Consider the following 72,089-nt stretch of genomic DNA (forward strand, 5'->3'; position numbering starts at 1 on the left):
GCCTGAGATGATGGGGCGCCCAGGATTTCCAGGTTTATGGATCTTGGGTAGTAGATAGAATATCCCAGGTCGGGGTTCCAGGGGTGTGTCTGTGCGGATTTGATCTTGTGCTTTTTCAGGAAGTTTCTTGAGCATATGCTGTAGTTGCTTTTGGTAACTCTCAGTGGGATCATAGGGTAATGGCTTGTAGAAACTCGTGTTGGAGAGCTGCCGAGCAGCCTCTTGTTCATATTCCGACCTATTCATGATGACAACAGCACCTCCTTTGTCAGCCTTTTTGATTATGATGTCAGAGTTGTTTCTGAGGCTGTGGATGGCATTGCGTTCCGCATGGCTGAGGTTATGGGGCAAGTGATGCTGCTTTTCCACAATTTCAGCCCGTGCACGTCGGCGGAAGCACTCTATGTAGAAGTCCAGTCTGCTGTTTCGACCTTCAGGAGGAGTCCACCTAGAATCCTTCTTTCTGTAGTGTTGGTAGGGAGACCTCTGTGGATTAGTATGTTGTTCAGAGGTATTTTGGAAATATTCCTTGAGTCGGAGACGTCGAAAATAGGATTCTAGGTCACCACAGAACTGTATCATGTTCATGGGGGTGGAGGGGCAGAAGGAGAGGCCCCGAGATAGAACAGCTGCTTCTGCTGGGCTGAGAGTATAGTTGGATAGGTTAACAATATTGCTAGGTGGGTTGAGGGAACCATTGCTGTGGCCCCTTGTAGCATGTAGTAGTTTAGAAAGTTTAGTGTCCTTTTTCTTTTGTAGAGAAGCAAAGTGTGCGTTGTAAATGGCTTGTCTAGTTTTAGTAAAATCCAGCCACGAGGAAGTTTGTGTGGAAGGTTGGTTTTTTATGAGAGTATCCAGTTCTGAGAGCTCATTCTTAATCTTTCCCTGTTTGCTGTAGAGGATGTTGATCAGGTGATTCCGCAGTTTCTTTGAGAGCGTGTGGCACAAGCTGTCAGCATAGTCTGTGTGGTATGTAGATTGTAATGGATTTTTTACCTTCAGTCCTTTTGGTACGATGTCCATCTGTTTGCATTTGGAAAGGAAGATGATGTCTGTCTGTATCTGTGCAAGTTTTTTCATGCAGTTGATAGATTTCCACTCCATACGGCTAAATGCAGTGCCTTGCATAATGACAGGTTTCAGAGTAACAGCCGTGTTAGTCTGTATTCGCAAAAAGAAAAGGAGTACTTGTGGCACCTTAGAGACTAACCAATTTATTTGAGCATGAGCTTTCGTGAGCTACAGCTCACTTCATCAGATACATACCGTGGAAACTGCAGCAGACTTTATATATACACAGAGAATATGAAACAATACCTCCTCCCACCCCACTGTCCTGCTGGTAATAGCTTATCTAAAGTAATCGTCAGGTTAGGCCATTTCCAGCACAAATCCAGGTTTTCTCACCCTCCACCCCCCCACACAAATTCACTCTCCTGCTGGTGATAGCCCATCCAAGGTGACAACTCTTTACACAATGTGCATGATAATGAAGTTAGGCCATTTCCTGCACAAATCCAGGTTCTCTCACTCCCTCACCCCCCTCCAAAAACCCACCCCCATACACACACAGACTCACTCTCCTGCTGGTAATAGCTCGTCCAAACTGACCACTCTCCAAGTTTAAATCCAAGTTAAACCAGAACATCTGGGGGGGGGGGGGGAGGGGAGGAAAAAACAAGAGGAAATAGGCTACCTTGCATAATGACTTAGCCACTCCCAGTCTCTATTTAAGCCTAAATTAATAGTATCCAATTTGCAAATGAATTCCAATTCAGCAGTTTCTCGCTGGAGTCTGGATTTGAAGTTTTTTTGTTTTAAGATAGCAACCTTCATGTCTGTGATTGCGTGACCAGAGAGATTGAAGTGTTCTCCGACTGGTTTATGAATGTTATAATTCTTGACATCTGATTTGTGTCCATTTATTCTTTTACGTAGAGACTGTCCAGTTTGACCAATGTACATGGCAGAGGGGCATTGCTGGCACATGATGGCATAAATCACATTGGTGGATGTGCAGGTGAACGAGCCTCTGATAGTGTGGCTGATGTTATTAGGCCCTGTGATGGTGTCCCCTGAATAGATATGTGGGCACAATTGGCAACGGGTGAGAAAACCTGGATTTGTGCTGGAAATGGCCTAACCTGACGATTACTTTAGATAAGCTATTACCAGCAGGACAGTGGGGTGGGAGGAGGTATTGTTTCATATTCTCTGTGTATATATAAAGTCTGCTGCAGTTTCCACGGTATGTATCTGATGAAGTGAGCTGTAGCTCACGAAAGCTCATGCTCAAATAAATTGGTTAGTCTCTAAGGTGCCACAAGTACTCCTTTTCTTTTTACCATTAATTAAGTCACACATGAGTTCTTGTACTGGATGGACATCCTAAAGTCTTGATCCAGACCTTCAGCTCATGGTCACAAATCTCACTCTGTGTGTGTGTGTGTGTGTGTGTGTCTTTCTACTCCTGGGTATCAAAGGAGAGCTCTTACTAGCTGCTGCTTTAACATTGCAGATATCACTCCCATGAGTCCACATCTCTTGTTGCTCTTGATATCTACTTATGGTTGAGAAGAAGCTTTGTTCTAAAGACTGTGGTAGCAGGCTGAGGAGATGAGACTGAATTTGATACATATTGTAGCAAAGAAAAAAAAATAGGTTGTGAGTATGTGTATAGGTTTCCCTATACGTTTCCCTCAGGCAGTCCAAGAAAGGAGAGAGATATGTTGACTGATTGAAGCAAAGAACTAATTAATTCTACTTTGCTTCAAATCACTCAAACTGAGTGCAATCTTAACAAGTCACTTATCCATTTATAAAATGCTTGCCTCTCTCAAGGAAGGTGTTGTGAGACTTAATGATTACATGTAAAGCTCTTTGAGATTCTCAGATTAATTACACCTGTGGCAAATTGCCAGCACTACTTTGATGGGTCTCACACTTTCTCTTCTTGGAGAGGGTTTAGGGCACCGTTTCTCACCCCTGAACTGGGGTATTAACTGTTCCACTAGTGTCCTAGAGGAGGGGAGTGGAGAGGGAGGGACCCGGGCCCACCCTCTACTCCAGGTCCCAGCCCAGGGGCCCTAGGGATAGCAGTAAACCACTTGAACTAGTGGTTCCTTCCCCTGGGCTACTTCCCTCTCCTGCCCTTCAGCTTGTGGGGCTTCCTGCCCTCTCTCTGCACAAACCAGGTGTCCCTTTACCTAGGGTGTTGGTCTTCTTAGCCCACTGCAGCACTTCTCCAAACTGCTCTCTGCTCCAACACAAATCCACTCTGCTTCAATTCCTTCCCTTGCCTGATTGAAGCAGGGGGGTTTTACCAGGTGACTGGCTTCAGGTGCTTTAATTAATCTATAGCAAACTTTCTTCCCTCTACAGGGAAGAAGCCTCCCTTCTAACACACTCCTGCTGCCCTCTGGCCAGGCTGTATCACACACCATATAAGTGCAAAACATTAATATTAGTACATTTCTGTGTATTAAGCAAGCACTTTTACTGAGACCAAAGAGAGTGTGATGTGTCTGAAAAGATCCACTACATCTTACTTGCCTTAAATGCATCTAATTTCCTAGCTCAGTGGTTCCCACACTTGTTCCACCGCTTGTGCAAGGAAAGCCCCTGGCGGCCTGGGCCGGTTTGTTTACCTGCCGTGTCCATAGGTTCAGCCAATCGCGGCTCCCACTAGCCGTGGTTCGCTGCTCTAGGCCAATGGGAGCCACTGGAAGCAGCGGCCAGTACGTCTGTCATAAATATAAAGGGAAGGGTAACCACCTTTCTGTATACAGTGCTATAAAATCCCTCCTGGCCAGAGGCAAAACCGTTTCACCTGTAAAGAGTTAAGAAGCTATAAGAACCTCCCGGGTTTGCCAATAAGACCTGACCCAAAATGACCAATGAGGGGACAAGATACTTTCAAATCTGGAGGTGGGGGGGAAACAAAGGGTTTGTCTGTCTGTGTGATGCTTTTGCTGGGAACAGATCAGGAATGCAGCCTTACAACTCCTGTTAAGTTAGTAAGTAACCTAGCTAGAAATGTGTTAGATTTCCTTTTGTTTTCCTTTTGTTTTGCTGGTAAAATAAGCTGTGCTGGAGGGAATGTATAATCCTGTTTTTGTGTCTTTTTGTAACTTAAGGTTTTGCCTAGAGGGATTCTCTATGTTTTAAATCTGATTGCCCTGTAAGGTATTTACCATCCTGATTTTACAGAGGTGATTCTTTTACCTTTTCTTTAATTAACCAATTTATTTGAGCATAAGCTCATGCATCCGATGAAGTGAGCTGTAGCTCACGAAAGCTTATGCTCAAATAAATTGGTTAGTCTCTAAGGTGCCACTAGTACTCCTTTTCTTTTTGCGAATACAGACTAACACGGCTGCTACTCTGAAACTTTTCTTTAATTAAAATTCTTCTTTTAAGAACCTGATTGATTTTTCATTGTTCTTAAGATCCAAGGGTTTGGGTCTGTGTTCACCTGTACAAATTCGTGAGGATTCTTATCAAGCCTTTCCCAGGAAAGGGGGTGTAGGACTTGGGGGGATATTTTGGGGGAAGACATCTTCAAGTGAGCTCTTTCCCTGTTCTTTGTTTAACATGCTTGGTGGTGGCAGCATAGGGTTCAAGGACAAGGCAAAGTTTGTACCTTGGGGAAGTTTTTAACCTAAGCTGGTAAGAATAAGCTTAGGGGGTTTTTCATGCAGGTCCCCACATCTGTACTCTAGAGTTCAGAGTGGGTAAGGAACCATGACAACGTCCCGCAGCCTGTGCCACTCCCCAGCAGCCCCCATTGGCCTGGAGCAGCGAACCGCGACCCCTGGGAGCCGCGATCGGCTGAACCTGCGGACGCAGCAGGGAAACAAACTGGCCCGGCCCGCTGGAGCTTTCCTTGCACAAGCGGCGGAACAAGTTTGGGAACCACTGGCCTAGCTAAACAAAGACAAAATATCATTTCCATGCACAGGCCAGCCAGGTACAGTAATGTTCTCTGATGTCACAAAAGCGACAGAGGCATTATCCTGTGATGGCGTGTTCTTTATAAATATAAATGCACAAGTTGGATTCTCAAACACTATTTCTTGCTCCCTTGGAGAATGGCTGGAAAAGCAGTTTATTCAGGCCTGGGAGCAGAAAATGCCTCACACCACCGAGTATCTGACCAGTGGTTGGAGCACCTTTAATACATACTGAAGAAATTCCTCTCCAGATGTTTCCTCACTCAGAAAGATGGTGACTGTGGCCGCAATGGATAATAGCAGGCAATCCTAGAAAGGACTTTTGAAGGTATCCAAAGGATTTTAGTCAAGTTATAAAGGACTTCCCTGTTGGGGAAATGTGGCAAGATCATTTTCCTTTTAAAAATTAGTGACGTTTAGATAAGTGTCTTGTAGTTCCTTATTTGGTTACACACACACATACTCTCTCTCTCTCTCTCTCTCTTTGTCTCCATCCATCTACCAGGAGGAAAAAAGGATTTAAAAGTGCAGCACTTTTATTTTGTCCAAAATTATAATCTGAACTCTTCTTTCCATGATCTCATTACATAACAACCCCGTGGACTGGATTTCAGTCCAAATTCCCCTTACTGACTTGCCAGATCTTCAGCTAACCTGCTACCAAAGGAATTCCTGCTCTGAATGACATCTTAACCATGCCAATTTCACCCTGAACATTATTTCAGAGCTCCATTGGGCTCTCACACTGCCAACAGTTTGAAAGATGACATCAGGGTGGCTTAGTCAGTGGTCCAATTTCTGCATCTCTCTTCACTTTTAGCCCAATAAAGAACGTTAAGATCACAAGGCAGTGCAAAACTAAGGACCAAATGGGAATGAGCTCATAGCTTGGAGGGCCATAATTACCACAGTTCAAAACTCTGTCACTGCTCCAAATTTGATGAAGTGGTGGATTAAATTACTGGCAAGCAGCAAACTGCTGTGGCTCCTGAATATCAGTGTCTTCTTATCTTCAGACTCACAGATGAAATTGTGAATGTGACATTTCCAATATGCTGAAAATCAGTGCTGAGTGGGAAATTTTACAAAGGATTCTTGTGTGACAGTACTCATTACATTTGCTATATCTGTACATTTCCACTGAGATTTAGTCCAAAGACTGAACTTTCCTTGAATACATCCGATGAAGTGAGCTGTAGCTCACGAAAGCTTATGCTCAAATAAATTGGTTAGTCTCTAAGGTGCCACAAGTACTCCTTTTCTTTTTGCGAATACATACTAACACGGCTGCTACTCTGAAACCTGTCACTTTGCTTCTATGATGCAGTTAAAGAGTGACTGTGACAAGTAGGGGGTGCTGAAGAAAAGAACTGACAGGAAAGTATGTCCGTGGGGTTTATGCCAACATTGCTCCAGTTTTCAACAGAAATGAACACTGAAACAGCAAATACTTGACACATCCCTGATCTCTGAGCTATTGACCAGAAAACCTTCAAAAAAGACACACTTATGAGTATATCACATCTGTGTATTAAAGACTGGGAATTACAAGATGTCCCTGTCTTCTCAGTGGTCAGATTTTGTAATGAAAATTAGAATATGTTCTGCTATCTACAACAAACAACTCCTATAGCTTTGTTTATGGTCATTTTAGTGGAAACACTCCCTAAGGTGGCTATACAATACAGATTGTTTTATTGGGAACTATGGTAAGAAGGCACCCTTACCGAATCCAGAGAACAAAACCTGTTTAGCCTAAAAAACTCATCACAATAATTTTAAGCAACCAGATTACTTTCTGAAATAATTTAAGTATTTTGGGCCAGATCCTCAGCGGATGTAAGCCCAGCATAGCTCCACTGACTTCGGTGGGGCTACGTTGATTTACACCAGCTGGGGATCTGACCCTTTGACTTATGAGGAAGTAAAGAGACTAGCATTTGAATGAGAAGGACTGTGGTGCATTAGAAACACTGGACTATACTGTGGCACATTTGTCTTCTCAATGGCTTCTGCTAATTCTTGGAACAGACATTTTGCAATCCAGCCAATCACAGGCAAGTGGCGGAGTTTGGACTCTCATTTCAATTAGCGTTGACCACCTGCTGTCCTTTTTTTTTTTTCATCTTAAAGGTACAGCTATGAAAGGAATTGGGGTTTATTGGTTAGAGCACAGGGATGAGTAACAAGGAGTACTCCTGTGTTTTACTCCCAGCTCTGACAATGACAAACCATTACATTGCTCACAAGAAAGAGAGCCAGCACCTGGAATACTGAACTGATCCTTGGGGGGTCCTACCCTCTGGAATACAGCAATAATGGCTCCAGAACCTCCAGACACCATTTCCCAGACTGCTTAAGGTCTGGAGTGGGGACAGACTAGACTAGAAACACCTAGCAAAGCCACAAAGAGCTTCAGATGGAGTGATTTATATAGATAATTTGCTGGGCCAATGAGGAGCCAGGAATCTCAGTCCCCCAGTGGGAGAGGACAGGCTGACTCAGTGACAAAGGAAAAAAACAAAAACTCCTCATTGACTTGCTTTCCCCACAAGTAAAATCAGAATACTAATATCTGCCTCATAGGGTAACAAATAACTATTGTAAAACACGTTGTTCTCTTCAGATGAAAGGCACTGTGTATACTCCAAGTGTTATTTATTAGTACACCACCACAGGAAACCAACAATAAAACTGTAAGTTTCATTGGCAATAGCTCAAATTCTCTCACCTGTCTGCTGGTTTCTGGGTGGCTGAGGAAGAATAGACTCCAAGTTTGAGTAGACGTTTAGCTGGGGGAAAATGAGTAAAGCAGGTACTAATTTATTTTACTTAGAAGGATTTATACTTTTGAACAGCAATTTAAATGGCAGCAATAGCAAAATACACTGTCAAGAGCAAATCTTAAAACTCATAGGAGTACTGAAAGCAGCTGTGTTCAAAATCGAACTGGTTGAAAAAACAGCAAAATTTTTCTTTATACTTTTTAAAATTTCAGTGAACAGTTTCAAAAACTGAAAACTTTGACCACCCCAAAGCCAGTCAATAAGCCAAAAATATTTCAACAAAAATTGATAATATTTTTAATTTTTTGGTCAACATTAAAATTTCCCACAATGATTTTTTTTTAATTTTGATTTTTCAATGACAGCCAGGTCTAGTTCAAACCTTCAGCTAGTATATACTCTCTGCTCTCCTCAAAATCACTAGCTAAGATTCTGATCTCAGTTGCATCTGGCATATCTTAATGACGAACCCCGCCAGGCCTTACGCTCATGTAATATAATTGAGATGAGAGTTTGACCCACTGTTCCGCAAACTGCTGTGTCTGAGTGTTTTGCTCCTCCTCAAATAGGCAAAGAATTCTTTGTGTTAAGGGTGTCACTCCAACTGTTCTCATTTAGCTAGCTGGCAAAATCTTCCGAGCACTGCTCATTTTTCTTCCTTTGGCCAGATAGAGTACCATACCTACATGAATACCTTCCCACCTTATATGAAAGCAAGTTTGACAATATAGTAAATGATTGTAAAAATAATTCTGCCCAAGTACTTGTTAACAATACTGGATTGGGTATAGCAGAAGTAGCTGTTACTCCTTCCAGTTCTCCTATCAGATATTTTATTTCAAACAAGTTATTCACTTTATTTATTTACAGATTTTATGGTCTTGATCACAGCACAAGGGTAAAAATCCCTTAATTGCAATAGAAATTAAACTCATGCAAATGAAAGTTTGTTCCCCCCGCCCCGCCTAATTATTCTCCATTTTGAACACAGACCATATAATTCTTCATAGCTAAAACATTTTGCTCTGCCCAGCAGGAATGTTAGTGACTCATAAGCAATTTGCCAATAGGTGGCATGAGTGCACTGCTAAGTACTGCAGGTGTAGGCTAAAAATAATAACAGTTTTTATCCAACTTTCTGAATACACTTCAAAAGCCATTATGGCTAACATTAGCAATCAGCAATTGCCATATAGGAACAAGAGTCCGAAATTCACTGTATGAGCAGTGTATGCTGCAGCTACTAACAATGTTAATAAATCAGGTATCTTTATGATCCAACATTGTGGAGAAGGCTTTCTTCCGGCAACTCGCAGAAGCTACTAGATCGCACGCCTTGGTTCTCATGGGCGACTTTAATCATCCTGATATCTGCTGGGAGAGCAGTACAGCGGTGCATAGACAATCCAGGAAGTTTTTGGAAAATGTAGGGGACAATTTCCTGGTGCAAGTGCTGGAGGAGCCAACTAGGGGGGGAGCTTTTCTTGACCTGCTGCTCACAAACCGGGAAGAATTAGTAGGGGAAGCAAAAGTGGATGGGAATCTGGGAGACAGTGACCATGAGATGGTCGAGTTCAGGATTCTGACACAGGGAAGAAAGGTAAGCAGCAGAATACGGACCCTGGACTTCAGGAAAGCAGACTTTGTCTCCCTCAGGGAACTGATGGGTAGGATCCCTTGGGGGAATAACATGAGGGGGAAAGGAGTCCAGGAGAGCTGGCTGTATTTCAAGGAATCCCTATTGAGGTTACAGGGACAAACCATCCCGATGTGTCGAAAGAATAGTAAATATGGCAGGCAACCAGCTTGGCTTAACGGTGAAATCCTTGCGGATCTTAAACATAAAAAAGAAGCTTACAAGAAGTGGAAGATTGGACAAATGACCAGGGAAGAGTATAAAAATATTGCTCGGGCATGTAGGAATGAAATCAGGAGGGCAAAATCACACCTGGAGCTGCAGCTAGCAAGAGATGTTAAGAGTAACAAGAAGGGTTTCTTCAGGTATGTTGGCAACAAGAAGAAAGCCAAGGAAAGTGTGGGCCCCTTACTGAATGAGGGAGGCAACCTAGTGACAGAGGATGTGGAAAAAGCTAATGTATTCAATGCTTTCTTTGCCTCTGTCTTCACGAACAAGGTCAGCTCCCAGACTGCTGCGCTGGGCAACACAGCATGGGGAGTAGGTGGCCAGCCATCTGTGGAGAAAGAGGTTGTTAGGGACTATTTAGAAAAGCTGGATGTGCACAAGTCCATGGGGCTGGATGCATTGCATCCGAGAGTGCTAAAGGAATTGGCAGCTGTGATTGCAGAGCCATTGGCCATTATCTTTGAAAACTCGTGGCGAATGGGGGAAGTCCCGGATGACTGGAAAAAGGCTAATGTAGTGCCAATCTTTAAAAAAGGGAAGAAGGAGGATCCTGGGAACCACAGGCCAGTCAGCCTCACCTCAATCCCCGGAAAAATCATGGAGCAGATCCTCAAGGAATCTATCCTGAAGCACTTACACAAGAGGAAAGTGATCAGGAACAGTCAGCATGGATTCACCAAGGGAAGATCATGCCTGACTAATCTAATCGACTTCTATGATGAGATTACTGGTTCTGTGGATGAAGGGAAAGCAGTGGATGTATTGTTTCTTGACTTTAGCAAAGCTTTTGACACGGTGTCCCACAGTATTCTTGTCAGCAAGTTAAAGAAGTATGGGCTGGATGAATGCACTATAAGGTGGGTAGAAAGTTGGCTAAATTGTTGGGCTCAACGGGTAGTGATCAATGTCTCCATGTCTAGTTGGCAGCCGGTATCAAGTGGAGTGCCCCAAGGGTCGGTCCTGGGGCCGGTTTTGTTCCATATCTTCATAAATGATCTGGAGGATGGTGTGGATTGCACTCTCAGCAAATTTGCGGATGATACTAAACTAGGAGGAGTGGTAGATATGGTGGCAGGTAGGGATAGAATACAGAGGGACCTAGACAAATTGGAGGATTGGGCCAAAAGAAATCTGATGAGGTTCAACAAGGATAAGTGCAGGGTCCTGCACTTAGGATGGAAGAATCCAATGCACCGCTACAGACTAGGGACCGAATAGCTAGGCAGCAGTTCTGCAGAAAAGGACCTAGGGGTGACAGTGGACGAGAAGCTGGATATGAGTCAGCAGTGTGCCCTTGTTGCCAAGAAGGCCAATGGCATTTTGGGATGTATAAGTAGGGGCATAGCGAGCAGATCGAGGGATGTGATCGTTCCCCTCTATTCGACATTGGTGAGGCCTCATCTGGAGTACTGTGTCCAGTTTTGGGCCCCACACTACAAGAAGGATGTGGATAAATTGGAGAGAGTCCAGCGAAGGGCAACAAAAATGATTAGGGGTCTGGAACACATGACTTATGAGGAGAGGCTGAGGGAACTGGGATTGTTTAGTCTGCGGAAGAGAAGAATGAGGGGGGATTTGATAGCTGCTTTCAACTACCTGAGAGGTGGTTCCAAAGAGGATGGTTCTAGACTATTCTCAGTGGTAGAAGAGGACAGGACAAGGAGTAATGGTCTCAAGTTGCAGTGGGGGAGGTTTAGGTTGGATATTAGGAAAAACTTTTTCACTAGGAGGGTGGTGAAACACTGGAATGTGTTACCTAGGGAGGTGGTAGAATCTCCTTCCTTAGAAGTTTTTAAGGTCAGGCTTGACAAAGCCCTGGCTGGGATGATTTAATTGGGGATTGGTCCTGCTTTGAGCAGGGGGTTGGACTAGATGACCTCCTGAGGTCCCTTCCAACCCTGATATTCTATGATTCTATAATTCTATGAGGCACTTGTATATTCAGAAACTAAACCTGAATACACATAAAGTTGCTTATAATAAAACAATATGCAAAAAAGCACAGGAAGCTGAGCTTTTGCCACACATTAATAGCTTGATCGATTATTACAAGATAATGCAGTGATGTTTTACCCTGAAATAACAAACCAGCAAATCATTAGTCTTATAAACAGAGTGGCTAGATCCAAAACCCACTGAAGTCAACAGAAAGACTCCCTTTGACTTTGATGAGACTGGGATAAGGCCCAGAATAAACTTCTCATGGCTGTAACTAGGAGGGGTTTAGTGACATGAATAGCTGTGATGGGAGGGCATGTATCTTTCTTTAGGGGGCAAGATAAGCAGCCCGTTGTATGGAATCAGAATTGTATTGTATCTTATATCAGCACCTAAACTCCTGGAGAATATATATTGTCTGGGTTTTATAAGTTGAAATATGAATATGTGTTCACAACTGCCATGAACAGAGTAAAGTAGTTGCTCCATTCTCAACCTTCCTGATGACTGTCTCAGAATTTTCTCTTTTTTATAGGCTGCAATTTCTCAAGGGTACATGTCTGTCTGTATCAAATGGAAGTTATGGGCCTGATGCAGAAATCTTTGGCTTGCATTATACAGGAGGTCAGACTAGATTATCATAGCTGTCCATTCTGACTTCATAATCTATGATTCTACACTGGGCCTCAGACTACCAGTGAAATGTTTTGGGAAGTTCCCACAAAAGCACTCAGGTATTTTTTATATATTCTGTGAGCATGGTAAAAAACAAAAAACCTTGTATCCCTCTATTTATTGATTTATTTTTATGTGGTCTACATGAATATATATGAAGTTATGGTTCACTCTGTGGAAAAGTTTGAGAACCTTTGAATGAAAGGACAAGCATGCATTTTCAATTAAAAGGTTTCTTCTCACTGCCACGAGTGGAAGAGGGATATTCTAAAGAATTAAAGAACAGAGGGAGGAACAGCTTAGCAAGCTTTTGCCGTATTCACAAACTGGCAAAACACCAAAAGGTCAACACTATCCAATATGTTTTAATGTATTCTCTCTCTCTCTAATATTTATACTGCAAGAAGAGAATAGGATTTAACTTTACATAGCACTTTCATACACAGTGCCTGAAAGCTCTTTAGAAGGCAATGAGTTAGATGCTATTTGAGGAGTGACTTTTATTTTTACCTTTTTTTCTTTTGAGGCAATATGATGAAGAGTTCTCTCATTCTGCACCTACTTCTTTCTCTCCAGTCAAATTTGTTTCTACTTGCATCATAGAATATATGTATATGTATATTTTTTGCAGGGGGTGTATTTCCTCCTTAGAGTGCAATTGTATAAAGGCAATTTTAGACTTATATGGTTACCCAAATTCCCAGAGGTGGATCTTTGGTTCACCTTAATTTATCCTGGGTTGTTCTATGTGTTTCAGAAAGAGTATGATGCTGTAGAGCAGTGGTGCCCAGACTTGTTCTGCCACTTGTGCGGGGAAAGCCCCTGGCGGGCTGGGCCAGTTTGTTTACCTGCTGCATCTGCAGGTTTGGCCGATCGCGGCTCCCAGTGGCCGCAGTTCACTGCTCCAGACCAATGGGAGCTGCTGGAAGAGGTGGCCAGTACGTCCCTCAGCCCGCGCCGCTTCTAGCAGCTCCCATTGGCCTGGAGCAGCGAACCGTGGCCACTGGGCGCTGCGATCGGCCGAAGCTGGAGACGTGACAGATAAACAAACTGGCCCGGCCCACCAGGGGCTTTCCCTGCACAAGCGGCGGAACAAGTTTGGAAACCACTGCTGTAGAGAGCAGCCTTTGCCCAACTCCTTCCCTCTCCCACATTAGGCTGTCCCCTTTTGATCCATAGATCCCAAACTCTGATAAAGAGATTCCACAGGTCCGAGTAGGAGAGTGAAGTGTACTGTCTAAATGACATCCTGCTTCCAGTGTTGCCCTCCAATCTGCAAATCACATTGACGAGTTTGTGTTCCCCCCGACTCTTGTTTGTGTGGTGCAGTTGTGCCTGTCATGGGGTGGCTTACCTGTGCGCTGCAGAGCCTTAGGGCTAAGCCAGTCCTGATTACGGGATGAGCCTCACATGAGAGGAATCAGGTGATCCATATAAAAGGCGGCTGAAATGGGTAGAGCTAAGAGAATGGAGGTGATTGCTAAAGACAGCAAGTCTGGCAGTAAGAGAGGGTAGCTCAGGAATCAAGAGTTGCTGATAACAGAAGGAAGCAGAGCTGAAGGAGTGAGCTCTAGCCTGAAAGGTCTGGGAACTAGCAGCTTCAGGTGGAGCAGACTGACAGAATGAGCTCTGCATATGGTTGAAGGACAAGAACTAAGTATGAATTGTGATTTGGATTTTGTGTTGGAGACTCAAGGATTGTGGGATTATGTTGTGACTAAGAATGCTGAGGTCTGAGTGAACTTTATTTGGTATTAAACCTGCCACAGAAGAGCCATGATCTCCCACTGCAGTCTGGACTGTTTAAGAGGAGACAAATTGAGCAGGATGCCTGTAAAGTGACCCCTGCCCTTGGGATGGAGGGAGGAGCTCAGTAAGTAGCCACACTCCGCTGCAGTGCCATTGTAGAGCTATTATGTTCATCCTTAATTATGATATGAATCATTCTTCTTTTAAGGATGCTAATCACCTCAGTGAGAATGGAGGAACTCTAATTCTGAGCTTCTTAGAGCCATTTAATTCTTCCATATGTAGTTTTCAATTGGGGAAATTACTATCACCACTCATTTATCAGCTTTAATAAAGAAGTGTCACAATTGTTTAAAAGGGTCTGTAGCAGCTCAGTTTCTGGACCATCAGGGATGGTAAGGGAATATGGGAGCTTGGAAATAAATCACCTGAAAATACCCTTCTTGCATTGGCAAAGTCTGAGTATGTAAGAGACACTGGACAGATTGAGCCAGTTTAGAGTGGTATCCAGCACTTTTATGTTAGTCTTGTTACTTTTAATTACAGGAAGATTTTTGTCTTAAGTGTTAAATTGCTAGTCCTTACTGTTGAGAAGATAATTCTCTAAACTGGAACTCATGTTGTGCCATCTAGCTTTGTCTACACTTGTGCTCCCAACACTGCTTATACTATTTCAGCTCCATTATTATTAGCAATGTTGGGAAAACATAGAAGAACCATTTGGCTGTCCCTGGTGCATTAAGTTTTGTGTCAATTAGGGCTGCTGTGAGCAGGATATGATGGAGTGTGTTAAATGCTGATGACAGCGGATGATTGGTCTAAACTATGGATCCAAATGTTGCAACCACTAGACCATCTGAACTAGAAATAACCCCCATCAGGAATTTAGGGGGGAAAATCATTAATGGAGAAAAAATATCAGAGTTTAGACATGGAAAGAGAAGTGTTTAGCATTCATCTCAATGGGATATTAACTCTGAAATTATGTCCAGATTACAAGCTTTTTCACTTTTGATCAGTTTAGCAGCAATATCTAGTTATTTTTGGAGATGACTGAAAAGTTTCATATTAATTTTGTTCAGTCTTTTTGTCAGAAGTTGAAATTCCAACAAATTTTCGTCACAGCTTTGACATTTTTCAGCTTGCACTGGTTATTTAGGGCTTGTGGGCAGAATTTGGAATTGTGGATAGACCATGGGTAGCGTACCACTGCTTCCCCCTCATTAAATTCTTAGCCTTGGGAAAGGAAACATCCAAGCAGTGTTCTTCACAATATCTACTCCCTCTATTGTAAACTACTATTCCAGTACAATATCATTTTTATGAAGTACAGCATATTTTAATTAACATTTTGACTTATAGTGGTTTTTAATTCTCCAGGACATTTCACTTAATATATATATTACTGTGCAGTGATCATCCAACAACGAAATGTGGCAAAACTTGGAAATACAATTCTATTATGCTCTGTTGGAGTATTAATATTCATTTAATAAGATTTCATGCAATTATATTTCTTATAGTTGTTATAATTGGTTTCTTCAGTGGCAAAATAAGAAAATGCTTACTCACAATGACTTTGAGGCTCATTTCAAGAGCTTTGTGCTGAATACCATATACACAACAGCAAATAGTCCAATATGACACTGGTCACTTCAATAAACTGAGACAAGGTTCTTCATATTCATTGTTTTCTCCTTTTGAATGAAGTTCTTAGTCTTTTTTCTTATTTATTGGTGGTTTTTTAGTGAGTGGATCAGTTTTATGAACTGAATTATTTGTAACATCTGAGACTAATGGAAAATAAGACACGCACCTTTCGAGTCAGATTAGCTGACTATGTATCACACTGCAATCTAAACAATGAATAAAAAGATTTTGCTGTATAAAATTTAAGAAAGGTGAATAGCTGTTTAGAAATCAAATTGTAATTCTGGTTTTATTTTTGGAATAATTAGCTTCGTAATATTTTTCATGTTCCTTGACTAAGAAAGCTGTTAGTTACAGGATATATGATTTCACAGCTTCTAGGGTTGATTTTATATGAGTCGGGCTCTATAATCTGTAGATTTTAAAATATTTTGTTTAACTTGTTTGCTTGACAGAGAATTTAATATCATTTGAGCTTGAAGTCTTACTTTAAACATACATAATTTAGATAACATATCCCATCTCTGTAATATTAGCAGCTGTTGGAGTATAGCCAAAATGTTGCATTATATTCCTCCAATGTAGACCTGTTTATATCTGTGGTAAAAATGTTTGAGTGATTTCGTCATTCATTAGGACACTTCTTCCCCAAATTTTTCTATTTTCATAGAATCTTACACAGATGTAAGTGATCATGTGACTCTCTGATTTCTTTGGATGCAAAATGAAACACTTTTTTATTGTAGATAATTCATATGCATGTTGATAAGTGTTTCTCATTAGCAGTAGGAAAAGAGGAATGGTGCCACGGAGCTAGGGGAGTGGGGATAGGTTTCAGAGTGTTAGCTGTGTTTTCAGCAAAAACAACAAGAAGTCCTTGTAGCACCTTAGACTAACAAATGTATTTGGGCATAAGCTTTCATGGGCTAGAACCCACTTCATCATCAGATGCATGAAATGGAAAATGTAGGAGCAGGTATAAATTCGTGAAAGGATGGGGGTTGCCTTACCAAGGGTGAGGTTATTCTCATGAGAGAAATCAATTAACAGCAGGATACCAAGGGCAGAAAAACAACTCCTTGAAGTGTTAATTAGTGGCCCATTACAGACAGTTGACAAGAAGGTGTGAGTAACAGTAGGGAGAAATTAGTTTTGGGAAAATTAGGTTTAGGTTTTGTAATGACCTCACCACTCTCAATCTTTATTCAGGCCTAAACTGATGGTATCCAGTTTGCAAATTAATTCTAGTTCTGCAGCTTCACGTTGGAGTCTGTTTTTTGACTTTTTGTTGTTGTTGAATTGCCATTTTTAGGTCTGTTATTGAGTGACCAGAGAGATTGAAGTGTTCTCCTACTGGTTTTTGAATGTTATGATTCCTGATGTCAGATTTGTGTCCATTTATTCTTTTGCATAGAGACTGTCCGTCTTGGCCAATGTACATGGCGGAGCGGCATTGCTGGCATATGATGGCATATATCACATTGAGAGATGTGCAAGTGACTGAGCCATTGATCGTATGGCTGATGTGGTTAGGTCCCATGATGGTGTGCCTTGAATAGATATTTGGACAGAGTTGGCACCATGGTTTGTTGCAGGGTTTGGTTCCTGGGTTGGTGTTTTTGTTGTGTGGTGTGCAGTTGCTGGTAAGTATTTGCTTCAGGTTGGGGGGCTGTCTGTAAGCAAGGACTGGCCTGTCTCTCAAGGTCTGTGAGAGTGAGGGATCGTCCTTCAGGATAGGTTTTATATCCTTGATGTGCTGAAGAGGTTTTAGTTGGGGGCTGTAGGTGATGGCTAGTGGCGTTCTGTTACTTTCTTTGTTGGGCCTGTCTTATACGAGGTGACTTCTGGGTACTCTTCTGGCTCTGTCAATCTGTTTCTTCACTTTAGCAGGTGGGTATTGTAGTTTTAAGAACGCTTGTGTATGAGGAGACTTTGGAAAACTAGTAAAGTGCCTGAAACCACTACAGCTTATTGCTAAAAGCAGCCAAGTCAGCAGGCTGTAAATTGGCCATTCAGCAGTCTCAGTTTAATCAAGGCAGGAGGGGTTGGGGGGTTGTGGGTGCCACAGAGAGGGCAGCTTGACCCCACATCCTTCCAGATGAGAATTGTGTTGAAGTTGCTGATACATGCATTTTAGAAGAGCAGGACATGCCCCAGGAATGTCTGTTGGGGCCTCAAGGCTGCAAACTCTGGAAAAACCCACAGCTGGTTAATCGATAATCAGAAGGAACCTCTCGCTTGACCATTGAAACTGCTTACTTAACAAGTTTGCTTTAAGGGACATGTCATTCTATTACTAATGTATAAATAAAGGGGAAAAGTTTGAGGTGGTGGGACTCTTCAGGTCTGGACTCTCCTTCTGGATGCATCTTGTGTTCCCTCCTGGCAGACAAACTGCCGCTGTGTCACTCAAGAGCCACACTCAGCTTTGGTAATTATCAAGGGTTGGTGGTGGTTTACTAACCTGTTGCGGACGTGTGTATAAGTGCTTAAGACTAAGTAAAGTTTAGCTTTAAGTGAAAGCATTCTTGTGTTGTCCTGTTTGTGCCAGCCATCTATAAGTCAGATGGCCGTGTCTCACCTGATTTATTTCCTGATACCACCTCACACAGAGTAAAAGTTAACAAGAGCTTTGGGTTGAAAGGACACCAGGTAACACTTGATAGAGATCCTGTAGGTGTTTGTCTCTGTCTGAGGGATTAAAGCAAATGTGGTTGTATCTTAGAGCTTGGCTGTAGACAATGGATTGTGATGTGGTCTGGATAAAAGCTGGAGGCATGTAGGTAAGTATAGTGGTCAGTAGGTTTCCTGTATAGGGTGGTGTTTATGTCCATCCCTTATTAGCACTATAGTGTCTAGGAAGTGGACCTCTTGTGTAGACTGGTCCAGGCTGAGGTTGATGGTGGGGTGGAAATTGTTGAAATCTTGGAATTCCTCAAGGGCCTTCTTCTTATGGGTCCAGGTCATGAAGTTGTCATCAATGTAGAGCTGTTAAGGCAAAACACTTGCATGCAGATGACCCTGTGCTTCCTGGCATATGATCAAGACTGACAGGGATCTTAGCGATCTATGAAATTTATGGGCCAAAACCTTGGTTTCTTCAGTTGGCAGAGTGGGTTAATCCCACTCCCTTGAAGTGTTTCCTGCAGACTCACATGGATAGCCCAGCACAGTGACCAGAACTGGATTTATGTTCAATCTTAGCACATTAAGGATTACATCTTGCCTTGTCTAATATGCATGGTGTGGGAAGGGAAGATGGAGTGCTTCTTTTCTGTACCTACCATGCAAACAGTAAGGCTGTAGATTTAGATGTAGTCCTAGGTTGTAGTCTAGACTGGAATGCTGATGTCAAGTGACTGTACTTTTTTTGACAGATATTCACAATTTGCTGCATTTTGTTCAGTTTTGGTTTTTTTAATTTCCAAGCATTAAATCCTTGTTTTCTGGTATCCCTGCTGCTGTGTTGCATGCTGTTTTCCAGCCAGTTGGCCATTCATGTAAAATTCTATATTTTCTTGATATGAAATACCATTTGGCTTAAATCCTATGGGATACAATATGTACTTTTTTCTTAACAACATACCCAAATGCTGTGCTAACCCTATACAATGCCATTGCATTTTCAGCCTTTAATGTATTTCTTTGTAAAGGGATTTGTTTTTTTTTTAAATGGGGCCAGATCCCCAGCTGATGTAGCACAATTGACTTCAAGCTTTGAATGATATTGATTTACACTAGCTGAAGATCTGGCTCATGGCACAAATACATTCTCATGAGTGAATAAAATAGTGACTTTGATCCTGGGCTCAGGTGAACAAGGGCTGCAGGAATGGGTAAATATTAATTGGCAGAGACAATAGAGTTCCAGAAATAACATATCCCTAGAGGGGGAAAAGTGTGATCCAGGTAACTACAGGCCTATTAGTTTGACATCTGTATTATGCAAGGTCTTGAGAAAATTTTGAAGGAGAAAGTACTTAAGGACATTAAGGTCAATGGTAATTGGGACAAAATACAACATGGTTTTACAAAAGGTAGATCATGCCAAACCAACATGATCTCCTTCTTTGAGAAGGTAACAGATTTTTTTTTTTTTTTAGACTAAGGAAACACAGTGGATCTAATTTACCTCAATTTCAGTAAGGCATTTGATACAGTTCCACATGGGGAATTATTAGTTCAATTGGAAAAGATGGGGATCAATATGAAAATTGAAAGATGGATAAGGAACTGGTTAAAGGGGAGACTCCAGTGGGTCCTACTGAAAGGTGAACTGTCAGGCTGGAGGGAGTTACTAGTGGAGTTCCTTAGGGATTGGTTTTGGGACCAATCTTATTTAATCTTTTTATTACTGACCTTGGCACAAAAAGTTGGAGTATGCTAATAAAGTTTGTGGATGACACAAAGCTGGGATGTATTGCCAATAAAGAGAAGGACCGGTATATCATACAGGAAGATCTGGATGACCTTGTAAACTGGAGTAATAGTAATAGGATGGAATTTAATAGTGAAAAATGCAAGGTCATGCATTTAAGGATTAATAAGAATTTTTGTTATAAGCTGGGAACTCCTCAGTTGGAAGTAACAGAGGAGGAGAAGGACCTCGGAGTATTGGTTGATCACAGGATGACTGAGCCACCAATGTGATATGGCCGTGAAAAAAGCTAATGTGGTCTTGGGATGCATCAGGCTAGGTATTTCCAGTAGAGATAAGGAGGTGTTAATACCGTTATACAAGGCACTGGTGAGACCTCATCTGGAATACTGTGTGCAGTTCTGGTCTCCCATGTTTAAGAAGGATGAATTCAAACTGGAACAGGTACAGAGGGCTACTAGGATGATCCGAGGAATGGAAAACCTGTCTTATGAAAGGAGACTCAAAGAGCTTGGCTTCTTTTGGTTGAGAGGAGATATGATTGCTCTCTATAAATATATCAGAGGGATAAATATCAGGGAGGGAGAGGAATTATTTAAGCTCAGTACCAATGTGGACACAGGAACAAATGGATATAAACTGGCTATTGGGAAATTTAGACTTGAAATTAGATAAAGGTTTCTAACCATCAGAGGATTGAAGTTCTGGAACAGCCTTCCAAGGGGAGTAGTGGGGGCAAAAGACACATCTGGCTTCAAGACTAAGCTTAATAAGTTTATGGAGGGGATGTTATGATGGGATAGCCTAATTTTGGCAATTAATTGATCTTTGACTATTAGTGGTAAAGATGCCCAATGATCTATGATGGGATGTTAGATGCGGTGGGATTTGAGTTACTACAGAGAATACTTTCCTGGGTGTCTGGCTGGGAAATCTTGCCCACATGCTCAGGGTTTAGCTGATCACCATATCTGGAGTCGGGAAGGAATTTTCCTCCAGGGCAGATGGCAGAGATCCTGGGGGTTTTTCGCCTTCCTCTGCAACGTGGGGCACAGGTCACTTGCTGGAGGATTCTCTGCACCTTGAAGTCTTTAAACCATGAGTTGAGGACTTCAATAGCTCAGGCATAGGTTAGGGGTTTATTACAGGAGTGGCTGGGTGAGATTCTGTGGCCCGTGTTGTGCAAGAGGTCAGACTAGACAATCATAATGGTCCCTTCTGACCTTAAAGTCTGTGAGGACAAAAATGAACACCTACAGTCTTCCCCATCAGACCCTTTCCTTAGAAGGGGTAAAAGAGGCAGAATTGGTTTTGAAACTATTCTGGGGTCAGACTATGCTATACTGTGTCCTGGCTTACTCTGTGAGCATGCCTGTTGAAATCGGGAAGGCTGCTTCAAGGAATGAAGATCGAGTCACTGTGAGTAACAGGTAGCACAGCATGACCCAGTGCTGTGAAATGTAAGGCAAAGTAGTGATTTTTATTTGTCTGGGCTAAGCCAAATATTACAGATTCATAGGCTTTTTAAGTTGCTGTGCCAACCTGTCAGGTCTTCAACAGGCTCTCTTATCTTGCCAATAACTGGCCTCCTGGTGGGAGCTGTCGGAGGACTTTCAGAAGGAAGCAGGTGACCCAATAATAGCTCAATAGGAAGAGATGAAATAAATGAAAATGGAGAGAGAGTACAGTGACCAATAGTTCCCCTGTTTAGATTACCATATATATAGAAAGACTGTAGGCCCAATGACTCTCTCCCTTACCTCACAGCAGGACACCGCACACCTTGGAAACCATAACTAGAAAGGTTGCATTTCCTTGATGCTGTAACTTGCCTCATAAGTGTGTGTTTTTGAAAATGAGATTTTATCTGACACTTTTTAAAATAACTTGGATGCACACCTGTTAACCTACCAAAGCCCAAGTGCACAGGTGTGTGAGAGCCAAAGGAGGGACACGCACAATCATTCTTACTGGAACATCAAAATGCTTTGGGCTTCATTCCTCTTGTTTATAACTCATCTATGATGTTTGTAAATTTTCAACAATAAAAGTTTGTGTGGAACATAAGGAACTGCAGCACCAAGATGAGTGATGTTCCCCAGAAGAAGGTTAAGATCTGAAGGCTCAGCTGAATAAAGATGTTTTTGTTCTTGTTTTGGCTGGTGGAGCTTTTTCCTTTGGACTTTACCTTTATGCCATGAGTGACTCCCCCCCCCCCCCTTTAATACCCGTAAGAAAAGATAATAGAATGTGGAATCAACTGGGCATATGACCATAGAAAGTCGGGTAACTTGAGTGCCTTCCAAATAATGCTGGAGTGTTCTAATCAGGGCTGTGAGGAGCCAGCTGTGAGTTTCCCTCCCATAAGTAATGGTCTAACTAAGTAAATTTCTCAAGGCAAAAATAAGTGTAAAGGGCAAAGAAACTACAAATTGTTCAGTAATAAGGATGTTGGATAGAACTGTTGCAATCAGTTATTGGTTCTGTGAATCATAGGAACATAACTAACCGAAAGAAGGCTGAGGGAAGATATGATTGCACTCTATAAATATATCAGAGGGACTAATACCAGGGAGGGAGAGGAGTTATTTAAGTTAAGTGCCAATGTGGACACAAGAACAAATGGATATAAACTGGCCATCAAGAAGTTTAGGCTCAAAATTAAATGAAGGCTTCTAACCATCAGAGAGGAGTGAAGTTGTGGAAGGGCCTTCCAAGGGGAGTAGTGGGGGGCAAAAAAACTAACTGGCTTCAAGACAGCTTGATACATTTATAGAAGGAATGATATGATGGGACTGCCTGCAATGGTATGTGGCTCATCAGCAACTGTCAGTAGCAAAAATCCCCAATGGCCAGAGACAGGACACTAGATGGGGAGGGCTCTGAGTTACTACAGAGAATTCTTTCCCAGGTATCTGCCTGGTGGGTCTTGCCCACATGCTCAGGGTCTAACTGATCACCATATTTGGGATTGGGAAGGAATTCTCCCCCCGGCCATCAGACTGGCAGAGACCCTGTGTGTGTGTGTGTGTGTGTGTGTTGGGGGGGGGGGGGGGTTCCTTTCCTCCGCAGCAAGCGGCACAGGTCACTTGCAGATGTAAGCTATTGTAAAGGGTGAATTCTCTGTAACTTGAAGTCCTTAAACTATGGTTTTGAGGACTTCAGTAACTTAACAAGAGGTTAAGGATCTATCCCAGGAGTGAATGGGTGAAGAATGTTAGACTTGATGATCCCTTCTGACCTTAAAGACTGCGAGTCTATACATGGAAGGGATCTCTTGGATCTTGAAGTCCAGTCTCCTGCTATTGCAAATAATCCTGTTATAAACTCCTCAGACTCCTTCTGGATGATGTATGTCAATCTTAGGATTGTCCTCTGTCATAAATATGAAGGGAAGGGTAAACCCCTTTAAAATCCCTCCTGGCCAGAGGAAAAATCCTCTCACCTGTAAAGGGTTAAGAAGCTAAAGGTAACCTCGCTGGCACCTACTCAAAATGACCAATGAGGAGACAAGATACTTTCAAAAGCTGGGAGGAGGGAGAAAAACAAAGGGTCTGTGTCTGTCTATATGCTGCTTTTGCTGGGGACAGAACAGGAATGGAGTCTTAGAACTTTTAGTTAGTAATCTAGCTAGGTATGTGTTAGATTATGATTTCTTTAAATGGCTGAGAAAAGAGCTGTGCTGAATAGAATGACTATTCTTGTCTGTGTGTCTTTTTTGTAACTTAAGGTTTTGCCTAGAGGGATTCTCTATGTTTTGAATCTAATTACCCTGTAAGGTATCTACCATCCTGATTTTACAGAGATGATTCCTTTACTTCTATTAAAAGTCTTCTTGTAAGAAAACAATGCTTTTTCATTGTTCTATGATCCAAGGGTTTGGGTCTGTGGTCACCTATGCAAATTGGTGAGGAATTTTACCAAACCTTCCCCAGGAAGTGGGGTGCAAGGGTTGGGAGGATTTTGGGGGAGGGGAAAGATGTGTCCAAACTATGTTTCCCAGTAAACCCAGATAAAGTTTGGTGGTGGTAGTGGAAATCCAAGGGCAAAGGGTAAAATTAATTTGTACCTTGGGGAAGTTTTAACCTAAGCTGGTAAAAGTAAGCTTAGGAGGTTTTCATGCAGATCCCCACATCTGTACCCTAGAGTTCAGAGTGGGGAAGGAACCTCAGTCTGTTTATATTGCCCAGGACAGGAAGTGCTATCTGGCTAAGTTAAAATCTCAGGCTTCTTGGGCAACAGGGGAGGCTGGTATGAACTGGGTGGCACTGGGCTGAGCATCTCTGAGCAGCCAGTTATGGGTTATATTATGGCTTTCAGTGCCTAGCTAAAGTGTAATGTCCACCAGTTTCATAACACCCATTTAAACAAAAGTGGTTAATGGTTTTTCGGGCCCCCTATAACAAACAGGCACGATGCCAATAATGAAACTGGGTAAGCTGATAGTGTAAAACTACTTAATTAGTGACTTATTTAGGTCATTGGTAAATTGGAAGAATAATTGTTGTGCAATTACAAATGTTGACATCATTTCTCTGGCATCTTTTTTTCCACTATATATCCTGTAACTGCAGAGGGGAAAAATATTTTAACATACAGTACCAGCATTAGAGTAAAATCTAATCAATCTTCAAATGCAGATAATTTTATGCTTTTCTGAACATAGTTCATAGGATCCCACCATTTGGTATTGCATTCATTTCACTTCTCAAATTGTTTTTTCTTTAAAGAAAAAACAAAGAGAGAACTGTTAAAGCTATTACATAGGAAAGTGGACAGTGGTTTTAGAAAGCTGAGAAATTTTGAAAGTATTTTACAAAGAGCCTCATGTGAAAAGGAAAAGTGGCAAGTTTTGGCTTGAAATGAAGTTCACAGAAAAATGTCACACTTCGTGTTAAGGGTACATTTACAAATAGCTTATAAAGGCTAACAAATTAGATGTTATAAGCATGTTACAGACACAACTAATATGTGATTGGTAGAAGGTGCTATAGATGATGATAAGCCATATGACCAGTTTCCACTGACTGGGTTCTTAGGAACCATGAAAATAAGGCTGTTTATATAAATATGAACTTAGATACCTAATTTAAGACAGTCAAATGTTGGCGTAGGTGCCATATTAGTACACAATACCTGAAGAACAACTCCAAGAATCTTCTTGTGGTGAGTTTTAGTTTCCCTTAAGCTTCAGGCTAGCTTTGGAAAAGAATCTCCAAGCAGCCAAAATGCTCCAGACTCGGAGGCGTTGTCTTCATCAGCAGTGGGAAGAAAACTTTCAGCCACATTATTGCCACTGCACCCTCTCTTTCCCCACCTGTTTCCTTCCATCATGGGCACTCGGTCTCCTCATGGGCTTGAAGGGAGAAGGCCAGCTTTGTGCATGATTGGTTGCCCAGAAGGGTACAGCATAAACCAAGGGGACAGCTTACCCCTGGCCAAGTGTGCATTCCATACTGGGAAGAAAAGTTGAAAAATATTAATTGGAAGTTATGTGAAACAGCTTTGAACTCCATCATTCATGAGGTCCTCCTTATTATGAAGGCATTGATATCGACTACACATCTCAGCTTTTACTGAGTGCCACTTAAAGTGTAAATGAGGTAACCCTAGTACATAAAGCACTCCTTGCAGGCTTATGGTAAGGCTTTGGCTCTGTTTTCATATTTAGTAAGTAATAAGATTTGCAAGAGGACTCTTCATACGTGACTGCAGCTTTTAGTTTTCACATTAGTTCTATGCACATTGGAAACTGAATTCTGTCCCTTTGCATGGCAGGATGCTGTTTCATTCAACAGTGGCAGTGATTGTGAATGTGTGACTATCCACCAGTTGCCTCAATACCTGATCGTAAACCTAAAATATTAAAAATTCTCTTCACTTCTCTTTTTAGAAAGCTAATTTATTTCTGCTACTGAGCAGAAAATTAAAGATTTAAATAAATTACACTGACTACTACCGCTGGTATCCCGTGCAGTGATCTAGAAAAGAACAAAGCCTCGCATCATTTAACATGAAAACAAAGAGCAGATGTTTTTACAGGGTCTGAAACCTGTTTCAGTATGGTTCCAGTTACTAGAATTTTCCCAATGCTCTTTTAATTCCTTTCTTAGAGATTCTTGTGTTTGATATCTAGGAGATGATGGACAACACAGCATGGATAATACTTTTGGCTTACAATAGTTCTATGGGAGGATATCTTCTTCCCAGAGATGTGATTAGGTTAATGTTAATTGCATAGAAGTGACTTGCAGATCAGAGATGAGTAATTCTTGTCAGCAAGGTAAATTCCAAGATCCTTATTTCCCCAATATTAGCAATGGCTCTAGAGGACCTTTCCCATCCTGTGTGTGTGGTGGGGATTTAGGGACTAAGAGATCAGAAGCTGGCGAGTGGATGGATTGGGACAGGGCATGATTACCACCTTCTTTACAAGACACCAGTGGAAAAATTGCCAGACAATTAGTTGATGCAGTATCTGGATACGTTCCTCAATGAGGAATCCTCTGAAGGCAATAGTAGACTCCTCTAGGCAGCATTAGCTAGAGGAACCCTTGGAATGGAGCAGCATTTTTAAGGATGGAAAGGCCCCCAAAGCCAATATGAAGGTCAGAATCCTGCTGGTTCTGAGGTGGCCTATTCTGCAATTGAGCAAACTTCCTTCCCATGATGTGATGGTTGGAGGGAAGCTTTCTGAGGGAAAGTGGATTTCTGAAATCCAAGTTCTAGACCAGGCTTTGCCACTCGTTGTGTGACCTCGGCATTTAACTCAAGTGGCTGTCACTTCTCTTCTTAAAAACTGAACGAAATTCTAAACCAAGTGGCATTCCTGACATGTGTTCCTGGAGCATTTAATGATACTCTAGGCCAGTGTTTCCCAATCTAGGGGCACCGCTTGTTCAGGGAAAGCCCCTGACGGGCCTTGACGGTTTGTTTACCTGCCGCGTCCGCAGGTTTGGCCGATCGCAGCTCCCCCTGGCCATGGTTCATTGTTCCCGGCCAATGGGGGGCTGCGGGAAGCGGTGTGTACCGAGGGACATACTGGCCGCCACTTCCCACTGTGCCTGGCCAATGGGGCTGTGGGAAGCGGTGGCCAGTACGTCCCTCGGCCCGTGCCGCTTCCTGCAGCCCCCATTGGCCGGGAACAACGAACCGCGGCCAGTGGAAGCCGCAATTGGCCTAACCTGTGGACACGGCAGGTAAACAAACCAGCCCGGCCCGCCAGGGGTTTTCCCTGAACAAGCGGTGTCCCAAGTTTGGGAAACACCGCTCTAGGCCAGTGGTTCTCAACCAGGACCCCCTCAGAGGCTGTGAGTAGGGCTAGTGGTAGACTCACTGGGCCCAGGGCAGAAAGCCAAAGCCCCACTACATGGGACTGAAACCCCTGGGGCTGCAGCAGAAGCCTGAGCAACGTAGCTTCATGGGGCCCCAGGCAATTGCCCTGCTTGCTGGCCCTGGTTTTTATGTGCAGAAAACCAGTTCTTGGGCACAAGTGGACCATGGAGGTTTTTATAGCATGTTGGGGGAGGGGTTAAAGGAAAAGGTTGAGAACCCCTGCTCTAGGCTGTTTCCCTTAGGGCCCTACATTTAAGTTACAATAATGAAACTGAGTATATGAAAATGGCCCTAATCATAGAATCATAGAATATCAGGGTTGGAAGGGACCCCTGAAGGTCATCTAGTCCAACCCCCTGCTCGAAGCAGGACCAATTCCCAGTTAAATCATCCCAGCCAGGGCTTTGTCAAGCCTGACCTTAAAAACCTCTAAGGAAGGAGATTCTACCACCTCCCTAGGCAACGCATTCCAGTGTTTCACCACCCTCTTAGTGAAAAAGTTTTTCCTAATATCCAATCTAAACCTCCCTCACTGCAACTTGAGGCCATTACTCCTCGTTCTGTCATCTGCTACCATTGAGAACAGTCTAGAGCCATCCTCTTTGGAACCCCCTTTCAGGTAGTTGAAAGCAGCTATCAAATCCCCCCTCATTCTTCTCTTCTGCAGGCTAAACAATCCCAGCTCCCTCAGCCTCTCCTCATAAGTCATGTGTTCTAGACCCCTAATCATTTTTGTTGCCCTTCACTGGACTCTCTCTCCAATTTATCCACATCCTTCTTGTAGTGTGGGGCCCAAAACTGGACACAGTACTCCAGATGAGGCCTCACCAATGTCGAATAGAGGGGAACGATCACATCCCTCGATCTGCTCGCTATGCCCCTACTTATACATCCCAAAATGCCATTGGCCTTCTTGGCAACAAGGGCACACTGCTGACTCATATCCAGCTTCTCGTCCACTGTCACCCCTAGGTCCTTTTCCGCAGAACTGCTGCCTAGCCATTCGGTCCCTAGTCTGTAGTGGTGCATTGGATTCTTCCATCCTAAGTGCAGGACCCTGCACTTATCCTTGTTGAACCTCATCAGATTTCTTTTGGCCCAATCCTCCAATTTGTCTAGGTCCTTCTGTGTCCTATCCCTCCCCTCCAGCGTATCTACCACTCCTCCCAGTTTAGTATCATCCGCAAATTTGCTGAGAGTGCAATCCACACCATCCTCCAGATCATTTATGAAGATATGGAACAAAACCGGCCCCAGGACTGACCCTTGGGGCACTCCACTTGACACCGGCTGCCAACTAGACATGGAGCCATTGATCACTACCCGTTGAGCCCGACAATCTAGCCAACTTTCTACCCACCTTATAGTGCATTCATCCAGCCCATACTTCCTTAACTTGCTGACAAGAATACTGTGGGACACCGTGTCAAAAGCTTTGCTAAAGTCAAGAAACAATACATCCACTGCTTTCCCTTCATCCACAGAACCAGTAATCTCATCATAAAAGGCGATTAGATTAGTCAGGCATGACCTTCCCTTGGTGAATCCATGCTGACTGTTCCTGATCACTTTCCTCTCATGCAAGTGCATCAGGATTGATTCTTTGAGGACCTGCTCCATGATTTTTCCAGGGACTGAGGTGAGGCTGACTGGCCTGTAGTTCCCAGGATCCTCCTTCTTCCCTTTTTTAAAGATTGGCACTACATTAGCCTTTTTCCAGTCATCCGGGACTTCCCCCGTTCGCCACGAGTTTTCAAAGATAATGGCCAATGGCTCTGCAATCACAGCCGCCAATTCCTTCAGCACTCTCGGATGCAACTCGTCCGGCCCCATGGACTTGTGCACGTCCAGCTTTTCTAAATAGTCCCTAACCACCTCTATCTCCACAGAGGGCTGGCCATCTCTTCCCCATTTTGTGATGCCCAGCGCAGCAGTCTGGGAGCTGACCTTGTTAGTGAAGACAGAGGCAAAGAAAGCATTGAATACATTAGCTTTTTCCACATCCTCTGTGACTAGGTTGCCTCCCTCATTCATTAAGGGGCCCACACTTTCCTTGGCTTTCTTCTTGTTGCCAACATATCTGAAGAAACCCTTCTTGTTACTCTTGACATCTCTCGCTAGCTGCAGCTCCAGGTGCGATTTGGCCCTCCTGATATCATTCCTACATGCCCGAGCAATATTTTTATACTCTTCCCTGGTCATATGTCCAACCTTACACTTCTTGTAAGCTTCTTTTTTATGTTTAAGATCCCCTAGGATTTCACCATTAAGCCAAGCTGGTCGCCTGCCATATTTACTATTCTTTCGACTCATTGGGATGGTTTGTCCCTGTAACCTCAACAGGGATTCCTTGAAATACAGCCAGCTCTCCTGGACTCCTTTCCCCTTCAAGTTAGTCCCCCAGGGGATCCTGGCCATCCGTTCCCTGAGGGAGTCGAAGTCTGCTTTCCTGAAGTCCAGGGTCCGTATCCTGCTGCTTACGTTCCTTCCCTGCGTCAGGATCCTGAACTCAACCAACTCATGGTCACTGCCTCCCAGATTCCCATCCACTTTTGCTTCCCCCCACTAATTCTACCCAGTTTGTGAGCAGCAGGTCAAGAAAAGCGCCCCCCCCCTAATTGGCTCCTCTAGCACTTGCGCCAGGAAATTGTCCCCTACGCTTTCCAAAAACTTCCTGGATTGTCTATGCACCGCTGTATTGCTCTCCCAGCAGATATCAGGAAAATTAAAGTCACCCATGAGAATCAGGGTATGCGATCTAGTAGCTTCCGTGAGCTGCCGGAAGAAAGCCTCATCTACCTCATCCCCCTGGTCCGGTGGTCTATAGCAGACTCCCACCACTACATCACTCTTGTTGCACACACTTCTGAACTTAATCCAGAGACACTCAGGTTTTTCTACAGTTTCGTACCGGAGCTCTGAGCAGTCATACTGCTCCCTTACATACAGTGCTACTCCCCCACCTTTTCTGCCCTGCCTGTCCTTCCTGAACAGTTTATAACCATCCATGACAGTACTCCAGTCATGTGAGTTATCCCACCAAGTCTCTGTTATTCCATTCACGTCATAGTTCCTTGACATCACCAGGACCTCCAGTTCTCCCTGCTTGTTTCCAAGGCTTTGTGCATTTGTATATAAGCACTTGAGATAACCTGTTGATCGCCCCTCATTCTCAGTATGAGGCAGGAGCCCTCCCCTCACAGACATTCCTGCCTGAGCTTCCTCCCGGTATCCCGCTTTCCCACTTACCTCAGGGCTTTGGTCTCCTTCCCCCGGTGAACCTAGTTTAAAGCCCTCCTCACTAGGTTAGCCAGCCTGCTGGCAAAGATGCTCTTCCCTCTCTTCGTAAGATGGAGCCCGTCTCTGCCCAGCACTCCTCCTTCATGGAACACCATCCCATGGTCAAAGAATCCAAAGCCTTCTCTCCGACACCACCTGCATAGCCATTCGTTGACTTCCACGATTCGACGGTCCCTACCCAGGCCTTTTCCTTCCACGGGGAGGATGGACGAGAACACCACTTGCGCCTCCAACTCCTTTATCCTTCTTCCCAGAGCCACGTAGTCCGCAGTGATCCGCTCAAGGTCATTCTTGGCAGTATCATTGGTGCCCACGTGGAGAAGCAGGAAGGGGTAGCGATCCGAGGGCTTGATGAGTCTCTGCAGTCTCTCCGTCACATCGCGAATCTTAGCCCCTGGCAAGCAGCAGACTTCTCGGTTTTCCCGGTCAGGGCGGCAGATAGATGACTCAGTCCCCCGGAGGAGAGAGTCCCCGACCACCACCACCCGCCTTCTCCTCTAGCATGTGGCACATTTATAAATGTTAATTGATACAGGTTGACTAACTGGTGGTATTATTATTAGTTTTTTTTAAACAGACTCAAATAATGGAAAATAACTAATTGAAACGTGTGCTAAGTATTGTTATGCAATGTGTTAACTCCATTGAAACCAGGGAGTATAACAGATGGCCTTCACTTGGGATACATGTAAGCCCTGGTCTCTACTAGGACTTTAGGTCGAATTTAGTAGCGTTAAATCGATGTAAACCTGCACCTGTCCACACGATGAAGCCCTTTATTTCGACTTAAAGGTCTCTTAATCGATTTCCTTACTCCACCCCCGACAAGTGGATTAGCGCTTAAATCGGCCTTGCCAGGTCGAATTTAGGGTACTGTGGACACAATTCAACGGTATTGGCCTCCGGGAGCTATCCCAGAGTGCTCCATTGTGACTGCTCTGGACAGCACTCTCAACTCAGATGCACGATTGTTTGCCATTGCTCTGATGCAGGGAGGGGCGACTGATGACACGGCTTACAGGGTTGGCTTACAGGGAGCTAAAATCAACAAAGAGGGTGGCTTTACATCAAGGAGTATTTCAGGCAGGACTTCACGGAGGATTCCAATAAGAAATGGTGCACCTAAGTTATTGTTCTTATTGGAACAAGGAGGTTAGTCTGGCCTCTGATACATGGCTAGATTTACCTCGCTGCACCTTCTCTGTGAGTGACTGCAGTGTGACCTAGAGGAATGAGTCCCCTAGATGGGGGCAGAGGGGGGTTTGCAAATGAGTACAAAACAAATCTGGTCTATTTCTTGTTTTGATACACTCCATCTATCTTTTACATCTTTGGCTGGCAGCAGACGGTGCAGAAGGACTGCATGCCATCCACATCTCATGGCTGCTCAGCAGAAGATGGTACAATAGGATTGCTAGCAATCCATATCACCTGTCTGCTCACCATAAGATGGTTCAATAGGACTGACTGCAGGACTAAAGAGAATGACTTGATCAAATCACTCCAAATTTAGTCCCTGCGCCCATGTCTGCCCAGGCGCTCCTGATCGACCTCAAACAGGTGACCAGGAGCACCTCAGACATGACGATGACAGCTACCAGTCCTATTGCACCGTCTGCTGCCACAAGGCAATGGCTTGCTGCTGCTGTGTAGCAATGCAGTACCGCGTCTGCCAGCACCCAGGAGACATACGGTGACGGTTACCTGAGCGGGCTCCATGCTTGCCATGGTATGGCGTCTGCACAGGTAACTCAGGAAAAAAGGCGCGAAACGATTGTCTGCCCTTGCTTTCAGGGAGGGAGGGGGGAGGGAACGGGGGCCTGACAATATGTACCTAGAGCCACCCGCAACAATGTTAGGCCCATCATGCATTGGGATCTCAACCCAGAATTCCAGTGGGCAGCGGAGACTGCGGGATCTGTGGGATAGCTACCCACAGTGCAACGCTCCGGAAGTTGACTCTAGCCTCGGTACTGTGGAAGCACTCCGTCGAGTTAATGCACTTAATGCATTAGAGCATTTTCTGTGGGGACACACACACTCGAATATATAAAACCGATTTCTAAAAAACCGACTTCTATAAATTCGACCTAATTTCGTAGTGTAGACATACCCTAAGAAATGATTGATTTCCTTTATAGACATAGATAACTGAAACAATAGCAACCTACACTCCACTGCAGGAAACCATTGAAGAACTGATTAGCTTTTTCTCAGGGCTGGGCTAAGAAAAATGGGGCTTGGACTGTGAGCAAAGAAGCAGCCTCCTGTTAAATTCCTGCTGCATTTAGGGAAATGGGTTTATGCATTCTCTGTCAATAAAACAAATCACATCAACTTCTCCTCCTCCTTACTGAAACAACCGTCAAGGCCCTGAATTTGGCTAACAATTCAAGTAAAAAAAGAGAATATTACTAAAGAACCATTATTAATAAGGAACCAAAGACAATTAACGTAGGGTTCTATGTATTCTCTTAACTGAAGAAAAAGAATGTTGCAGCATATAGGTTATAGATCTATATGAGAGACTAATTATCTTTATTTGTGCCAAGAATCTCTATCCAATGCATTCTGCTCACTCTTTTCTCTTAACAGGGTATTTTTAAACATGGGGAAGACAAAAATAGTTTTCATTTTACAGGTGAAGAATGAATAACCTCTGGAAGAAGTGAAAGTGTCCATTAACTAAGGCAAGAACTAAATCTTGGATTTGGAAAATTAATACTCCAATGACTCACTAATTTGCAGGCTGTTCTAGAAAGCTCCCAGCCATGTTACATTGCTATTGTAGAGCTACATTGCCACAAATCTTGTCAACTTGTTTTCAGTACAATCCCACAGTGTCACTAGAACAAGGCACAAGTGTATGGCTTGCCTTGTCTAGGAGCCAGGTAATTAAGACCATTAAGCATTGCTCCCTTTCCTGATCATCCTAATGATTTGTACTCTCTCAAGTTAGCTAGCAATTGTAAAAGCAATTAAGGCAGCATTATACTTATGTTTAAAAAAAAAGTCAACCCTTAATGAAGTATGGTAAAATTATAGCAAACCAAAGTTATAGACCATATCAGACTCATTCTTTTCTTGCATTGCCAACGTCTGGTATTTATAGTATCATTTTTATGATGCTGTAACTAAGTATTCATTGCCATTTCCACTGTATACCCAGTTATTCAGGAGTTCATAATTCAGTCCACTTAATTTGCATCATGCTGAAACTTGGCATACAAATTGTCAATCTGAATCTAAATTGTCTTGGAAAAAGGGCCTTTCATTGATTAAGCCTTTGTAAGCTACAAAGGTGGTAAAAAGACAGTCTTTTAGGCAATTCAATTACTACTTTTTTTTTAACCCTGTATCACGTAAAATAACACCAGCATTCTGGTTATTAGGCTCATTGGTAGAAACTATTAGTAGTATCACCATCCAACCAATAAGACAATGTATACAGAGCCTGCTCTTGCTCCTGTTGGTGTCACTAATAAAAATCCCATTGGTTTCAATGGTGCAGGTCCACGTCCATCCCCATAGTGTGGTACCCGTGAGGAACTGAGGGAGAGCACAAGGTAGTCAAGGGCATTTGGAAAGCCGCAGCTAGGAAGGCCTTGGAGTAGCTGCTCAGGCAAGAGCAAGGAGCAGCCAAAAGGAGCTCAGGAGGGACTGAAGGGAGAGATAGAAAGGTGAAAGCTGAGCCCAGCAGATGGACACAGGAGTGCTTGAATGACAGGAGAGAAGACAGACCCACTTGGGTAGAAGGGGCTGGGCCCAGTTTGAGACTGGAGCCAAGATCTGGCTTTGTTTACTTTGGACTTCGATAACCTGGAAGGAGGTGAGGCTAAATGTGACTTAGCTAGAGGGCTAAGTAATTGAAGCAGCCTGTAAGGTGTTGGTGGCTGGTCAGAGTTGTGACAAAACCATGGGAACCTGGGGCAAAGTTGCTGCAGTATGTCACTGTCATAAAGGGGTGCTCTGGGACAATGAGGTTTTGCTACACCCTCTTCTTGCATTTATCATCCTTATCTGAGCTGGGCAAATACTGCAGAACACTGTTTTCAGTCCTTCCTCCCTCTTTGTCAATCCCTCTATTGGCTTTCCATCATTACATTTAAACTTCTTGTCTTTGCTTTCAAGCCCTCACATAACTTTGCCTCTTTCTACTCTCCCTCATCCCGTCCTGTCTTAGGGTATGTTTACACTGCACCCTTCTTTCAGCACAATGTAAAGAAGATACAGGTAGACTCCCCATTGCATAGCTAAAAAATAGTAGTGTAGATGGTGAGACCCTGCTTAGGAGAGTGGAGTAAAGACGTACTCGAGCACAAACCTATGTGCTCTCTACTCCCCTATCTACACTACAATGTCCTACTGCCAGAGCCTTTCCCCGCCGGTCACTGGTGCCTCCCTCTGCCAGAGCTGTTCATCGCCACAATGGAAGCTCCAGCAGTGGGAGCTGATGAAATCCTTCCCCAGTGCCTCCCCTCTCCCTGAATGTTTCACTGACATATGTAGCTACCCACGACATTGTGGTGTGCTTCTCACAGGCATGTTTAGCTACATGTACACAACACTCCGTCACCAGTGGTACGTAGTGCAGGTATAGCCTTACTATATTGCCTGCTGTTCCATCCTCTCCACCAGTGGTGAAAGGCTTGAAGCTCCAGTTGTGTGCTTCTCCCATAACTGTCTCTGAACTTTTTTCCATGCTGCCTCCTGCTTAGGAAATACATGAGCTCAGGAAAGGCATCAGGTGTCTCCCGATTCAAGCTCTTCCCCAAGAGCCACGTTTGCCATGACACCTACATGGAAGGGTCACCAGAGGCTTTATTTTGTATAAAGAAAATAAATCCGCTGCTCCCCCTGGGTGCACACCAGGTGACTCCTGCAGCTCTTTTTAGCCTCCCCCCTCCTCATCCTTGTTGTTTTGCTTCCCCCCGCTTTGTGTCAGATCAAGCTAGACTGTAAACTTTTCTGGCATGGACTGTTTTTGTATGCACTCCGAGGGGCCTACCATGCTTTTGGCTGTGAAATACAGATGTAAAATAAGATGACATAAGCTGTTCAGACTCCAAACAGCTTGTATTCTTGACCCATTTTAGTCTCTATTCAAACACACAAATGAATGTTAGGGGAATAGCTGCTTTCTGTGTGACTGCCCACTTTTGCATGCGAAAAAAGGGTATTTGTACATGGACAAGAATTCATTTATTAGTTCCTTGTTGTTCATTACTCTCCTATTTCACTTATTCAATCAGGGAGCAGAAAGAATAACGTGACTTATTGGAGGTGACCATTCACATGCTACAAATAGTAAACAGCAGAAGTGAACAGCTTGTGGGCAGCCCATAAGCTGAAATATATTTACATGAATTGTGCAGCAGACAATTACCAATAACAAATAGATCTACAAAATCACAACCAGAAAAGAAGTGCTAAATTCAGTGGATAAATTATTTACAAAGAATAATTTAGCCAGCTCTAGTCATTTCCACATAAATGTCTGCCTGGTAATTGACATATTTTTGAATGCAAACTAATTGCTTTGGCAAATGTCGCATTTCTCTATGGATCTCACAAATGAATTGCCCATTCTGTAAGAGTTATTTTTCATCAGAAAGCTAATGCAACCAAACCATCTACTTGGTAACCAGAGCTGTAATCCATATGTCATCATAAATGACTTATACACCAGCTAACCCTGGGTCTTCATGCATTCTTATAAGGGTAATGTATCCTAGGTATGACTCTCATTTTGCAGTACACCATCCTAAGCAAATTGCCAGAATGGCATTCCCAGCCGCTCTCATTGTTGCCCTAAATGATAAATGAGTGTGATGCTCTCTGTTTCGGGGTAGAATGCAGGTTCAGCACTTCTGGATTTGTTCAAATGTCCCTTTTGAAAAGCTTGTGATAGTACTAGAGATGAGTGAATTAACTCATAAATTACGAAGTCCCCACATGAACTCTTCCTCTCAAATCTACTCATACCTATTTTGGATGTTTGAATATAGATGGCTTGCTTTGTCTTGTGTTTCATTCTTTTCTAGATACAAAAAGCAAGCATACATATTCAGTCTGAATGACCTTTTTAGATTAAAGGAAACAGCAAAACAAGAAAGAACAAGAGTAAAGATTCCTTGAGAGAGTAGAATTTGTATCTCCTCACTCACAAGATGGCAGATGCCCCTGCAGAGAGCAGGGTCATAGACGTTTAAAGGTTCAGAGTGTGTAGTTTTATACATGACCTGCAGAGAAATGTGTAGGACACATTTCTCTGCATGTCTGGTTGGAGGCAGAAGTGCTGAAATATTGTTGAAAGCCTGCACCAGTGGTGACGTGAGTAATCTTGGGCTGTAGAAGTGGGTGCAAAGCACTGGATCCAAACATACCCAATTGAGGTAGAAATGAGACTGGGATTAAATTTTTGCAAATGGTTCCTTTTAATTTTTACAATGGGTCAGTCCCAAACTCTGGCTCTGAATTGAGTTATTTTGACATTCAGATCTAAATTTGGTATTTTAACTCTAACTGTGGGAGTTAGTTAGATGGCACTAATTTATACTAAAATTGCTATGTTACAGTGACTGTTCGGAGTATAATCCTTGTTGGTTAGAAACTCTTTGGGGGAGAGAGTGTATTTGGCCGTTTGTGTCCTCATTGTTTTGGCAATATAAATGATTTCTATCCACTAACATGTTAAAGAAGTTATTTTATACACACCTAGTTAATAGGCAGAATGGATTTCCTGTTGAGGTGATGATCAAGGAGCATTAATATACTTAAGCAAAAAAAAAAATTGATTCCCCATATGGAATTTAGAAAGCTGTCATTTTTGTGTTTGGGTGTAGCAAACTGCCTTTTGGGGGCTCAGGAGGGAACTGTATTAGTGGATCAGGCTTCCTCTTTGCCAAAAATTGGCTATAGATGGGGAGTAGTGCTTCACAGTGAGAGGTGAAGCAGTAATGGAGAGCAAAGGGTGTTACTCTAGTGCAATTTTTTAAAACAACTTATATAAAAACAAAAGGCTTTACAAAATTCTTAAAAGTTGGACATGGTAAATCTGCTTTCAAACTGTTCCATATGTGAAGGTCCCATGGCTTGCTTCACTGCTCTGTATTTCCCCTGGTCTGCAGAACTTGTGATGCTTTTTGGTAAATGAGACTTGTATGTTTGAAAATTGAATTCTAGGTGTTAATGGATATAACTTCCCAGGTGCCAGGAAGCCACTTTGTTGACATCCTGGCTACTGAAGATCAGAATATATTTTCTATTCCTGATGAGCAGAAAATACTAGTACAATTTCAGCTTACTGGGCTAAAGTCCATGAAGTAGCAGATGTAAATGTCATCAATAGACACACACAAAAAAGGTGAATTTACCTACCAATACATGGCCATGCTATGGGAACCTGCCCTGTTCACTATAGTGATCAGAATGTTCCAATCAGATAATTCTAGGGGAATGAGAAAAATAGTTAATTGTTGAACCAGAGCAAACTTCACAGAAAGCTTATTGCTAGCCAAATGAGTCTAGTTTAGGCTTTGCCATAACAATTGTTTAGAGGGCTGTAGATTATATCCAAAGATGGTAGTCAACTGAGCTCATAAATCTAGTAAACATCAAGCATCTCATTACTCTGTACTCGACTAAAAAAAATATACTTCCACTGGATCAATTTTGCTCTTAATCCTCTACTCAGGACCACTCACAAGAGATGCTAGTGTCCTCAATGTCAAAAACCTTGCACTGGCGGCATGCAGTCCTCACTCCAGAAATCGGGTACTCAGTCATTGTCTTAGTTGTTACTTGTTGCTTTGATTCTATAGGAATCATCTACTTCTCATGTTCTCCCTTTCCTTATTTTAATTACTAAGGTTATTTGCATATAAATGGAGCCCTCATTCTTTAGACGTTACCCTGATCCTGTTGCTTACTCCCTGCCTGTATGTGATATTGTGATAATTTCTGTAGTCACATTGGGAATGCCACAAAATAAAATTGACTTGAGGGGAGGAATAAGCAGGAGAACCAGATGAAATCTTAAATACAATTATCTTGTTTCCATGCAATTGTCTCTATTAGCATTCAGTTCAGATAGGCTAAATCAAAACCGTAGGCTTGAACAAGCTTTACTGGGTAAGCCTGGATCCATCTAAACTTTGTGGCAGAAGCCCATCCCCCATATTTTTCTGTAATTCTTTTTCCCTGTTATTTAGCTAATATTTGGTCTGCTCTTAAATGTATACTCCTACAAAAGTTAATAGCCGGAGTTTCCTGAACTACTTGTCCTTTACAGGATCATTACATAAATCTGAGTACGATGGGCACAAGGCTATAGTTTTAAGGTACTATTAAAATCTGATCTGGAGTCTGATTCTGTTTTTGTCAGGAGTTATTCCTGTTTCATAGCAGGATAAATGAGGAGAAAATCAGGATCACCAGATCCAAAACTTTGTGCTAGTTTTTTTTTTTTTAAAAAAAAATACTAGTTTGATAGTTATTGGGTATAAAGAAGTTGTGAGGAAAATTATAGGGCCGGTTTGCTTAAAAAAATCTGTCCTTTGTTCTGTAACAAATCCATGTACCACGAATGGGTGTGCTTACAGTGAGGAGGTGCTGAGGTCTGAGAAATCTAATAATTTATTTCCTCTTCTAAACAGTGGGTGTTTTGTTTTTTTGTTTTTTTCCTCCTCTCCCCCGGACCATAAGCAATATACAGGGCATCAACTGCCAAAAAAAGTTGTTAAAAGCATTTGCAGCAAATGCTATGACTTTGTACCAGAAAACTATATTGAGCATAACCTGACAACATGGTACAGACTGTATAATTTGGAGACGTGGGAACAGTTTTTGTAAACAGCTGACACTTAGTGCAATCCGGTTCTCTCCAAAGACACACACAGTTTCTTAGAATCATAGAATATCAGGGTTGGAAGGGACCTCAGGAGGTCATCTAGTCCAACCCCCTGCTCAAAAGCAGGACCCATCCCCAATTAAATCATCCCAGCCAGCGCTTTGTCAAGCCTGACCTTAAAAACTTCTAAGGAAGGAGATTCCACCACCTCCCTAGGCAACGCATTCCAGTGTTTCACCACCCTCCTAGTGAAAAAGTTTTTCCTAATATCCAACCTAAACCTCCCCCACTGCAACTTGAGACCATTACTCCTTGTCCTGTCCTCTTCCACCACTGAGAATAGTCTAGAACCATCCTCTCTGGAACCACCTCTCAGGTAGTTGAAAGCAGCTATCAAATCCCCCCTCATTCTTCTCTTCTGCAGACTAAACAATCCCAGTTCCCTCAGCCTCTCCTCATAAGTCATGTGTTCCAGACCCCTAATCATTTTTGTTGCCCTTCGCTGGACTCTCTCCAATTTATCCACATCCTTCTTGTAGTGTGGGGCCCAAAACTGGACACAGTACTCCAGATGAGGCCTCACCAATGTCGAATAGAGGTGAACGATCACATCCCTCGATCTGCTGGCTATGCCCCTACTTATACATCCCAAAATGCCATTGGCCTTCTTGGCAACAAGGGCACACTGTTGACTCATATCCAGCTTCTCGTCCACTGTCACCCCTAGGTCCTTTTCTGCAGAACTGCTGCCTAGCCACTCGGTCCCTAGTCTGTAGCGGTGCATTGGATTCTTCCGTCCTAAGTGCAGGACCCTGCACTTATCCTTGTTGAACCTCATCAGATTTCTTTTGGCCGAATCCTCCAATTTGTCTAGGTCCCTCTGTATCCTATCCCTACCTGCCACCATATCTACCACTCCTGCTAGTTTAGTATCATCCGCAAATTTGCTGAGAGTGCAATCCACACCATCCTCCAGATCATTTATGGAGATATGGAACAAAACCAGCCCCAGGACCGACCCTTGGGGCACTCCACTTGATACCGGCTGCCAACTAGACATGGAGACATTGATCACTACCTGTTGAGCCCGACAATCTAGCCAACTTTCTACCCACCTTATAGTGCATTCATCCAGCCCATACTTCTTTAACTTGCTGACAAGAATACTGTGGGAGACCGTGTCAAAAGCTTTGCTAAAGTCAAGATACAATACATCCACTGCTTTCCCTTCATCCACAGAACCAGTAATCTCATCATAGAAGGCGATTAGATTAGTCAGGCATGACCTTCCCTTGGTGAATCCATGCTGACTGTTCCTGATCACTTTCCTCTCATGTAAGTGCTTCAGGATTGATTCCTTGAGGACCTGCTCCATGATTTTTCCGGGGACTGAAGTGAGGCTGACTGGCCTGTAGTTCCCAGGATCCTCCTTCTTCCCTTTTTTAAAGATTGGCACTACATTAGCCTTTTTCTAGTCATCCGGGACTTCCCCCGTTCGCTACGAGTTTTCAAAGATAAAGGCCAATGGCTCTGCAATCACAGCCGCCAGTTCCTTTAGCACTCTCGGATGCAACTCGTCTGGCCCCATGGACTTGTGCACGTCCAGCTTTTCTAAATAGTCCCTAACCACCTCTTTCTCCACAGAGGGCTGGCCATCTATTCCCCATGTTGTGATGCCCAGCGCAGCAGTCTGGGAGCTGACCTTGTTAGTGAAGACAGAGGCAAAAAAAGCATTGAGTACATTAGCTTTTTCCACATCCTCTGTCACTAGGTTGCTTCCCTCATTCATTAAGGGGCCCACACTTTCCTTGGCTTTCTTCTTGTTGCCAACATACCTGAAGAAACCCTTCTTGTTACTCTTCAGGGTAAAGTTTGCGCTTCAGAAATATTTTTGAGTCCTGGGGATATCTGGTAGGGATGGTGGGTATAGAAGCTGTTGTTTGTGTTTTACCACAGCACCCAGCAGCCCCAGTCAGGGACCAGAACGCCATTGCACTTCCGTTTGTACAGAGCCTAAAAGATGGTTTCTACCCTAAAGAGTGTACAGTCTAAGAAGATGACGAGACAGATGTGAGTATAACAACAATGGGACAATATTGGTCAGCATGATGATCATTAGTCTTGGCGCACTAGCTGTCCAACCATTTTCAAGTGTTTTGGAGGCATCGTGGAAGAGGAGAGTTTGAAGGAAGCTTTGAAATAGGATAATGCTTTAGTTTTGTGCATGTTTGAGGCGCCTCTCCCAAGCGTGGTGGGGGGGAGAGGAGGTTCAGAGTAAACAATCTAGGAGGAGAAGTTCTATCAGAGGCATGAAAATCATCCCAGTGCTCCCTTAAGTGTGCTGGCAAAATTTTAACAAAGGGCCGCACCACATTAGAAATTAGAAACAGTGTCTTGTTATATTTTTCCCCCTTGATTCATGTTAAAAAATGTGCATTTAAATGATAGATGAGTCCTGTAAAACTAGTCTTTTTTGTAAATCTCCCCCCTCCCCAACACCAGTTGTTTGACAAGTTTACAAAACCTCAAATTCCCTGCAGTTTAGCCATGCTTAATCAAACTTCTATTCTCTTCTTGTTTTTATTGAACCTATCACTGTCGTATCTGATGACCTTGTAAAACTGCGTCCCTATGGCAAGTGTTCAAATATCTCAATCTGGCCCTTGGGAAGTAAGTTTATTATCAGAAGTAACTGGATAACAACTAAATTGTAGCTTCTCAGAAAATTGTATTTATGTTTTAATCACCTAAGGCGGTACTGTAAGAAAAAGTGGTAGCCATTTTTTTGGGCTGGGGACAGGGGGAGTCAGTTCAGTCCCATATACCTGAGAGCCATTTTATACTTACCTGCAACCTAGCAAAGCCCAAATTTACAAAATCTCTCATGTGAGTTATTTATATCATGACTAAAAACCCAATCTAATTTCCACTCAAATCCACCAAGTTATGCACATAGCTGTAAGTTAAAACGTGTTCTTATTACTGTGTTCTTCACTCTTTCCTTTCGCCCGCATCAATTGTTTTTCCATCCGCTGTTGCATCTCAGCTTATCTTTTGTTCTGTTGCCTCAATCCTGCAATGAGTGCCACATAGATGCTTGTGGCAGCCTGGAGCCCTGTTGAAATCAACAGGACTTCATGTAGATGGGACCCATCACAGGTTTGGAGCTGGTGTTTCTGCAGTGCCTAGCAGGATGGAGGTCTTAGACAGTATTGTGATATTCATATCAATAATTTGTAATCTATAATTTAGACTATGGCATCCAATGTCTTTGGATAGCAGTACCAGTTTACCAGACTATGCCTTTGGCTGCGTGGTACAGGGGTTGACACCTTGACTAAGTTACCACCAGAGAAAATTTCAAAGGCAAAGAAAAAATCTTCTCAATCTCTAAAATGGGGAGAATAGAAATTCCCTTCTTCACAGGGCTGTTGTGAGGGCAAGTTATTTAATATTTGTGAAGTGTTCAGATACTGTGGTGATGGCGTAAATGCCTGTAAACTCTGTAAGTGCCTAGATAGAAATAGAAATACATTCAGCTGTATATACCCAGCTCACCTAAATGCCACAATTGCAGCCTGGAACATGGCGCACAGGTCTTGTGGAAATGACTCAGTGTTACTGTGTATATATTTAAAAAGGACCAAAGCATTGATGCTTTTCTGTGGGAAACACTACTGCAATGGGTCACACTAACTGGACATGGTTTCTTTTTCACTGAAGAAATTAAACTTTGCACAGCAGGATAAAAATGGTCAAGAAGAAGCAAGTTTTCCATGGCTGGTGAAATGATTAATTTTTGAGTGCTTCCCAAGTGATCCATTGCATAAATGAACAAAAGGTCAGAAAAGTTATGCTGTCTGTAGCATGAAGATCAGATTTCTAGTTGAGCAGGTGTTGAAGCCAGTGAAAAATGTCCCAATTCAATTGCTGATACACTTGAAAATTAGGCAGTATTGGAGAATATTGTGTTTTACTTCTTCCCCCCCATCCCAAAGCAAACAAGCACAAAACTTGGCATTGCTATAAGAATAATCAGTTTTAGGGAACTGGTGAAAATATCATAGTGAAAATTTAAACTGCAAGCAATAGAAAGCCCTGTTACACTTGACTTTCACTGCAGCTTACTCATTGTAAGTGAATATCTTTAAAAGATTTTTTCTGTGCTATCACCCAAGATGATGCTCACCTGCTGCAGAATAATAGAAACTGTACTTTCTTATCTCATGCTGCAGGAAACAATATCACCCATGACAACAAACCCACTCATTTGTTATTACTCTGCTTTTCGTATCAGATTTTCCCCATCATATTTTCAGTAACAACTACATTAATATACATTCCATGCCAGAGTGCTAGCCATGACATTAGTGGCAGTTTGAACAATAGCATCCTGTGGTAGTCTTATCTTGGACATGATTCAGTACATGCATCCTTATAGATAAATAGACTACATAACATTGCAGACCAAAGTGGCAAAGGAGAATCCTAATGTATTTGTAATATTTTCTCCTTTACTGGTCAGACTCTCTCCACCAACCTATATTAGCATGGCAGGTACTACGCTAGCTCTGGATAACCAGTCTGAGTTTTGTTACCTGCTTCAAAAGCTGAATCAATTACAACTCTATCTCAATTCCCATGATGATGTACTGCACTAATTGAAAATGGATCACTGGTGTTTTCTTAACTTGCTAGTGGGGTCATGTCAATGACTCATTACTGAAGTAACTGACATTAATGGAAAGGTTTTTAATTGACTTCAGTGGGCTTTGGATTGGGTCTTCGCTTGGGGTTATACACCATTATCAAGTTGCTGGGAGCCATAACTTCCGTTTACTCCACTGCACGTTGAGGGCACTTGGGACCTTGCAGACTCATTGCCTTTTATGCTACCATATTCTAAACAGAAGATATGAAAATTACCTCACTGACTATCTTCTGAAGGTATTTTTTAAAAAAGTCATTACTGATGATCACTACTTATCCAATGTGAAATGTACACTTCAGCAGCAGAATGACAAATAAAATGTCCCATTGCTCACTTAGGTTTATTGGTAGTTAATGGGCTGAATAAATCCTATATGGTAGCTGTATAATATGTGCAGACCTTATAGCCCACCAGTAACTTTGTAAACATAGTACATACAGAGTAAGAGAACTATGCTCAGGTATTTCACTTTGACTTTGTATGCTGAGATGCAGTATGAATAGGTGGATACAGTCTGGTTTATGCAGTTAAAATGGAGAAGTATGTAAGTTCTGTCACGTCAAACCTCAAAGAAAGCAATAGTTTTATTCAATGCTCTTTATATTCACGGATGTGGTACATATGTAGCAGCTGTGGTACACTACCAGCAGCTCTATGGTGTGTGTGTTTTTTTTTTTTTTAAACTGTTTCTTTCTCTCTGTTGGGTCTGGGCGATGGTGAAATAGCTGCAGCAGCTTTCTTTTATTTTGTGCTCATCTTGCAATAAGAGTTGTGTAACCATAGGAAAGACCATGCCGACTAAAGGTGGGGAAACTCACAGACCGCTTCCTTTAGACTCATCATTACAAAACGTATCCGGGCAAATAAGCTCCCTCCTTAGCAGTGAAGGGATGAATGGAGGTTTTGACAAAGTCACTGGCATATGAAAGGGCCAGAGTTTTGCCACCCTTCATTACTGGCTTCCCATCACTAAGCCTAACAACAATCACTCAATAAGAAAGTAGAACACCTACATTCAGAAACATAGGCTTATGTGGTAACTTGCAATTAGAGATTAGAGGTAAACTTTTCTAAGGCTTTTTATTTCAGGATGTGTGGTTAAAAATACCATGTACCACTTTTTGTGTCGGGTGTGTGCATACCATTGTCGCCTAAATTCTCTGTGTTCATGGCAGAGTTCAAAGGGTTTGCTACTCTTAGAATCCATCAGCGACCTCCTTTCTTCACTTCTCATAATGCTGTAGCCTGTGGGATGTACTGGACTTTGTAGAGCAACCCAGGACTTGCTATACAGCCTGAGGGGAAGAAGGAGAATTCTCCCTTCTCACCCCAACCTCCTGATACTTGTGGAGAACCTCTGTCCAGAGCTCACTTACTCAGGCTTTGTGCAAGGAGAGAGGATTTGACCTATTCATTTTAATAGCCTTTCATAAAGGCACTTGTACATAGATTTCAAGGCCAGATCATCTAGTCTGAGGGATGCCATCCTGGCAGTGGCTGGAGACGGGGACTGGAAATCCTCATTCTTGGGTTCTGTACCACTGCCACTGTGGTGCCATCTTGCACAAGTCGCACATTCTCCAGCCTTAAAATGAACACACAGACTACTTCGGAGGGGTTTATGAGCATTAATTTAATCCTTATAAAAGTTGTGTGAGATCCTTGGACGAAAAGTATATGAGTGTAAGGTATTTAGATAAGGAAATAATCACTTGCAGACATAAACAAATGCTTCATATTGGGATAAATGCAGCCTTCTCCTTTGCTGCCAGTGAGAGCCCCATGGCAGTGGAACCCATTGACTTCCACTGCACAAAAGGGGCTAGGGGCGTGAGCTCCCCACACTCATGTAGGGGCAGGAGTGGGCAGGTAGGGTTTAGTGCTATTGTCTTTCTTTCTCCCTTGTGGGAAGGAAGCAAAAAAAAGCCTTGAGGATGCTACTTCCAGTTCAGATTCTTCTTTCCTGACTCCTTACATATCTGCCTAGAGCTACATGGTCTTTGCTGTGGGCAGAAGATTTGTCCCTGTGTGGATAGCTATTCCTATAGCTATTCCTACATTTGCACAATCATGTCAACACATCCTACCCTTCATTTTAAAACTGGATCATGCTGCACATCCCAGTACAAAATCACCCACACCTCCTATACTGTATATTGGCTTCTGTAGATCTACATAATATATTCATGCTGCATTCCAAAATAGTCCTCTTAAAAGTTAGACACTTCTGTCACTTCATTTAAAAAAAAATTGTGTATTTAAACACTACTGAGATGAGTTCCTCTTCATGCCACAGTGAAATCAGGTACCAATATGAGTGCTCCTACTATGTAAATAAAAAGTGTGTGTGTGTGTGTGTGTGTGAGGTGGGGGGAATGGATGATGAACAGGACCTTTTAAACTTTGGGATCATAATGAATGTTTGCCTTAAAATGAAGGGTAGGATATTCTGAATACCTTCAAAACTTTAATACAGATTTCATCATGGACTGATCAATTCCATGTCCATACAAAAGTGAGATATTACCACCCGTTCAAATATAAGAAGGCTAAAATGCTTTTGCTCTTTCTAGCTTACCCCTTCAAACTGTCATCACATTTTCTTACATTAGAATGATTATTTGTGGTATGATTATAGAGTTCCTGGCACTCCACCATAAATAGAGGGGACCAGGATGTGTTGCACTGCATTAAGGTACATAAAATCCCCTAACTATAAATTTCTGTAGTGACTGCTTAAAGTATAGCTCTTTGTGTCTTATGTCCTCACGCTATACCATGTCAAAAGTGAACGAATCCCTCTCTCATTTTTAAAAAGGGCTCCAGAGGTGATCCTGACAAATAGGCTGGTCAGCCTGACTTCAGTACCAGGCAAACTGGTTGAAACGATAGTAAACAAAATTTTTCAGACACATAGATGAACAAAATTTGTTAGGGAAGAGTCAACATGGATTTTGTAAAGGGAAATCATGCCTCACCAATCTACTAGAATTCTTTGAGGAGGTCAACAAGCATGTGGACCAAGGGGATCCAGTGGATATAGTGTGTTTAGATTTTCAGAAAGCCTTTGACAAGGTTCCTCACCAAAGGCTCTTAAGCAAAGTAAGCAGTCATGGGATAAGAGGGAAGGTTCTCTCATGGATTGGTAATTAGTTAAATGATAGGAAACAAAGGGTAGGAATAAATGGTCAGCTCTCAGAAAGGAGAGAGGTAAATAGTGGTGTCCCCCAGGGGTCTGTATTGGGCCCAGTCCTATTCAACTTATTCATAAGTGATCTGGAAAAAGGGGTAAACAGTGAGGTGGCAAAATTTGCATATGATACAAAACTACTCAAGATAGTTAAGTCCCAAGCAGACTCTGAAGAGCTATGAAAGGATCTCTCAAAACCGGGTGACTGGGCAACAAAATAGCAGATGAAACTCAATGTTGATAAATGCAAAGTAATGCACAGTGGAAAACACTATCCCAACTGTACATATAAAATGATGGGGTCTATACTAGCTGTTACCACTCAAGAAGGAGATCTTTGGAGCCCTTGTGGATCGTTCTCTGAAAACATCCACTCAGTGTGCAGCAGCAGTCAAAAAAGCAAACAATGTTGGGAATCCTTAAGAAAGGGATAGCTAATAAGACAGAAAATATCAGATTGCCTCTATATAAATGCATGCAGATGTGATCACCCCTCTCAAAAATATATTGGAATTGGAAAAGGTTCAGAAAAATGATTAGGGGTATGGAATGGCTGGCATATGAGGAGAGATTAATAGAACTGGGACTTTTCAGCTTGGAAAAGAGGCAACTAAGGGGGAGATATGATCGAGATCTATAAAATCATGATTGGTGTGGAAAAAGTAAATAAGGAAGTGTTATTTACTCCTTCTCATAACACAAGAGCTAGGGGCCACCAAATGAAATTAATAGGCAGCAGGTGTAAAACAAACAAAAGGAAGTATTTCTCCACACCAATGCACAATCAACCTGTGCAACACCTTTCCAGAGGATGTTGTGAAGGCCGAGACTATATCTAGTTCTGTTTTTGAACCCGATTAAATTAATGGAGGATAGGTCCATCAATAGCTATTAGCCAGGATGGACAGGGATGGTGGCCCTAGCCTATGTTTTCCAGAAGCTCGGAATGGCTACAGGATGGATCACTTGATTACCAATTCTGTTCATTTCCTCCCAGGCACCTGGCATTGGCCACTGTCAGATGACAGGATACTGGGCTAGATGGACCTTTGGTCTGACCCAGTATGGCCGTTCTTAAGTGAGCCCACTCTACAGGGAATTTCATGCAAAAATTCCACACAAGTGCAAACATGATCTGGAAGACTGTTCAGATCCATCAAAGACCGTATTTTATAATATTGTTCAGGACTATTTAAATGCAGTTGATAAGGGGTCATAAGAGTGTAAATAGTCTTATGGCATTTTAAGTTTATTTTGGATTGTTTTTATGTACACTGTTTTTTAATTTTAAGTTGTAATCCTTTATAATAAGAATCGGAAGTGTGGAGAGAGTAGTGAATTCTTGGTCCTCCACAGCTACCAGATAAGTTGCAGCAGAAAGCTTAAATCTAAATGCATTCAAGTTACCATTAGAGCGACTGAAGCTAGTGACCAAATCTTAACATGAGATTTGGGAGGGGAGGAGGGGGAGTTTCTATAAAGAAGGTCACTGATTAAAAACCAATTTGAAGTGCAAATATCATTGATGTTAATGTGAAAAGTACAGCATTGAGATAAGATTAAAGAACAAAGGATCAATGCACTGTAGAGTATCATAGCCTCCCCACCTCCCAAATTGAAGCTGGAGTTAGAGGTTGAATGTGTAACTTATGTCTGAAGTCTTCTGATGACATATTATATAACCTAATGTATTCCAAGGCTTCAGTGAAGTTCTAGTTTATTTTTAGATCTTGCCAAATTATTCAGAAATAAAAGAAAGATATTTTACCTAACAGCCCATTCACTGGATAGAGATGACGATGACCTTCAGTTGGAATCCTCTCTTAAATGACTCATAAAAGACACGTAAGAAATGAATCTCAAACCAAAGGGGATGCTGATGGCCAAATTCCTCTCTGGTGCAAATGCGTGGAACTACATCCACAATGTATCTTTGACACAGTGTCTAAACGGAATTTAGTAAGTGAAGCAGTGTTGCAGAGGACTGTGCTGAAAACTAATTTTAAACAGTGTACTGTTGAACCACGGTATCTTTTACAGCAGCATTATATACTAGAGTACTCCATGTCACCTATAAGTAATATAGGTGTATATATTTGAAAGCGTGCACCTAGTTGCAGTGTCTGGGTGAATTGTAGTTATATCCATTCTACCTTTGCTGTTGCATGTAGTGTTTTGGTAGTTTACTATCAGAATAAAAATATTGCCCAGAACTCATTTATTAATATCGCTTTTTGGAATTCTAATTTATCATTGTGTATTTACAGATAAACAAGGATAACAGTACTGTAAAGTGGGATTTATAGCAGGAAACAAACAGCACTCTTTTTTTTTTTTTTTTTTAAGAACAGGTGGAAAAACCAAATCTTTAAATTGGAATTTTTGCTGAATTTTTTCATCGAAGAACATAGAACTTTTTGGTTTTTGTCTATAATTTTAAAACTACGAATTTTCATTCTTCAGGATATTTTATAAGTACATAATTGGTATATTGGAACTGACTAAAAGTTCTGATCAATTTAATATTCTGTCTCTGAACATGGCAGAGTCTAGAAGCTTCAGAAAAAGGCATAAAATCAGGCTAGAGATGGCCTTAACCAAACTTTTTGGATTTGTATTCAAGCTTTGCATGTTGGGCTCTTCTCTACCTATATGCATATAAAAATGAGAAATGAAATAAAACATGATATTGTAGAGGAAATTTCTTCCTCACCCCAGATAGAAAGGCATTTATCCCCTAAAGCATAAGAATTCATAGCTGTTATAATTTCCTTGACAGTGTAATTGCAAGGATTACATAAATATCCTGTCTCAGTGAGTTCCGCAGGGTAACTCTATATTTCATAACAAAGTATTTTCTTTTATTGATCTTCAGAATGATGTATTGGATAAAGCTTGTTTAAAAGATAATGGACCAAATTCTTCCCTGGAATAAGCCCATGGATGACTAAAAGCAGGGATGAATTTGCCTGAATCTGAGGAAGCAGTTAACAGCATATATGAATACTTTCTAATCCTAGATTTTCAAGAGACGCGTCCATGTGTTCCCTGTTCAATTATACCCAGAAACAATGAAAATAAAGAAGCCTCATTAAAGTCTTACACTGTAGACCAATAGAAGCATGTGGTGGTCTCTTGAGACATTGACCCTATGCTGCAAGCCATTGTAAAGTTTACCCAAGAAAAATAAATAAATGGGGTGCAAATCTTTAGCTCAATAAATATTGTACAGGCAATTTCAACACCGCATCAGATTAGGAGGGATTACAGATGTAGAGGGATTATAGGCAAATGTTGATTTCACTGCACCCACATAAACCTATGAAATAATATTTTCATCGGTTATTAAAATTTACAGATAGGTAAAGTAAGAAAAATGATGCTTGGAAATTTATCAGATTTGGATTTGAGGCTATTTACTTTGTATATTTTGACATGTGATTACAATTTGTATGTTAATGGTTATAAAAAAATTAACTTTTTTGGATCTCAGCATTATTGTCATTAAGAAATCGTATGACCTGCTAAATTTCCCAGAATTGTGAAACTTTAAATCAATAAAAATTGAAAAACGGTAATTTTTCACCCGTATGAAACTTTATATAGATAAAAATAGGAAAAATGCTTAAAATATTTATATTATCCATCAAACTTATAGTAAAAAATCAAATTTTGCCAAGCCTAAGGCTATGGTCTACATTACAGCCCATGTTAGCATAACTTATGTCGCTCAGGGGTGTGAATAAACCACTCCCCTGAGCAACATAATTACACCAACATAAATGCTTGTGTGCACAGCACTATGATGGTGGGAGAGAAGGAAACCATAAGTGAGCCCCAAACGTGCTGACCCCAGCCCTCCAGGAACCCTGTCATACAATTGCACTAACTTTGTCCAGCTCGCTCACAAAACAAATTAAGTTGTTGGTCCCTACAACTCCTATTGATAGGCAGTTCTAGAATTTAATTCTTCTGATGGTTAGAAGCTTTTTTCAAATTTCCAGTCTGAAGTTGTTCGTGGCCAGCTTATACTCATTTGTTCTTGTGCCAGCATTGTCCTGAAATAGCTCTTCACCCTCCTTGCTGTATTTATAAAGAGAAATCATATCCCCCACTCAGCCCCTGCTTTTTTTTTTTTGCTAAGCTAAACAAGCCAAGGTCCTCCAGTCTTCTTTCATAAGATATTGTGCAACTGCGCACCGCACCGTGGTGGCTCTGGCTCGGGAGCCAATCCATGCAGCGGGCCTCGGTGCCAGCTCTGCCCATGTGTCTACACCAGCGGCGCCATTGCAGGACCTGGCCAGATCGGCCGCACCATCATCGGTTCATTCACCTGCACGTCCACCGATGTAGCACGCGGCACCATGTGCCGGAGGTGCCCCTCTGCTCTGTGCATTGGCCGGGCTGGACAGTCCCTGCGTGGGGGGATGGATGGACACGGATCGGATATTGGGAGTGGCGGTGTGCGGGGACCTGTGGGAGAGCACTTCGGCCTCCCTGGACGCACGGTGGCGGATTTGGGGGTGGCCATCCTGCAGCCGGGGGGCTTCGGGACCAGACTTCGGGGAGGGACTGCTGAGCTTCAGTTCATTTGCGGGTTTTGCACCATCAGCTCAGGATTGGACGGGGACTGTGGCTGGCTCTCCAGCTGCAGGGGCGGTTTCTCCTTCCCTGGTGTTCACACCTCGGCTGCTGGAGGAGGGCCCCATCCTCCCTGATTGAGCTGGCCTCGTTGTCCCTGGCCTGATTCTTGCTTGCATGTTTGTGCCTGCCTCTGGAGATTTCCACTGCATGCGTCCGGCGGGGTGGGTGTTCACCCACGAAAGTTTGTGCTCCAGTATGTCTGTTGGTCTATGGGGTGCCACAGGACTCTTTGCCGCTATTAAAGTTATGTTTTTGTGTGTCTTGGGGGACAATAGAATAAGGAGGAAAACATGATCAGAAATAGTTTAAAACTGATAAAGATGACCCAGGAGCCGGCCTTCTTGATGTTTAAGAGGAAGGGCATTAATAGTATCTAAGCTAACGCCAGATAGCACTTGGGAGTTCAAAAAGAGACTCTTAACGATCCGAAGAGGAGTAGAGCCTATCTGCATGGAGTCCAGGGTTAAGTGAGATGTGAAAGGAGGGAGAAAGAAGGAAGCATGAGAGGTTAGATGCTGATTTGAACCTAGAGTTTTTAGTTAAGGAAGGACAGGGCTGGACTTTTAGTTTGTGAGATTTTCAAAAATGTATTACTCATTTTGCCTGCCCAGTGAGGTCCCATTAGGTAGAATTGTGAAGCTTTGTGGTACACTGTTTTAATGTAATCTTTTTTCAGGATTGTGAATAAATTTATTTTTAGCTTTGACTGTATTGGGGGATAAATTAATTGTGGTGCATTCTCAAAGGAAGACAGCATAATCAAAGGAAAAGAAGTCACCTAGGATGGGTGGGTGAGATTCTGTGGCCTGCGTTGTGCAGGAGGTCAGACTAGATGATCATAATGGTCCCTTCTGACCTTAGTATCTATGAATCTATGAATCTATTGTCATAAATATAAAGGGAAGGGTAAACCCCTTTGAAATCCCTCCTGGCCAGGGGAAAGTTCCTCTCACCTGTAAAGGGTTAAGAAGCTAAAGGTAACCTCGCTGGCACCTGACCAAAATGACCAATGAGGAGACAAGATACTTTCAAAAGCTGGGAGGAGGGAGAGAAACAAAGGGTCTGTGTGTCTGTCTGTCTGTATGCTGGTCTTTGCCAGGGATAGACCAGGAATGGAGTCTTAGAACTTTTAGTAAGTAATCTAGCTAGGTATGTGTTAGATTATGATTTCTTTAAATGGCTGAGAAAAGAATTGTGCTGAATAGAATAACTATTTCTGTCTGTGTATCTTTTTTGTAACTTAAGGTTTTGCCTAGAGGGGTTCTCTATGTTTTTGAATCTAATTACCCTGTAAGATATCTACCATCCTGATTTTACAGGGGGGATTTCTTTATTTCTATTTACTTCTATTTTTATTAAAAGTCTTCTTGTAAGAAAACTGAATGCTTTTTTCATTGTTCTCAGATCCAAGGGTTTGGGTCTGTGGTCACCTATGCAAATTGGTGAGGCTTTTTATCCAACATTTCCCAGGAAAGGGGGGGTGCAAGTGTTGGGAGGATTGTTCATTGTTCTTAAGATCCAAGGGTCTGGGTCTGTAGTCACCTAGGCAAATTGGTGAGGCTTTTTACCAAACCTTGTCCAGGAAGTGGGGTGCAGGGTTTTGGGAAGTATTTTGGGGGGAAGGACGCGTCCAAACAACTCTTCCCCAGTAACCAGTATTAGTTTGGTGGTGGTAGCGGCCAGTCCAAGGACAACGGGGGAAATATTTTGTACCTTGGGGAAGTTTTTGACCTAAGCTGGTAAAGATAAGCTTAGGAGGTTTTTCATGCAGGTCCCCACATCTGTACCCTAGAGTTCAGAGTGGGGGAGGAACCTTGACAGATATGCCCTCCATTCCCTGATCAGCCTAGTAGCCCTTCTCTGCACATGTTCCAGTTTGAATTCATCATGGTAATGAGGCTATAATAACCCTTATGGATATATTTTTATAGGTTATTTAGAAATCTGCATATATTAAATAATCCCTCAACATTTCTCTCTTTCCCCTTCCCATTCGGTTTTGTTCCTCATTTGGGTCCCTTTTGCACATTTTAATGGCTAATGTCATATTTATAATTGTTGTGGCAGATGCAAGGCCTATTGTGCGAGACAATGTAAAAACAAAGCAAAAAGATAACTGGGCTTCATAGTTTGAGAGCTATTTTAAGTTGTGGATATAGGGCAACATTTTCAAAGTCAACTAAATGATTTAGGCTTAGAACTGTATGAGAACCAGAATTTTCCTCCATGTCAAATTCTGCATTTCTTGGGGGATGGGAGTGGGGATTCTAAATTGGAAACTTTTTGAATTTCAAAATTGTCCATATGAGGGACACTTTTGAAAAAATTATTTCAGAAGAACAGAAATCTGATTTTTTTTTGCAAAGTGCCAGTCCTATCTCCCAAAGCTCTGTGGGGAGCCAGGGAAGTGGGTGAGCTGGTAGGAAACTAGGCATGGAAGACTTTAGTTTTTCCAAATCAGTATTTTCCAAAGGAAAACCATTCCAGTGGACATTTCCCTATCAGCTCTATTTGGATGCCTTTTGAACATTTTAATCAATGGCTCCCTAAGTCCCATTTTCAAAAGTGACTTTAGTCCAGATCCTCAAAAGGTATTTAGGTGCTTAATTCCCTTTGATTTCAGTCTTGCCTAAACACTTCTGAAGATCTGAACCTTAGGCACTTAAGCTGTTAAGTCCTATTCACTTTCAGCCCTAACTGACTTAGGACTTTTTAAAATTGTATTGCTAATACATACTGAGGTTAAACAGAGAATTATAGGCCCGTGGGCAACACCTTTCCTTGTGTCTTTTGACTGGGCTGTCTTATTACAAAGCTCGACACTTTTTGCTTTGATTATTTAGTATTCAGTGAAGTGGCGTAGGTTGATCTCTATCTGTATGGGAGCTAGTATCTTATCAGATAGGTTCATTTGCAGTTCAAACCCATGCTGCCAATTGCAATGATCACTTCTAAATCTTTTACAGAGGTGGTGAGTATTTCTTTGATTGAGAAAAGTAAAATGTAGAAATGCTGACAGCTGGCATGTAGTTTTTTACTGCACACACTTGCACTGATCCGATCCTGTCTTTCCTTGTCTTGTCTGTCTTTGTACATTTCAAATTATACACTTTTATCTATTTCCTATCTGTTTCTGTGAGGCGACAGCATTGCTGATCCAATCAGATCTTGTACAGAAAAGGTTCAGACTGGAGAGCACCTTGTCTTCATAGAGTTCTCACAGTGAAGTGTGTTTGCTTCAATCCTATCCTTATAAATAACTCTAAAATTATTGTAGGTACTTCTGTTGCTCCCATTATCAAGGTATCCAAGTATCTTCCAGTCTTTCACATTTTCTCACAACAGCCTTATGAGGTAGGGAAGTGCTATCACCCCCATTTTACAGATGGAGAACGGAAAACTGGGACAGAGACTAAGTGACTTGTTCAAGGTTACACTGCAAGGCTGTGACAGAGCAGGGTCTTGAATCCAAGTTTCCCAAAGCCTAGGCCAGTGCCATAATCACTGGATTGTCCTTCCTCTCAAGAATACATCCTTTTATTGGCCGTGACAACAACATACCTCCCAACTGCCCTTCATTGCAAGTGGGGCTTGTGGATCATATTTACAGTTATATCCCTCACAAATTTGGATGAATGAAGATAATAGCATTGAAATGTGTCATAGAAAAATCAATCCTACATTTTGTGCTTCTTACCAATTATAATTTTACAAATAGACTCTTTGTGATGAGTCTTAGTCACATACTAGGATAAGTGCATGCTTAGAAGTTTTGTCTCTCTTCCCCCCCACTTGTATAGGGTCTCACAGAGGGACCCAATGAAGTCAATGGGAGTCCATAAGCTGGGCTTTGGACCATGTGGCAGAGTGCAGTCTCACATGAGGGAGGGAGGGAGGAGAACACCCCACCCCCTCCAGCAGCTGTAGGTGGTCAAGTTGGCTTTAATCAACCACAATGCCCCAGAGGCTGCTGGAAGTGCAAGGGGTCTTGAGCCTATATAAGGAAGAGAAAACTTAGCTCCTGGAAGGATGTGCTATTGCTTCCTCAGGGATGGTGTGGTGAAAGCTAGCAGTGTGGAGCCTATAAAGTAACCCAGCAACACTAAATTGGAGCCCAGGAGCAGAGAAGAGTATCGGAGAATGTGACAGACCCTTAGAAAGAAAAGTACCCAACCAGGGAGAATTTGGACATAGACTGGGCCTGCATCCCTTTAAAAGATGTCATCCCTGTCAGTCATATTCCTTGAAGTTTGGGCTCCCAAAAAGGAAAAGACTTTAAATGGACTTGAGAAAAACAGAGTCCTCAGAACTTAAATTCTGGACCTAAGAGCAAAATGGGTATAAAACTCTGGTAAAACAAATATGGATACACCTTTATTCTAAGGATTGCTCTGCTCTCTGGCTTCGTTCCTCTCCCATCCCACCCGCCTTCTGTGGTGATAAGGTCATCCTGGTGACAGACCCATAATACTTGGTGGCAAGTATCAGAGGGGTAGCAGTGTTAGTTTGTATCCACAAAAACAACAAGGAGTCCGGTGGCACCTTAAAGACTAACAGATTTATTTGGGCATAAGCTTTTGTGGGTAAAACCCCCACTTCTTCATATGCATGGACCAATACTTGGTGGGAGCATCCTCTGCTTATAGTATTTTGTCATGGTGATATCCTGTGTGGATTTGCACAGAAAGAATAGTCCACCATGAATCTACTATAAGAACTATGAGATGGAAGCAGAATATTTCTATTAAAAAAATTTTTTTTTTCTGCTGACCTACAGCTAGTGAATCCTTATTTATTTCAGTTACAATCTGAGCAAGACCCATATAGCTTTTACTTTTTCTAACTTGTGTTGATGTGAGATGTGGCTTTTAGATTATTCTGATTTTCAGATTAGTTTTTCCCAAGTTTTTAATGGCATCTTTTCTGTTGAGTACACTACAAGGTACGCAGTGAAGTAGTGTTTTAGAAGATCAGCAGGTGATTAAATCCATTAGCTGTTCATATCTGAATGATCTACATATAGATAACTATTTGCTGAAGGCAGCTCACAGCAACGGAAAATGCAACATAATTAATAGTGATGTAATTGCTATTATAATTTATAACAAAGGTGAAGGGCATTTATGTTTCTAACAATGAATCACTCTTTCTGCTGCCCTCAAAATTCAAGAAGGGGAACCTGGGAGAACTAAGATCCATGGTTTGTTAAAGTAACTTTTCATTACTCTGGCATCCTTTAAAGCCTGCTTAACCAGGAAGCAGAGGATCTTTCCCAGACTTTCTGGGAGTGTAAGGCCACTGCAGTGAGTCCTACACAACCTTCTACTAGCCTCCAGCTCAGGAGGAATATCTGAAGGAAAAGCACTATGCTGGAGCATCTTTTCCCTGGCAACCTTTAAATGCCACAATGGTCCTTGGCTTCATAAGTACCTGGGCATAAAATAATGCAGTTTTGAGGATGATCAGCTTGTGGTGGTTTGCACAGTCCCCAGGACTGGAGAGCACCAAAACTTACTTTCTTTGGGGGTGGGGAATAAAGATGTCTTAATGCTCCTTTTCTCCATGATGTGTAGCTTGGATGCAGCCCAGAATCTTGTCCCTAATGAGCAATGGGTGGAGAACCAGGAATGCAACTTGATCTTTCTGTAGACATGGCACCATTTATGTAATGGTGCTTTTTTCCATTTAGACATTAGGAAGGGACTGGACTCCAATTTCTGACTCTAGTCAGACAGATCACCAAACAGACATCAGATGGTGATTGCTCTGTCACCACCAACCTGGGGTGGTTTTGAATTCATGATCTTAGAGGTGAAAGGTGCTGTACATCAGTCACTGGGCTATACAATGCCCCACCCTGTCAGCCATATTCCTTCTACATGGGATACTCCAAATAATTTAAAATGGAGCTCTGGGCCATTCAAAGACTGTAGAATATGACCTAGCTGCTGCTTTCTTTTTCTCTAGGAAGTGAGGAAACCATACCTGCAAGTTGCATTTAATATGATCACTCCCCTGCTCAAAAATATATATATAAAAGCATAATAGAAAATACTGGGTGAGTGGGTTTTTTCTCTTTGCATTTTTTTTGCACTGAAGCCTCTATCTCAAAGGAAAGCACTTATAAAATGTGGTGATCTTTCTTCAGTCTGATGTTTAATTTTTATTTCAGATGCTCTATTTCAGGGAACCAAAAGTGTTTTGTAGGAAGAAATCAAAACTGGGAGCCTTGTGCTGCATATGTAAAATACTCCATGAAAACAAGCTTCCTAGGAGAGAACTGCCCTCATTCAGAACAAAGTCGTCTTCAGGTTTCTTGATTAAAACCATTCCGATCACTCTAGGTTTTGTTATCTTCATACAGCCAATGCTTTCTGGGACCATTGGACCTGACAGAAGAAGTTAGCATTCATCCAATGTATATATGCTGACTGGGACCTGAATGTTACTATCCATGAATGATCTTGTTCTCTGCATCTGGTAGAAACAGAATAGCAAAAGGCGGGGGAGCGGGGGAGACTGTTTTTAGATCAGTCTCTGAATTTCTATAAAATACCAAATATTCTCAAATGACCTGTATAAAAAAATTTCTTCTGGAGCAGAGACTTTGGGCGAGATGCTCAAAAGCTGAGTTGTCTCTTTGGGTCGATGCTTCCTGTCAGATGTGCTAAGAGTAGTTGCAGGTCTTTCTAAACCCCGAAATAGCTGCTGACTATCTGGGTCACTTCCAGGGAGTCTTTAATAAAGCACTTACCTCTGCTGGAACTACATGTGCCATTCTGCTCCTAATCCCTGCCCATACCACTAACAAGTGTTTGCTCTAGCTGTGTGCCCTCAGTGCTCTTTGAACCCAAAGGGCAACTGAAGGTGCTCGGCACCTGTCTGGATCCAGCCCTAATGAGGCACAAATGAGCACACAATGGAAGGCTGGATTGAAAAAGGGACTCTTTATCTTCAAAGTATACTTCTTTTTCCATGAACTACTGACAAAACGCACAGCATCAGTTTTACATTGAAACACTGATAATCGCTCTGCGTATATGCTACCATAGCTCAAAAGTCCACAGAGATAGCATATAATTTTATCTCACTTTTTCATCTGTGTTTAGCAATCTATTTTCTTAACATATGTTCACTTTGCAAATGCAAGCAACATTTTGTAGGTCTTAACATCAATTATCATGGTAGAGAATACGAATGAATCACCCCACAAGGGGGAAAAGAGCTTTGCCCTTGATCTTACATCTCTCAATGTGAACAAGTGTCTTACATTGTAAACATGGTAATGAAGACAAAAAACAAACACTTGTTTGGCAGTGAGTGCTTGCTTTCTTTTAATCTCTGGTGAATGCACTTAAATTTGGAGCATATTGTGAAAATAATGAATTTGTCCATATTGAAAACAGATAATCTAAATGTAAAATCCTTGGTTATAATTTGTTTTTAGTAAAGCAGCAACAAAACAACCCTGTATTTATTGAGTCTTGTTACTATGCTGGTATGTGGTCTGGTAATATACAAAAAGGGTTTTGAATCTAGCCATAGTAAAGTAAACTCTGATGAAAATCTGAAGGGCTACATTAATCATTTAAGGATATAACTTTCACTGGCCTTTTCAGGAACCTCCGAAAAGACTATGATAAATCTGTTAATGTCTGCTGAACATATGCCTCTGTATAAAACAAGAATGATTTTTAAATATGGCATTTACAGAGGTTCACTGGCTAATTCCTCTCGCATTATGTAGGATATAGGAATTTACAATAACAATATTCTTAATTATATAAAGACTAAGCATAATGCTCAGAAGCCTACCATAGAACAATATTAGAACATAACTACCTGCAAAAGTGTTTCTTTCACAATTTTCATTTGAAAATATGAATAAATACCATCCACTGTAAAGTCCATTTAAGCATGTATGTCGCTGTTGCTTAGCTAAAATACACCAGTGTGACTAAACTACAGTATCCAAATAGGACTGCAAACTGCATCAAAGCTCACAACAGGAGATTTACATTGCAGGTGGGATTTTCCAAAGCACACAGCATTAACCTAACTCTGCTTCCTCTGAAATCAATGCAAGTTTTACCACTGCGTTTAATAGGAGAAGAGCTAGGTCAGTACTGAGCACCTTTTGAAATCCACTCTACCAGTCACCACACCCCTCAGTCAGGATATTTACATGGATAATAGGAATATCCAGAGTTGTAAGACTGAATAGTGAAATTAGAATTTTGGACATGCTATAAAACCTTCATGCTTCAGGGCTTTAACCAATTTCTAAGTGTTAGATGAAGCCTTTTATGGGTGGAGATTATCCCACATCTGCCTACTTTAGAGTTTCTTCCTCTGGAATATCTGGTCCTGGCCACTATCCGAGACCTAATGCTGTATTACATGGACAATTCACCTCAAGGGAGCACACTGCTAATGTTGCCATTGGGATTTTTCTGTAGAGAGAACACTATTGTTACTGCTGAGGCTCTGTAGGAGGTAGTAGAGGATCCTGATGGGAATACATTGAACATCAATGGCTTCTCTGTCCACACCAGCTTCAAGGCTAGTACCACCCATCTTCTGAGCTCCCCTGGGCCCTTCTGGGATTAGAAGAGAGAAAGAGATGTGGATATTTGTTACAATCTCTCCCATATAAGCAGACTTTCTGTCACTATCGCTTTACACTAGGGTCTATGCTGGCTGAATCTAGTTTATGATGGGTGAAATTTGAGCATTAACCATTAAAGATTATCAACTGGGCTTCATGCTGTTCTGGACTGTGTGTGCCTTGTGTGTCCTCAAATTGATTTCCTGGCATTCCAGCCTGGCTTGACCCCTGGCATCTGACTCATAGTTCCTGACCTCCAGTTTGTCTCCTGCCTCTGACCCCATGGTATTCCGACCAGTCTGACTCTGGCTTCTGGCTCGTGACTGTGGATTCTGACCATTAGGTCTGGCTGCCCATGACCTGCCTGTGACACCTAGACCACCCTGACAGGTGTTTTCCAATCTGTTCTTAAAAACCTCCAAGGCTGGAGATTCTACAACCTCCCTTGGAAACTTGTTCCAGAGCTTAACTACCCACAGAGTAAGAGAGTTTTTTTTCTAATATCTATCCTAACTTTCCCTTGCTGCAGATTAAGCTCATTACTACTTGTCCTACCTTCAGTGGACATGGAGAATTCCTCACTGTTGTCTTTATGACAGTCTTCAACTATGTTAAAGGCTGTTATCTGGTCCTCCTCTAACTCTTCCCAGAAGACCACCTTCCTGGAACAGATCCTATGGTCGAGAAACCTGAAGCCCTCCCATCTCCACCATCTGCCAGCCCTGTTCATTACCAGGATGCATGTCCCTTCCTGGGCCTTTGTCCTCAATGGAGAGGATGCACTAAAAACACCTTGTGTTCCTGACCCCTTCACTCTAGCTCCTAGAGACTCCTGCATAGGTCCCTCTGTAGTATGGGGACGACCATGCAAGTTAGTTCATGTAATGTTTGCATGGGAGTAACATAAATACCATTACTGACTGTGGTGAATAGTTTGTGAATGACTGCATGAGATAACATGTATAGTGGGATGTAACAATCCAGCAGTAAGGCATGGGTTCTCTAAATCCCCTTGCAAAAGACCTGGCACTAATACAGTAAATAAAATGAGACAGAAAAGGATTTGTGAGCACTGAGCATGTGTGGTAATGCCCATATTGAATTACAGTATGACAAAAGAAAAATGGAAACCAGAGGATTCAATCAATGCACTCCACTGATACTAGGGCTGTCAAACAATTAAAAAAACAGTTGTGATTAATTGCAGTTTTAATTGCACTGTTAAGTGAGCACTGTACACTTTGTATTCTGTGTTGTAATTGAAATAAATTTGAAAATGTAGAAAAACATCCAAAAATATTTATAATAAATTTACATTGGTATTCTGTTCTTTACAGTGTGATTTAAAACTGGATTAATCATGACTGTTTTTATCTAGTTAATTTGTTTTGTGTTACTCACCTGAATTAATTGCAATTAATTGACAGCCCTAGCAGATTATATGAAACAATGTAGTTTGACATGGCTCCCCAGATCTTCCTAGCCAGAGACTTCAGGCAATTAAATAAGCCAGTAAAAGGAGCTACCCACATCCTTTTAAATAGCATTATCCATGTACATACATAAGCAGTAATTTGGTGTCAAAATAAGTCTTCAACTATCAAAGGAAAATTTGAATATAAAGTCTACTGGACAGGGAATAAAAGTAACTTCTGACTTTCTCACTTAGTCAGTCAGGAGCTCAAGTATTTATTCTGAGATCCATGTAGAGTCAAATATAATCTTTATTGTATAAAGAAGAACAGAATGAGTTTTAAAGTGTTCTAGGTCTGGTTATATTCTGGCACAATATGCACACATGGGTGTTCATATGTAGACACTTTTTTTTTTCACGTTCGTTTTCACTCTCTCCTTTCCTCTCCCCCTTAAAGGGCTTTTTTCTGCAGTTCACCTTCTCCCTCTGAAAATCAAAGATGAAAAGATATTTTTTTCCACATATGACCCTATTTATGAAAGAGTTTTCTAGACGTGGTGCAGAAACAATGCCATATGAACTAGGTGACAAATCAAACAGCTTAACTAGTGAATTATATTGCACATTGCAGGAAGCAATAATGGGGAAGGATTTGATGTCATAACAGTTATGAACAGAGAATAAATTCTAAGACACGTCCTTGGTACAGATATTTTGTGACCAGCTAAAATGGGCCAAATTTGTTGGCTAAAGAGTTAATTATGAATAATTCAGCCTTTCACTTCAGTGTCTTTCATTTATCTTTAAGTATCAGGATGCTCTTGTTAGATTTAGTAGTATTCAGAAAAACTCCTGGCAAACTGACGCAAACTTTATATTTTATTTAAATTCCATTGAACAATCATGTACAGCTCTTTTTCTGTAACAGTTTTTCCACCATTGCCACTAACCAAGTTATTTTTGTAGATACTCTCTCTCCTCCAGTCCGCTTCCTCCTCCTTCGATTTCTTTCAGAGATCCCTAATCTAGAATTGGTGAAATCCTCATTAATTAGCAAGAAAATGGTTGAAATGGCTGTAACACAGGATTGTACAGTCAGTGGGACCTAGATTTGTAAAGGGGTTTTGGTGTTTCTCCACTCAGCGTTGCAACACCTGACCTAACCTTTCAAACTTTGGTTTTTAGGTGCCTAACTCCCATTGACTTAGGCGCCTATGTCAGTTTTGCAAATGGATCTTGCTAATCTAAATCTCATAGGGCCAGATTTTCCAAGGTATTTGGGTGCCTAAAAATGCAGATAGACACCTACTGGGATTTTCAAAAGTGCCTAGGCATATTTTAAAACCCTACTAGGTGCCTGTCTTCTTTTCCATGTGCCTAAATACTTTGAAAATATGGTACTTTACCTTTGCTATGCTAATCAGCCCAACACCAAAATAACTTAAAATATCTGGGCAACAATTTTTTCATACCCACTGTGAACAGTGATGTCATGTGGCGGTAGCACTATTTTCTGGCAATAACTGTCCTAACTGTGTGTTAAGCTGGTCATCGTGACAGCTGTTCCCAATGCAAACAGCAGTTCACTAAGAGTTCTTGCCAGCAACACCTAGTCTTCAAAGTGTCATTGTACTTACAACCAATATGTGGCTTCCACTACTTTGGAAAGTTTTCCATAGTAATATTGCCTTCCAGCAAGGATGTGTGGGTGGTATTGATATTTCTACTCACAGACAAGACACTAGAGTGGATTTGACCTATTTTTCATTTTTTTAACTTATAACATGCATGATTCTAAACAATCATAGTGCACTGATGAGCAGAGTCTCCCATTTGATGGTGGAATGCAGAGATATTCTGCTCAATGTTAACATTCCCCTGGAATATCAGCAATTTATAGTTGATTCTGTCCATACACTTTGTTCAGTGTTCCTACTGCATTACATATTCCTCAAATAGTTAAGGACATGCTGAAGATGGTACTCCTGGGCATCTAGATGGTTGGTAGTTTCATTCTGTCCTTCCTCTTCTCGATATTGTGTGTACTGTAGCTATATAGTTATTACAGTTTTTTGTGGATAGCACCTTTTACATTTCTGGAATTATGTAGGCAGCTGTCATTTTGCTTTCAGTTTTGGTGCAGTAAGTTTCAAAGGGAACACACACTGCTCTCTCCTGGAGTGTCTACTTTTATTTCTTATATAGTGTTTTTCTCTTAATCTAAAATAAAGTCATGTGGACAGAAAACGTTTGTTCTTTATACGGCATGATGCCATTAAAAGGGTTAAGGTCAGCTTGAGTCCAATTATGCTAGTTGTCTGCACCTGGATGGTGAGCCAGGCTTAATTAAAGATGAAGCCTAGCTAGAGAAGGTGCTGGGTGATTTCTATAAAGAAAGAAAGCACAAATTAGAAGGAATCTGTGGGAAGAGAAGAGAAGAGAAGGAACTCTGAAGTTCCCTTGATTGTAGAGAACAGAGGAGGGAGTTTATCTCATGGCCCTGTTGGGAGGTAGCAGAGGTAAGGAGACTCCTGAAGTGGGCCTGAGAGAAGGCCAACCCACAAGCAGACAGGGTAGATAGGATTGAGACTCCAAACTAAGGGCAAGACTAGAATCAGTGTTTTATGGGGAATGGAGTGCTGGGAACGACCCAGGATGGATTAAAAGTTCAGGTATGAGGGAGAGGAGCAGCTGTTTCTTTTGCTGTGGCTTGTTTCACTTTTGAGTTTCACTGAAAGGCTCCAGGGAGAAGCCCTGGGGCCACAGAAGAGTGGAATGGAAGAGGAGCCCTGAAGAGGAAGAAGCTGTTAGACTGAAGTGTAAAATGCAACAGTGTGGGGGTAAGAAGATGATTGATCAGTTGAAGACTGTGTTAGTAGCAGGATCATGGCTCGTGATTAGAGCTGTAGCTATGTTTTAGGGAGTCTGAGGAGAAGGATAGAAAATTCTCAAGCAAGTCAGACTAATTCAGAAGAGGTAAGGTCTGGGTTATCAAGGCTATTTGTATTGGCTTTCTGCAAAGGCCTAAATACTTTCCTCAACCTTACCATTATCTTAGAAGATTATTGCTAGAGAGCATGGGCATTCCTGTGATAAAACAAGATCACTGTAAGACACTTTGGTGTGTGGTAAAACATCTGATGTCCCAATGTGTGCTTTTAATTTTTTTACAGTATTCCACCATGGCTAAATCCTGCTCTGTTACACCAGTGTAAATCAGGAACAACTCCATTGACTCTGGGGGCATTAATCTGGATTCTGAATGAAGTAACTAAGAGAAGAATCTTGCCTGTTGTTCATAATCTGTACTAGTATGCATTTAATGTTTGACTTGATTTATTTCAGAGTAACAGCCGTGTTAGTCTGTATTCACAAAAAGAAAAGGAGTACTTGTGGCACCTTAGAGACTAACCAATTTATTTGAGCATGAGCTTTCGTGAGCTACAGCTCACTTCATCGGATGCATACCGTGGAAACTGCAGCAGACTTTATATATACACAGAGAATATGAAACAATACCTCCTCCCACCCCACTGTCCTGCTGGTAATAGCTTATCTAAAGTGATCATCAGGTTAGGCCATTTCCAGCACAAATCCAGGTTTTCTCACCCTCCACCCCCCCACACATTTGTGCAGGAAATGGCCTAACTTGATTATCATGCACATTGTGTAAAGAGTTGTCACTTTGGATGGGCTATCACCAGCAGGAGAGTGAATTTGTGTGGGGGGGTGGAGGGTGAGAGAACCTGGATTTGTGCTGGAAATGGCCTAACCTGATGATCACTTCAGATAAGCTATTACCAGCAGGACAGTGGGGTGGGAGGAGGTATTGTTTCATATTCTCTGTGTATATATAAAGTCTGCTGCAGTTTCCACGGTATGCATCCGATGAAGTGAGCTGTAGCTCACGAAAGCTCATGCTCAAATAAATTGGTTAGTCTCTAAGGTGCCACAAGTACTCCTTTTCTTTTGACTTGATTTAGTTATTAGCATATTGTTTGCAATTTTACACATTTAGCTCTCTGTAGGCAATTTTCAGTTTGTTAGCATCTATCAAATGTCATTCTGTTGACTGACTGGAAGGGATAATTTGGTAATATTCCATTGCCTATAGGGGTGGGGCTTTAATGAGATTGACAGGGGAATAGATACCCTTGGTGCCCTTGAGGTCAAGAGGAAGGGGAACCCTTCTCTCTGCATTCCTTTCCCCTTCAGGGAGGAAGGAGTCATAATAGGACAACTTTAACCACAATCCTTTGTGGCCTGGTGCAACTGGACTGCTATTGGTCCTCACCCCTACTCCCAAGAGGATGCATTGTTCATGCAGGCACTATGGCAGGGCACTCAGGTTGGCTCTGTGCTTTCTTCCCAATTGCTCCCCCTATCTATTTAATTGATGTGGCTTGTTCATGGTCACTGGTTTTGTGGAATGTAAGTCCCTTGGGTGCTTTGGCTATCAGCTGATCTCCTGTTCAAACTGGGAAAGAATTTAACCCACAGTAGACTGTCATGCACAGAGTTTTTTTGCTTTCCCTAAGACACCTTGGAGATTTGATGTGGTGGTTTATTTCTATATTGATATATTCTAAGTATTCAGGGGAAACTTTTGTAATAGCAGAGGATAACGTGTCACCAAACCCTAGTGCAGAAGAAATCTTTGTTTGGGACCTCATGCAGGGCATGGTGTTGACTTCAAGGCTTGGTATAGACTGAAACACCTTTCATCTTCACCCTCATCTCTTCCACAAGGTAAGAGTGGATCGGGGGCTCTGGCAATTGTCTGAGTCCCAAGGATTGGACTGGTAGGGCTAAAGATATTTCCCTTTGTTTGGTGGCTCTATATGGCCAGTGATGCATAACCCCCTGGACTGGGATACTGCTGGGTATTCAGGTGCTTATGCTCTAACCCTTTATGGTTATTGCTGCTTAGTTAAGCAATTAAAGTTGTGGTTGGCATTTGAACAGTAGTGAAGGTGTGCTATGTCTTAGTCACTTGAGGCATCCATATCAAATAACACATGCCATTACTGCTGCATGATACTACCAGGATGAGATTTTTTTGAGCAAAATTTGCAGCCAGTAGGTTTCCATTCAGTGACCTTAAAACTATTTAAAACAGCAGTTTCTCTCATGACGGAATTTAGTGTGCTCTGCTTCGAGGGACGAATATAACAGCCATCGAGCACAGTGCTATAAAAACCAGCTCACAAATATACTCCTGATAATATAGAGAATTCTCCTGCATGTTATCCCTCTTATTTTCCTGCCACAAAAATAAAGGACAAACCTTAAATCTAACAGAACTGTAATGTAAAATTTAAGAACTGTCATTTTTATTTTGGCTGACTTCTCTGTAGAAATTCTAAGATGTGAAACAAATCAAAGCCTGGAACGGATGAAGTACACAGCATTCAGAAGATTCCCTTTATGTCTATTGCAGCCACTGAAGCAAAAATGCATCCTAATTCCTTTCAGTTGCTTTTACTGTAATACAATTTCTGAGCTACCTTAGGTATGTATGGTGCGATATGCAGTGTAACCCTGAGAAGGTCATCAGAGCTTCAGGAATTGTAACCTGAATCGAGAAATGGTGACTCTTTATAGAAAGAAGTGTTACTTTTTAGTTTATTTTTTTAACTTCAGCAAAGACAATTGCCAAAAGAGAAAATAACTAACTTTATTTAAAATTATTTACCCCCTCCCTCCCAGAAGCGCTCTAATGGGAGTAAAATGCATTTGGGTGTGTGTTTGGAACAGGAAGTAATAGTAGCCAAACAATTCTGAGTCATGCCAGGATGTTTTATACTATGGGTAGCATGATTGTTCTTACCCAGTAATCCACTTTTGGAGTCAGTATATCTAACACCGGTTACTAGATAACAGCTACCCTGTTATCAGGGCCTGCTCTAGGTTTTTTGTCACCCCAGGCAAAAAAATTGTTGCTCCAAGAGCGCAACTGCCCAAGCAAAACAACAACAACAAAAAAGCTGGAATGCTGCCCCTGGAATTGTGCCGCTCCGAGCACGTGCTTGCTTTGCTGGTGCCTAGAGCCGATCCTGCCTGTTATCCAGTCATATTTACTATTAGATTTTTTTTTTAAACAACTGGGGGAAGAACTTTGTGGGGTGGGGAAGAAGGATTCGGAATTATCCCAACAAAAATGATGCTGGTAAAACTGGCACAGCTGAGTCATAGACTCAGAAAAATGAGATCCTGAAAAGATCTTGTTCCTTTCCCTGCAGATGCAGAATAGATCCTAACACTGCATTATTGAGACTCAAATGGTGGACTTTCTGCCACTTAGGTTAGATACATTTTCCCCAATACTCAACCCATTTGTATACCTTTAGGTATTATCTCAGGTATTAAGATACAGTAGAAACTTGATTATCCAAATATCTTGGAAGACGCTTGAAACATCAGGAATCCAGAGTTTCATGGACTGGGGAAGTTGTTGGGTCAATGGAGTATTTAGCCACATAAAAATCAACCCAGGTATGACTTCATGCATTGAAATCTCTTTGCATGCAAAGACTTCTCTTCCTTGTCCTATATCTGGCACTGGGGAACCCAGCCAGTACAGCAACTTCCCGTTATTTTCCCCCACCCTGGCTAACCCAAGCTACAGCTCTCAGATGACGTATCTGATCTTGGGATGACCGCTTCAGTTAACTGGAATCCAGACAGTTGGGGTTCTACAGGATCAAAAAGCATCTTTGTTTTTTTAAAATCCTTTATATTATAACAAAGTCTTCAGTTTTAACAATATCAATGCTTGAAAAGGCACCTTACTGGCCATCTAGATTGCAAGTAGCAGTGTGGGAGGATGCCCGCCCCTATAGGGCTGCCATGCCCCTCTCACACATGTGTGTTGGGAGTGTGCAGGTTAGGGCAGTGAGTGGGTAGAGCACAGCTTGCCAGCAGCCTAGGGGGAGTGGGCTGTACCTGACAGAGTACTTTCTCCTGCAGAGTGGGGCGGGGGACCTAGGGAGGTGACTGTTAGTCACCATTTGCCTTCTGATTAGTTCCAGTGCAACAACAGACTATCCCTGGCTTGGAGTTCAGAACAAACCTCTAACTGATCCCTCCCGGAGTAAAATCATCCCTGTACAATAAGTCAATATTTCAGTTTCATTACGAGTTACCTCAAAAAATCTTCCCAATTTTTGATTTCACTTGAGCCAAGGAGAAAAGAGTTTTTATCTGGACAATAAGTTGGCTTGTTAAATAAAAAGAGGCCATCTGTTCTGTGCCTCATTTCCTTCCTTTTGGTGTTTTCCTTCCTTTTGTCTGCTTAACAGTTACCATGGCAATAGAAAAAAAAAATAACAAGGCACTAATAAATCTGTTGGTAGCTAAACTGAAGACCAAGAAGCAAAGGCAGTTTTATGAATTCCAGGGCTCTTGGCTCATCTTATTTTATCCTCTCTGCTTGTCGCACTTTTCCCCAACCTGTTCCCTCCCTCATCCTCTGTGTGGTTTAGGGTATTTCTACACTGCAAACACTGGGAAAGATTGCAGCTCGAGTAGAGATACACAACCTAGTTAGATTAAAATTAGCTTGGGTACTAGAGCTGTGAAACGGTAGCATTGTGCACTTCTGTGTGAGCTGTACAAGCCCACCAGGAACCCTAGAACATTACTTTCAGGGGTAGCCCATGCTGAAGTGCATGCCACTGTGGCTTCATAGCTCCGGTTCCTGAGCAAGCTCGGGTACGTCTGCTCAAGCTGCAGTCATACCACGTGATTGCAGTCTAGACGTATCTTTGGAGGCATTAAAAATGAAATGGTAGCAATGTTCACTGGTCCTCCCACAGGAAGCCTGTCCATTCTTATAAGAAACAGCTCATCTGAAAGGAGCAGTAGGGTAAGGTGCTAAAAGGACCTTACATATAGGCCATTAACCACCAGCCCCATTGAAGTTAATTGACCTGATTCTGATTTTAGACCAGTGCAACTCTGACTTCAGTGGAGTTACTCTGGATTTAAACCGGTGTCAGGTCAGACCTCCTTGCTGGATTAGGGCTACTCATGTGAATAAAGATTTGCAGGACTGAGACCAAAATTTTCTTTCAGTTCTCGAGGCACTGAAACCTCTTCCCCCTAGCCCTAGTGTGTATATATAATTCATCCATCCATGTTAGTACCATTGGGACCACTATAGTGATCAACATCTGAAGTATAGATCTATGATCCTGAGGCTCAGAGTTCAAGTTAGACACAGCTAAGCACTCAAAATTCAGCAGTTTACCCTAAGCCAATTGAAAGATCCAAGCCTTTTGGGTAGATACGGTTGGGCAGGAAACTTTACAAGAATAGTTTATCACATGGAATTAATCACTACTTCTGCTTTTGTCTTGGAAAGATCCCAGAATTGGAAAGTGAGGCAAAGGCAACAGTTATGGAAGACTCAGGTGTTTCAGTTTTTGTGGTAGGTTTGGGGGTGTTTTATTTTATCTGTTCCGGATAGCCTATCTGCAAAGTTAGCCATTATTCTGTGTATGTTTCTGCCTCTTCCCTCCTGCTGCCCAGCTCCCTCAGCTCTTTCCTTTCCAGCTCTTCTTTTTTTCCTCTCCTTTGAACTCAGCAACACTGTCTTCAAAAGAGAAAAGTGATGGCAAGTACTGCTGGACTCAGATCATGTTCCTCATTTGCAGTTCTGCTCACAGTGTGAAATTAACTACTCTTAAGTCTGTGAGCTTAGTCAGTTTCACTCTACATTCAGTCCCCTAGGGAAAGCATAGCTCTTTGGGGCTTAAACAAAATAACAAGAAATATCCTACACCTGAGTGGTATGTGTGGTGTTTTTGTTTGTTTGGTTTTTTTATTCCCCAGGGTAAATTGGGCACTTTGTGCATCACAAAACCCTTGTGGCCAGACTGAAGGGTGCTTGTCCATGACTGTATAAGCAGCAATTAAACACTTTAACCATAAGAGCACTAAATTCTTTGAATAATTAAGCTATTGTGTGTGGCAAAATTTCATTTTCTACACAGGACTTATTACAGTGCATGACTGAGATTTCTTTCCCCAAGAGTAAGATACAGAATCATACCAAAGTGTGTGATCATTTGTAGTACAGTAGGGCCTAGGGGCCTATTGTCTAGGTACTGTAATGGCAGACAACAGGGTAGAAGGAGAACCAGAAGCACTGAGAAGTGAAGTAATGGGACTACTCATTGTACCTAAAACTAAACATGCACCTAAAGCTTTGTGGGATGTAGGTCTAGAGAAGAGTCTGTTGCCGAGTGGATAGACCTAGATACCCATCTTGAGTCCCAGTGTAGAATTTTCATGGCATGAAAACCCATGATTATACAGGCTCACTGTTTGGATGTGAGTGCTTATAAGGGCTAATTAGATTGTGGCTAGTCTTGGTGTGAAGGAGTGCATAAAGAATCTATGGGTGCTGGCAACAGACACTATTAATCCTCTATCCAACTCAACCCACACACTAAATAGGGAGCCAGGATTAGAAACCTACTCTCTCTCCTCTCCAAAACCACAGGTTTTTACTACTTCAGCTAATCATAGTAGCAGAACTCATATTTTCTGTGGGCAAGCTGCAAGAGGGCAACATCTTTATTATTTTAATAGAATTGCTATTACAGTAGCACTGAAAGGTCTCCACCAAGATCAGGGCTCCATTGTGTGAGCCACTATACAAAACAATAGCAAGACTCTATCCTGAGTAATTTCTAGCCTAAAAGCTCAAGCTAGACCATTCCCATTTTACAAATGAGGAACTGCGGGACAGAGGATTGCCCAGGGTCACATGCAGGCAATGGCAGGACAGATCTCCTGAATCTCACTCCAGTGACTTAACCACAAGACCATACTTCTTAATGTCTGTATACACACACAATCGCTACACTACAGGGGAAGAATGCAAGGAGCAGTCTCCTAACATTTCTGTGCCCATGTATATGGGCCAGCAATCATTTTTGATCCTTAATCCTTTTGGCCACAAGAACTGGTGGTCCAGCACAGACTGTACTGTTAGTCTCTAAAGAGCGAGGGTGAAGGTAGAGCTTCTCTTCCTGC

This window comes from Eretmochelys imbricata, chromosome 9, assembly GCF_965152235.1.
Source record: "Eretmochelys imbricata isolate rEreImb1 chromosome 9, rEreImb1.hap1, whole genome shotgun sequence".
NCBI lineage: Eukaryota > Metazoa > Chordata > Testudines > Cheloniidae > Eretmochelys > Eretmochelys imbricata.